At 30.7% G+C, this 70,259-nt stretch overlaps 6 protein-coding genes and 1 non-coding gene across 9 annotated transcripts in view; 4 read left to right on the top strand and 3 right to left on the bottom strand.

Moving 5' to 3' along the window:
* LOC109344794 lies at positions 9,919-10,686 on the bottom strand. Its single transcript, XM_019583540.1, has one exon. The coding sequence runs from the start codon at positions 10,507-10,509 to the stop codon at positions 10,213-10,215; it is 297 nt and encodes a 98-aa protein (XP_019439085.1). The 5' UTR covers positions 10,510-10,686; the 3' UTR covers positions 9,919-10,212.
* On the top strand, positions 15,293-15,364 carry TRNAG-UCC. Its single transcript has one exon. It is a non-coding gene; the product is annotated as a tRNA-Gly (tRNA).
* Positions 21,272-22,150, top strand: LOC109345228. Its single transcript, XM_019584097.1, has one exon. The coding sequence runs from the start codon at positions 21,288-21,290 to the stop codon at positions 22,059-22,061; it is 774 nt and encodes a 257-aa protein (XP_019439642.1). The 5' UTR covers positions 21,272-21,287; the 3' UTR covers positions 22,062-22,150.
* LOC109345227 (pentatricopeptide repeat-containing protein At3g62470, mitochondrial-like) lies at positions 22,488-25,028 on the bottom strand. The gene has a single exon (XM_019584096.1). The coding sequence runs from the start codon at positions 24,841-24,843 to the stop codon at positions 22,921-22,923; it is 1,923 nt and encodes a 640-aa protein (XP_019439641.1). The 5' UTR covers positions 24,844-25,028; the 3' UTR covers positions 22,488-22,920.
* LOC109345226 (WAT1-related protein At3g30340-like) lies at positions 34,212-37,779 on the top strand. Its single transcript, XM_019584095.1, has 6 exons — positions 34,212-34,484; positions 34,702-34,764; positions 34,915-35,031; positions 35,386-35,782; positions 36,983-37,134; positions 37,485-37,779. Exons 1-6 carry the CDS (start codon positions 34,303-34,305, stop codon positions 37,651-37,653), a joined length of 1,080 nt encoding a protein of 359 aa, XP_019439640.1. The 5' UTR covers positions 34,212-34,302; the 3' UTR covers positions 37,654-37,779.
* On the top strand, positions 63,412-69,651 carry LOC109345222 (cellulose synthase A catalytic subunit 8 [UDP-forming]-like). 3 transcript variants are annotated; one of them, XM_019584087.1, is made up of 13 exons: positions 63,412-63,910; positions 64,023-64,102; positions 64,188-64,242; positions 64,325-64,466; positions 64,975-65,247; positions 65,605-65,950; positions 66,075-66,212; positions 66,297-66,422; positions 66,499-66,711; positions 67,052-67,286; positions 67,381-67,580; positions 67,912-68,265; positions 68,927-69,651. In XM_019584087.1, the coding sequence occupies exons 1-13, from the start codon at positions 63,733-63,735 to the stop codon at positions 69,512-69,514; spliced, it is 2,928 nt and encodes a 975-aa protein (XP_019439632.1). In that variant the 5' UTR covers positions 63,412-63,732; the 3' UTR covers positions 69,515-69,651. The 3 variants fall into 3 exon arrangements, with proteins under 3 accessions (XP_019439632.1, XP_019439634.1, XP_019439633.1); XM_019584088.1 differs by having other exon boundaries at positions 63,733-63,910; positions 64,026-64,102; positions 68,927-69,514; XM_019584089.1 differs by lacking the exon at positions 64,188-64,242 and having other exon boundaries at positions 64,023-64,091; positions 68,927-69,514.
* LOC109345224 overlaps positions 66,157-70,259 on the bottom strand; it is a 17,252-nt gene continuing 13,149 nt past the window's right edge. Inside the window, exon 4 of the transcript XR_002107403.1 lies at positions 66,157-66,168. The gene's annotated coding sequence lies outside the window, so the exon portion shown is untranslated. The remainder of the gene's footprint in view (positions 66,169-70,259) is intronic.

Below are 70,259 nucleotides of genomic sequence, written 5' to 3'. Positions count from 1 at the left end.
CTTGACCTACTCATGAACAACGTACTTCAATATCATCAACATCCATTGCTTGAATGTGAAGAGATTGAAGATTGAAAGAAGAAGAAAATGAAGAAGAAAAGATGATGAGAGTAACTTACTCTCAAATCTTCAAATTGCCAAATTTTGCAAAGTGTTAGTGCATGAGGATACATGGGTATTTATAGAGTTGTGGGGTGGGAGAAATCTGATTTCTAAACCCATTTCCCAAGGCAATCTAGCAAATCCAAGAGGGTGAGTGAATAATGGGTTAAGCGAGTGATTTAAGGGATTTGGTGGTAGTAAATCAAGGCATTAATGAGTGAAATCTAAAAGATTTAGTAGGTAGATTTTGTGAAGTGACTCATGCAACGCGACGACTTCAGTGAAACGCGTGCGATTAAAACCATGCTCGAGTATTGTCGACCAATATTCGAGTAGCCAAAAATGACCGCCCGATTTTACTTTACGGTTGGAACTTCGAATTTTGGCATTCCGAGTGAAAGTATTTTAGAAAATAGTTATGGACCAACTCAAGGTCTATCCTGACTCGAAATGTGATTACTAAGCCAACGGCACGATCGTAATTCGATTCCGAGTTACAGAACTCAAAAACCACTTTTTGAGCCGTACCGGGTGAGATTTGGCCCCGACAGCAGTCCGGAACTGACTGTCTCCGAAAATCATGAAAATTTACCTCCAAATTGGAAATAGAATTACAAGACTAAAACTCAACTAGAGTTTCGTCTAATTCTTTAGCTAAAATTCCCAGAAATTCATTTTCGAAAATATAATTAATAACAATATTAATAAAATCTTATAATTCAAAATCGTAAAATTCGCGGTGTTACAGGTCTCATTCACTTGCTTCCAATTTCTTCATCACAACAACTAGCAGATGTGTTCACTAAGCCTATGCACTCTACTTCATTTCGGGGTTTCCTTTCCAAGTTAGGACTTACAGATATCCATCGTCCTACTTGAGGGGTGTTAAACTACTCATCATCTTCTTCATCTCTTTATCATGCTCTTCTTCATTTTCTTTCTTTCATTCCTTCAGATTCTTTCTTTTAGGCTTGGTTTATTTTCTTCATTGGCTTATTGGAGTTGAACGACCCATTTCCCTTTTTAAGACTTTTAGGTTGTTATTTCGGTTAAATTAGTTATTCCATTTTCCTCTTTTAGTAACTTTATATAGGGTATTTTTATATACCTCTAAGGCAATATAAGATAATACAATACATCCATCTTCTCCAAAAGCTTTTCTCTCATGGCTTCCGCTATTATCAAGAATTGATTTTATTATAATATTCATTCTAAAACTAAAATTATGATTATAACACTCAACTTACAAAGTAATTACGTAATGATTAAACTTTTATCACTCAACTTCCGACTAATGGCACACCACTTTCCCTTTTCGTTTTACTAATTTACAAATCAATATCGTGAGAACCGGACCGGGCAGTCCGACCTGTCTGATCGCTGACCGGATTTGAAAATGACTCTAGTTTACAGTCTTAACTGAATGTGGGGTTGGAACGCTTGAAACCAGGAAAATTCTAGTCAGACCATGCTAAACCTGGTTGAACCGGATCGTTCAATTAAAATTGAAAAAACAAAACAATATCTTAATATTTTGTTTTACTCCGATTCAAAAAAAAGATAAAGAAATATTATTTTTATATAATTATATATAATTATTAATATATAAAAACTTTGCATTTATATATAATGATATATTTATAGATAAACATTATTAATTATATATGAAACCATCTCATACGATCAGACAATTTAACTATTTAAACCATTAAACCTAATATAGAACATTTTCCAGTTTGATATTTGGGTCAAATTTTACAATATTGATACAAATAATAATTTGACTCTATAAGTGAAGACTTTCTGTAAGTTGAACATGGTGGAGATATAAATGAGGGGATTGAGATTTCTAAATCAGGCAAAATTGATGGGCCAACTTGTATATAAAATAATTAGATAATAGAAAATGATATAGGCATTCTACTAATTTTTTTTAACAGAGGTATTTATAAATATCTACGTAGTTGGGCCATGGTGGCTCAGTATAATACGTAGTAATTGGACTGCCAGATAATGTGACTGAACTCAGGCCCGTGTTGCTAATTCGCTAGCGTAAAATTTACTGTAAAACACTAAATAAAGCAACATATAGTAGCAATTTTATATGTATATCCCCTATATTATAGCAATATCTATGATAAAACAATACACCTATAGATAAGATTGTTTTTAAGCCCTATTTATTCTTAAATATTAATCCCCATTGGTTGGAATTTTGTATGCCTATACATAAAACAACCTAAAATTAACACTGCACGATCGAAACATAAATATCAGTATCCAGGATTCCAGGTCCGGGGTTCGATATAGTATTAATAATAGTTCTATTATTTTTACAACTATATCAAACATGCAACTCTTACAATTTCCTTTTTAGGTAAAGAATGGAAGATCGTAAGATTTCGTTTTCTCATTGTTTCCCGTATTTTTTCATCCAAAAAAGGTAGTTATAAGATATAGGTATACAAATAATATGATTATGTAACATACAAGTCCCTTCGTTTTCAAGGGCTTCTATCATTAAAAGAATAATATGCAAAATGTGGTGCATTATGGCCTCTGTGACAATTGACATGGTCGTGAAGGTGGAATGTGGCCCTGACAAAAAAGGCAGTTTTATCTATACCAGATTTTGAGTTCTGAGAACTTATGAATACAAATTGTATGTCGGAATTTGTGTTTTATTTCTTGTTTCACCCACTTAAATATAAACATGTAGATATTAATATATTATTTTTGTAAAATAAATTAATAATAAAGTAGTACTTTTTATTTCTTGGTAAACTCTAATCATTGGGGACAGAGAAATTGAAAGATTAAGGGACAGACCATCTATTTTCAGAACTTATCCAACATTAGCATGGTAAAATCTCCTGGAATATTCTTTTTCTTTCTCCATAGATATAGAATGACATTTTGATCGAGTTGCGGAAACACTTACTCCCACTAAAATCAGTAAGATTATAAATAAAATAAAAAAGAGAAAAATAAATTTGGTAGCTAAGGGAGTTATAAGGTATTGATGTTAGTGTAAATAAATAGAAAATGAATTCTTAGGTTTTAAGAATAATTAAGACTATGGCATGAGGACATTCTACGTAAGATAGGGGAAACAAAGAATGTACTTTCAGTTACATTGAGATTTGTGAAATAACTTTGGCACCTTCCAAATAGAGAGAAGAAAACGGTAGTATTTAAGTGATGGATTCAAGTTCAATTATAGACTTGTAATTGAATACCTTAATTTTGTAGTGAAAAAGGTTTAAATTGGCGGCACCGTTTTCTTGGTTCTTGCTTTGCCATTTTGTTACGTCAAGGATAAGCATGTGTACTGAGCTATGGGTTGAGATGGTAACATCTAGGATAAATAAACTTATATCCGTCCCAATTTTAATTTTTCTATTCATATTTTGGTAGTAGATCATATCTAAGACAAATAATGAACCAAACTATCTCGGTATTCATTCAAAATTTGATTCGTTATTTAGTTCGATAAACTTGGTTCATGAACCAAATGAGCTGAACTTGAGCTGCAAATTGCACTCGTTAAATAAACGAACCGAACTTGAGTTGGATATAGTTCGACTCGTTAGGTTCATGAGCTGACTCGATATATATAAACTAATATCTATGTTTATTATGACTAAACAAGATTATATTTATATATAAAAAAATCTTTCAATATTTTTCAAATTTTAATTATTTATTTGAGTTGCCCAAATGAATCATTCGAACTGAATCGAACAGTTCACGAACTTTATCCGAGTTGAACTCGAGCTAAAAAATAATTCGTATCGAACTCGAGTCGAGTTTCGAACTGAGCCAATCCTTATCGAGCTGAACTCTAGTTTGACTCGTTTCTAGCCATAATCATATCTAGGGACTGCATCAATCATTTCAAAAATTGTGTCACTCGATGTAAATAATTAAAATTAAATTTTAATAATTAACTATTTTTATAATCATTCATGGTAAGCAAAACATTTTTTTGAACAATTGATATCACTCTACTATAGGCTTTGACACAAGAAACACTCATTTTTTGGTTTTTCTTATTATTAATGGTATCTCCTCACCTTTTTTGGTAAGAAATTAATCTCTTTCAGATTTCTTAGTTGTCCCTCCCAAAGAGGCATGGTGAGGGGCCTTACACCATTAGAGGCATGGTGATGGGCCCTGCAAAGAGATGGTTTTAAGATGAGAATAAAATATTTCGTATACTCCTTAAATCCACTTTGTTGGACCAGACTGTGACCAGGGGCCCTCCAACCACTGGGTAGTTCCATTGTTACTGGGTATGTGAAGAGTTGAGAGTCACAAGTGAGACACCATGTCTTGAACCAAAACCTTAAGGCATTAGTTTCATTGGTCTATCCTTCTTATAAACTCTTTTACTCTTCTCCGCATATCCAATGTGAGACTTCACACTTGAATAAACACAATAATCTCCCCTTCAAGTGTGGATACCTCACATTTTTCGGTCTGCTCCCCCTTAAATTCGCATGTCCCAACTGAACTAACGGCTCTGATACCACTTGTTGGACCAGACTGCGACCATGGAACCTCCAACTATCAAGGAGTTTCATTGTTAACGGGGTTCGGCCAATTGTTCCTACGTCTCCGGGAGCGCTGAGCGGCTACCAAAATATTATTAGAGAATAAGGATTACAAACCCTAGCATACCCATGGACCCAAGTGCCCATGAGGTGTTTCTATTTTGTGCTTATATCTAGTGCACATTACAACAAGGGATTTGAGTCCAATATATAACTTTGACACTCTAATGTATTCTAATCCTAGGCAATGTGATACTTCATATAATAACATATTTCAAACATTATCAACAATCGCCATATTGATTGAAATAGACGAATATCTCGCTCATTATGAAATCTACACAATAATCTCCATCTTAGCAAATATATGACTTCACCTTGCTCAATGCCTTATTATCTTTAACAAATCATCCATGTAAGAGTCTGTTCCCCTACAACATATACTTTCTGAGTATCCTTGACAATGTTACCAAGAGCCTAGCTCTCCAAACTTGTAGTGCAACTTCCCATACCTCCATCAAATGGAATACGCTGCCTAATCATATATTGCTGGGAAGTCTTCCGATATATGGAACCTCTACACAAAAGTTTGTCAACAATCATCCTCTTCAATACTGAGTCACATTGAACCTTGACGCTTTCTTGGAAAGCCTCAACCACTACCACTATTGTCTACTCTGACAATCCTAGTTCAAAAGAACTATCTCACTCCACCATAAGGAGTATACCCACAAAATACACCTTGCATCAATGCTAACTAATGTTTGTGTCACATTCTTGCATCCAAGCCAATGTCCATGTCACACCCCTACCTCTCTACTAATGCTTGTGTTACACCATGCATCAAAGCCAATGCACAAGTTGCACCCTACATCAAAGTCAGTTAGTGCCTCTGTGCTTTTGTGGATTTGATAACAATTAATATCCTTCACTGTGATGTCTCAAATACGCCATTAGGATATTCCACTTCTCATCTCAAATGAGATCATCCTCTCAACATCTAAAGAAATATTGTCAGCACCTGTCTTAGGGCTAAACTCAACACCCGAGTCTCTATCTCCACCTTGATCTTAATCTAGTACATAAACTTCTGGGATTCTAGATCAACACATACATTGCCCTCACCATAGTTCTGTCATATGTCATTCTCCTTCAACTCATCTAGTTTATCCTCATGCAATACCCTTGACAAACCTTGTCCAACCAACATGCCTTCACCCTATTTAGCCATTATCTAGCGCTTGGGTTAAGAGTCATCTATCAATTGGATCTGATACTAATTATTGGTACAACGGAAGCTATCGTTGCGTAGTGTTGACTACAAGCAATCAAATTATGTGCATAAATAAAAGAGAAGAAATAAGAGAATTTGTTAATGGGGGTTCGACCAATTGTGCCTACGTCGCTAGGAGCAATGAGCGACTACCAAGATATTATTAGAGAATAAGGATTACAAACTCTAGCACACTCATAGACCCAAGTGTCCATGAAATATTTCTATTTGGTGCTTATATCTGGTGCACATTACAAATAAAAGACTTGAATCAATATATAACTTTGGTACTCTAGTTTATTCCAATCCTAGGCAATGTGAGACTTCATATAATAACATATTTCAAACATTCTCAACACACTTAGTGTTTAACATGTGTCTTGTTTTTTCTTTTATAATATATTTTATAATGTAAACTTCTTAAAAGAATGGAAATAAGTCAAATGTCAAACATTTAATAAATTTAAGAATATAAGTTATCTTTTGGCATGTAGAGATGCTTTATTCCTTTTTAAGATATTATTATCTTCTATTTAAAAAAATTGGGCTTAATATTAAAAATTGACTACAGTCACATGTTATAATCATCTTCTAGTACTAGCTTCTCTAGGATCATAACATTGACTAAATGTTGATGATAGATATAAAAATAGAGCCCTTAAATATGTAGAATTATTAGTCTTTCACCCTATTCTTAAAATTTTCGCCCATAATTTTTCTCAATCAAGACTAGAGGCAGTGTTGTCCACCATCGATGCCTTGTACTTAGACATTGTGGCCTAGTAATTAGGATTGAAATTGCATTTTTCTATATTTATAATTGTTAAAATAGTTTAGCTTTTGTTAGTCGGTTAGTTAATTTGGTTAGGGTAATTAGTGTTTCCTTTACTTTATATAGATGATTCAATGTAACTTTGGAATTCAATTCAATAATATTTTCTTATTCTTTCTTGTTCATCAAGAATCTCTTTTACTCATGCCTACTACCATTTTAATAATAATGTACCACTGGACATTTAAAACTAAAGTTCTAAGTTCCCAAATTTGGGTGCCTGCTCCCTATTCTCTTTTAGCCATATACGCAAGCCATGCTGGCCTCTATTTCAGTGTTATCTCTTTCCATAAGATTGTGCATAATCTATTGAAACAGCGACAGTTAAGTAAATATAATTGAGCAATGCTTTGTAGCTAGCCTCCTAGAGTCTACGCTGTGATAAGTGTTGTGATTTTGGTGGTTAGACAAGGAAATAGGAAAGCAAAAGAAGTTAAAGATTGATGAGATCTTCTACTGAATGATTACAATATGTCGTGATTTTTTTTTTAACAACTATGATTTTAAGTTTTTTAATAAAAAAATAAATTTAAATTATTTCCACACTCCTTATATTCTAGTAATTGGGAGGAGCTGAACTCGTCAAAAATGAACTAAACATTCATTAATCCCATTGAAAAAAGAATCACTTTTATCTTGTTTTACTTGGCTTGGTTTATTTACTATTGAAGGTTAAAAATCTATGTGTTGAAAGCTTATTATTTCAGTAGCTGATAAACTATTTTGATAAAATTAATTCATTAGTTAGTTTATAAGGGTAAATAAATTAAAAGCTTTTTAAGTAAATCATAAATCAATTCATTTTATTTATGAAACTAATGCTTAAGCAAAGTAATTTTTAATTTCTTTTATCAAATAAATTTGTTGACTTACCTATAAAAATCGAAGGAAGTATTGAAACACACTAGAGAGTGGATTGGTACATTATATAAAGACTTAGCTTAATTAAAAGTTCAGGCTGAACAAAATTCTTAATTAGATTTTCGAAATATACGTGTTGATGACTTTCTAGTCAGCTTCTTTTTTTTATTGAAGCACGTCACCTCAAATCGGATGGGACACTTTTCCATTGGAGAAAAAATGTAGACAACAGAAAAAGTCAATGAATAGCAGCTCATGTGTTTAGCATTTTGTGACATGAAGTCCACAACCCAATTCTTATATGGTATGTTTTCCTATTCCAATCTACTAAAAGTATAAAGTTTGCGGTCACAAACCTCAAATCAGAGGCAGTGACATGAGATACTTATCTCATTTAGACAATCCATTTCTATACCACCAGTTATTCAACTTGTAGACCAATTATATAATATGGCCTTAATATTATAATTATGGTGATTGTTACAACTTTACCGTAATTATAATTACGGTATGATAATGAATCACAATGATATATATATGTTAATTTGCAAAACAACCATGTTGAATCAGTCACATTAAACCGCATCAAGTTCAAAAATATTTTCTTATCACAAAATTCATATCATAACCATCCTATTAATGGACAAGGATCACATGTCCTATAATTTTCCTATTTCTCTGTCTTGAACCAATCAAACATCATAAAATAATATTAAATTATTAATTTCTGATTTTATAATTTTTCTTTTTAAACGAATGGAGTTTTGTGATTGACTTGCTATACCAAGTGGGACATGTAATTCCCTCATTAACCACATTCAGAATTACATAACCGCAATCCCCATAACTATCCCATTGTAAGACCTTGCATACCATTTCATGTGTAATTAATAAAGAGGGCTGTTTCAGTTTGAGTAAAGATGTTTTTAGTTTAAATTTCAGTTTCGTGAATCCAGCTATATTGAATATTTGATTGATGCCACCTATACTGGTTTCACCCAGTATTGTTAAAACTGTACCGGTTATTAAATCGGTCAGGGTATTGGTAAAGTGGTACAATGGTTCAACCGGTAATTCAATAATTAAACCGTATGTCGGTTAAACCGGACATACCTACTTATATTTATATATATACAAACCTATAACAAAAAAAATTTCAAATAGGTAAATACTCAAATTTATAATTCAATTTTATAATCTACTCAAAATTCATATAAACAAACAATTTCAAGTGTTTAACAAATTCAAAGTCTAAATTACAAAACATATATCAATCCAAAAGTACCACTTAACAACCGCAAAATATAAAAGTGACACAAGTTCATAACTCCCTCTACAAAAAAAAAATTTGGAGTTTTAACATCAACACAAATGAGTCAAATTTGTCTCATATCGATATTATATTTTTGCACCAAATCCTATATTCAGATAAAACTCCAAGATTACACAAATGTCACTAAGATTACACACGAACGTTAGGAAGCAAAATGTGTAATCTAAGTATGCCTTGGAAGCATGTGCCTTGAAATGTTGAAAAATTGTTGAAAAGATGAGTCACCTCACATTTCCTATCCATGACTTTTGTAAAATTGTAGACCCCATCCACGACATCCATAAAAACTGCATCACTCCTGTAATTAATTCAAAACCTACCAAATATAGTATAATGTTCAATGTCATTATTTCCTCATATGTACTTTAAAATTAAAGATCTCACCTAATGGCCGGCCTTGAGAAAGTAGTATCTTGTAAATAATTGCAATGTGGCATTGGTAGAAGTTATTCTTCAAAACTGCATACTATGAATGTTATTATATTACGTGTTATTTGGAGACGAGACTTCTGAAAATGGTGATTTTAGTGACTTCAATAAATTTAAATTATTGAATAAAGATTGAATCAATTTTGACTTAATCTCTACAAATCAAAATTAATACACAATTCTAAATCTACTCATATCTTCATCCAATAGCTTGGATTTGTAAAGTCACCCGATCTTATTTTTACCATACTTGAGTGGTAAACAATTTGAAAAAGACTACACTTTCCATGTCATGCAGTGCTAGGAGGAGGAGCCACATTTTAGAAGAAATTAATTTTTTATCCAAAAATTAAAGAACATCCTTAATAGTACAAAAAAATACAATTTATATAGTGTTGTGATATATTACCATCATCATCTATACAATCAAGTATAGTCTAATTTGAAATCCAACATATCTCAAGTTCTAGCCGAACAATTCCTATAAATAAACGTAGGCATAAAAAGTAATATTCCAAATAAAATAAAACCAGGTAGAAGTAAAACTTATTTATACCTATATATCATAAGTTTGATAATTGACAATACAAAATTGTTACTACATATATATTTTTCTCCCTAAATAATGAAAAATAATAGGATTTCACATAATCCCAAAAACAGAGAAAAATAGAGACATATATACTAGTATCTCTAATTCTCTTTACACCTCACACTATCCTTACAAATTCTGCTAATATCTTCTCCCATACAAAGAATCTAAGAAAATAACAAAATCAAACGAATTAAAAAATGTGGTCTAAGATAATAGAGAAGCTAATAATAATCAATGGCCAGCACCAGGGCTAGGAACAGATCGAAGAAGAAGCCGTTCAGTGCTTATGAGGTGACGCGCAATGAGTTTCTCATCAACCTCTGTTGCATGCCCTTTCTTGCTTGGAGTAGAATATGGCACAGTACCCTTTGGAAGTGAACTGAAAAACAAGCTGTTACTTGAAGATGGGTTAACCTTGTTTCTGTGTTTCTTTGAATGATGAAGGTGAAACTTTCTACCTTCTAAACATGAGACAAGGGAGGCAAAGAGAACAAGGAATAGAACTAGGAAAGTGGCGAAGCGAGCCATGGGAAGTTGGGAACTTGAAAGTTGAAGTAAGTAGAAATGGTGAGAGGAAAGGAGATGAAGTATGAAATGATGTTTTGATTTTGGTGTGGGAAGGAATATGGGAGGGAGTGAGATTGTGAGGGAAATGACATGTTATTTATAATACACAAGAGAGAGAAAGTGGGAGCTTGGGGATCAAGTTTTGAGGGGCGGCACTTGCTAAGTCAAGAATTCTGGTGAATCCTTAAGTTTTAATGCTCCTAAAAACATAAAGAAAAAATAGAGAATAAAAGAAGGAAATTAGTTATTTTAAGTATTAGAGTGTCTAGTAATGGATGAAGATAGATAGTGATATACAATGGTCATCTGTTCTATAATTAGATTGGTACGAGATACATAATAAAATAACTTTTGGGATATATGATTTTTGTTTGATAATGACATATATTATTGACACGATTTTATAGTTCAAATTTTAAAATATTTTAAAATTAAAAATTATCACACTCTATTTTATCTCACATTCTAGTATTTGATATCGGAGATTATCATAAAAGAAGGTTATTAGAGGAATCTGAGTTGGAAGTAATATTAGTCAAAGTAGGACTATTGTGGTGTGTGGGATTTATTTCATATTTTCCAAAAAAAGGCGTGTGGGGTGGCTGAGTTAGGTTATGCTGAGCTAAGCTGCCGGCCAACCCTTTTGGTAAATATAATTTTCAACTCTAATTAATGTCTATGTGTCCTACTTGACTTAGCCACGGATTCAGGGTTCACTATTGACGTGCCAAGGAAGCTTCATCTTTTGCTTTTTCATTGGGAACAAGTGTAACCCACTTAATGATGTACTTCCGTCATTCTTTTTTAAATAGTCATCATAATATGGAACACATTAGTTGTCTTACTCCATATTATATACTCTATTATTATTTTTGATTGGTTAAAAAAAATATTTAAATTAAAAATATAATAATTAAATATTATTCAGATTAATCATATTTTTTTTGCATATGAAGTAACACAAATAAGTGAGATAACATATACTCTCATTATACTACAATAATACTATGCACCCGTTTAGTCAATATAGGAACTGACCCATAGAGTGAAGCCTACAGTTGGATTTTGTGTCCCGGGCCTTAAATTAACACACTAACATATTATAATCCTACATTTGGGTCCCCAACCTAATCTTAGAACAATTATGACATAACTTAATCCGGTAGACTAATGAAAAAGGGGAGCAAATTCTTATATGAAAGAGTTGTTAAAGAGAATTAGGCATCCAATTTACTAAATATTCATATAGTGTTTCTATTTGGTGTTTATATTTGCCTCAACTTTGTTACCAAATTCTATTTTTCTCTTATATTTATTTTATACACTTTATTTAATTGTTTATAGTCAATATTGTATAACGATCGCTTCTGTCGTACTAACAAAAACATTGTATCATTGTAATTATAATTTTGCGCAGTATTAGGAAAAATTACATTTCAGTTATGCATGGATTTATGGAGAATAAAAAAAATGGTCAAATAAAAACCCCTAACAACACTTTGTTAGCTATCCAGGGACGATGGTATGTGATATTATTTGAGAAAAAATCTATATTATTTATCGAGAAAAAATGTATATATTGAGAGTGTAAGAATTCTATATATTGTTATTGTGTTATCCATTATTCATATTTGATTATCATTTACTTTTAAAATAAAAGTAATTCAAATAAATGATAGATTACCTAGTGACTATAAATATTGAAGCAATGCGTATATATTACACTCTTACTTAAAATTCTACCAGCCCAGAATTTATTCTTTTGTAAATGACATGACATGCTTCCTGAAAAATAAATAATCATTATTATATTGAATTATTTTATAATATTATAGATATGTAACTCAAGGAACTTCATAATCGAATACTTAAGACAAATACGCAATTGCTTCTCTGTATGTCTTGTTTGAGACTAACTAACTTCTTCTCTAGTTTTGATATGACAAAATTGGTTGAATTTGTAAAGTTTTATCCACAAGATTTTTTGTTCAACTGATTTTATAATGTTTGATAATCAACTTGAGATGTATATCATTGATATGCATAATACATGGAATTTGCTTCTTTGAAATGAATAAATAATCTTAAAATAAGTTGATTGGAGGTGGAAGACACATTGTTTCTCATTAATTTATCTTCTTTTGAAGTTAACAATACAATTTTAAGAAGAGTTTTTCCAACTATGAAAATTGTAAAAGATAGATTATGTAATCGAATGGAAGATGCACGAATAAATAACTATCTAGTGACTTATAATTAATTAGAAGTGTTCAGCAACATTGACAAATAAGTAAATATATTTCAACAATTTTAAAATGTGAAATCACATAGAGACCAATTATAAAATATATATTTTAATTCATTAAATATATTTAAATTTTGACATCAATATTTTTATTTTTTTAATTAATAATATTTATTATTTTAATTTTAACCTATGTTACACACTCTGTCTCTATATCCTAGAATCGTCACTAGCTATCCATTATTGTAAATATTTTTTAGATGGATTGTTACACAATTAAGGTTTCATAGAGTTATTGAAAGTAGGGTACTAGGGTTGTTCCCATTCAAAATACGACATTATTGGTGTGCCAACTTTTCTCTTAACCAAAACTATGATCTCACTCATATCTATTATTTCCCACAGGTTTAAGCTTGAAGAGTTGAAGACACTCGTTTCATATCAGTCAAATTAACCGTATTTCCGCCAACTAGATTAAACTCCATACCTATTCCTGCATTTGTTGCTATTCATCATCCCAAATATGCAGATGAGGATCACATATCTACAACGGTGTTTCATTTTATGTACCAAGTCAATCACGTATTGACACGTGAATAAAAGAAAAATTTAAAAAACAAAAAGTAATAAAAAATTGGCTTGGGATAGACGATCTTTGTCCCCCATATGCATGAGAAAGTGGATTTTTGCATCAGCTAGTAGGACACACTTGAAACTCATGTATTAAATGCATAGGCACAAGTAAGAAATATTTGGCGAATTTGTTATAGTTGGTCATTTTTTACTTTTAAGATGCAAACATGGCGTTGAAAAAATAGAAGGAGAAGGAAGAGAAGTCACGCACTATGTTCTTGAATTAATCAGAGTACAGCATGGGCGAGATCAAAATAGAAAGAAAAAGGGCTATAAAAGAAAAAAGTGCTGGGAAGATTGCATACAGAAAGTCCTTAACCATGCACCTATGTCTAAATCTAAGGTACGTGTCAAGCGACACCATTCACCTAATTATCTCATATTCATTGCCGAAAGCACTGCTGTCTGATTTGGTACCTTAAAGTTCCAACAACGTAGACATTTGTTATCACATTGTGGCTAGACAAACACAAATATGAGGATTGTTTAGTTAGTGTACATTTGATGATTTCTATAACTTTTCAAGAGTATATTTTATTGACAAAATTACTACAGCCTTTTAAGTTATTTTTGGTTTTAATTAGGGGATTAAGTATATTTGTTTGAAATAAGTCTCCTAAATTTATAATATCCAATAACTAAATATATTATGCATTTTTTTAGCAGGGTTATAATGTTGTCAAACTAAAAGATTTATTTGATGTTAAAACTTGTACAAATATACTTTCCATTAATAGATATGCAAATACCACAAAAAAGAAAGGAAACAATAATATGATAAGACATTTTTATCTTTTATATATAATATAATAATCCTTTTGCCATTGGAAACACATGTAAAATCATGTACTTGTCTCTACATTAGTGGAGATGGTGTTATTCATTGAAACTTATGTGACTTTGTTAGGACATGTGAATGAAGAAAATCAAATTATGAGTGAGTGTCATTATTATTAAGTTAAAGAGAAGATTTCAGAGGTACCCATAAGTGAGACATTAATTTTTAAACTAAAATATTAAGATAGTAGTTTCATTGGTCTTTTTTGTTTCTAAACTTTTTCATTCATTACATCTTATTTAATGTGAGATTTTATACTTGAATATATTCGACCATCCCCACTCAGATATGGGTCCCACACACTTAGCAATCACTTCCCCTTTAATTAACCACATCCTAGTAGAATCAATAGCTCTCAAATCTCTTGTGAAGACTAGTGAATAGGGAGCCTCCAACACACTTAGCAATCACTTCCCCTTTAATAACCTTTTTGTTATTGAGTTATGGGAGGAGTGAACAACTACCTTTAAAAGAGACAAGTAAGATATCACATCTTTAAGCAAAATCATAAGTAAACAATTCCACAAAGAGAAAAACTTGTATGGAGACGCATAAAACACGTCATATTTAGAGACAAATACATTTTATGATTTTTCGTGCTATCATTTAAGATTAAATTTAATTAGAATTAAAATATTAATGTATTGTCAAGATCTTATTGGTTGTATCATCCCCACACAAATCTTTCTCTTCCACACATATTTACCGATATTAAATTATTCTACTCATCAATGTTAAAATTCACAATTGAATATACCCACTAAACATAATGAAACAAAAGAAAATCTACCTGAAGGAGTTTATAGCAAAATACTAACTTACTGAAAGAATGGCGTACATATGTCACGCTGCTTTTATTCAATGTATTTTTAGTCACCATGCCTCCACAATGTGTCAAACTCAATTTCCTTGTTATAAATTAACGAATATAATCCCTAAACTTCTCAATGTTATGCAAAGTTAAGTTTCGGAAATACTATTAACCAGGTAATTATATTTAATATAAACATCAAGGGTTTTAACATCAAGCGTTTGTAGTCCAACGGTTAGGATAATTGCCTTCCAAGCAATAGACCCGGGTTCGACTCCCGGCAAACGCATCTTTTTCATTTAATGGTAGTTTTAACATTCGTAAGTACGTGTGGGAATAGTTCCTGGGATACATATTCATGCAATGATTTATCAAATGGGGTTTTGGAATGATATTCATGCAATGATCTCTCACTTATGGGTTTTGTAACGTTGGGAAAATTAAGTAGACTCATAATGTCATAACATACTACCACAAAAATATGCTCATTTAATGCAATGAATATGATAATAAACTATCAGAAATAAATGGCAGGGCAAGTCTCCTTTTGGTAAACTACTAGAAGAATACATGTGTTCATGTTCTATCTGCCCAGGCAGAATTGCTATGTCATTCTCCAACAGCACATCCTTCACACTTCTAGGTTCATTATTTAATGGACCAGTCCACATTCTGTCCTCGTTAGTTCTCTTTTCTAAGTTTTCTCAACATCACAATTTTCTTTTAACCTAGAAATTTAGGATCATAAAATTGGTTAAATTTAAGTATGAGTTCATTAGAAACAGTTTATTATATGCAAAAATCATTAGAAATGACAAGTTATAACACCTCAAATAATAATTAATAAGATAAACATATTTATAGATAAATTCAAATAAAATAAAACTAACTAAATACTAGATAAAATAATGTTTTATTAATCAAAATATCATTTAACACGTACTTCAAGATAAACCCTAATAAGTTTTAAACATATTACAAATAATTCATTTAAAATAAAAATAATCAAATAATTATATCAGTTCGATAAAAAATCGAGGTTTGAGAACTGCAAATTTTCTAGAAATAATGATAATCCATTAGAAAAGAAGTTATACTAACATAACTCATCAATGAGAAGAAAAAAACATCACTAGAATGAACATTAGTGGAAATAGAACATAGTAATATAATCATAATCATAACGATCTTCGATACGAAAATAACCATTATTAACATAATTCATCATGAGAGAAAATGCATTATTTGCATAATGATTGTCGGTGTGAAGATTAATGTATATAAATAAAGGAAGAAATTAAATTATTGTATTAGAGTATATTCATGTTTGTTTATTAGAATAATCGTTGCATATAATAATGATGACTAATAAAATTTTGAATTTTCAACACCCGTTAAAGAAATAGTGGTTGAACATATCATGGAAGATGGAAATGCTATGATATTAGGTTGATAGTTAAGATGATAAAAATTAATTAAACTTAAATATGAGTCGGTTCAAACAAATTATTATACAAGTAAATAATAACTAATAAACTAAACATAAAATGTAGAAAGTTCAAATAAAATAATTAAATTATAGATAAAATAATGATATATCAATCAAAATATCATCTAAGCCATATGTCTTTTTGTGCTCAAATTGATCATACTATTAGGGTTTTTCCTAATTTGTCCCTTGGCCACATATAAACATTATTCCATTAAGAAACATATATTCTCATGGAATTTTAAAATGATAAATACTTATTTTACTAATAATTTGTTTTTATATGTTTAATATGTCCTTAGTCTATTTACATGTCCTTTGTTTTTATATGTTTAACATATATTCTCATGAACACAAAAGTCCATATTATAATTTTATTAATGATAAAATAAAATAATATTGTCAATTTTCTTTCAGAAGATATTGCAAAGTTAAGATAATGATAAATAATAAAATTTTATTGTTATCCTAGTCTTGTTGTTATGATTATCATTATTATTACTATTTAGTTATATATGTTAAAATATTATTTGATTTTTTCAGGATACTGTTTGTATATATGTTCTTTTGTTATATTCTTATCATTATATATGCTTGTTTTCTTATATAATTTGTATTATTCTGTTAAGCTTTTGAAATAGTAGAAATTTATATTTTTATCATATTTATTATTCATACCATTCATTGAAATATTTAATTTGTGATAATATTTAAAAGTTGATAATTGTTATGAAAAATTAATAAATTATTTAGAGTAAAAAATCTCATCTTTACTAAATATAAGAATTAGGACTAATGAAGATTTAAGTAAGTATAAAAATAAAATGATAAGAGACAGTTTTAGATGTTAGCATTTAAACTTAAAGCCTATAGGTCTAGGAAGATAAAATAGAAGCAAGAGACAAATGAAAGAAGATGAAAACAAGGAAAAGAAAAAAACATGTAACACTGCAACCTCAACATATGACGCATATGAATTTATTAGGGTCTCACTCTTTCACTATGCAAAGGTAAAAATACAACACTCAGATTGACATTATTTTTTAAAGTTAGGAGAGCGTAGTCCAAGATATTTGGTCCTTCAATAATTTGAGGTAACATTCTTACCAATCAATTTGGTCATTAACTATCACTCAAATTCAATCTGGGCCATTAATGATTTTGTCAATGTTAAAAAATGATCGAGTTTTTTGGGGAACTAAACATTTCCAGAAATGACCGAACAACTAGTGTAGTGCATTTATTATCTCAATACTAAAGGATAGTTTCTCCTAGTGTTATGATAACAGGATCGAGTCCAACCGATTTGACTATTGTCTGAACTTGAAAAATGTTCTATTTTGTAGTTTTAATTGAATGATGGTTGAACCGCTTTGAACTGGAGAAATTCTGGTTCAACTGTATTGAATCCGGTTGAACTGAAATAACCCGGGAAGTGAACATGACGGTTCACTTAAAATTTTAAAAAAATAAAATATTACTCTAATGTTTTGTTTTACTCCGGTCCAAAAAAGGTGAAGAGATGTTATTTCAATATAATTACATATAAATATTAATTATGTAAAATTTTGTATTTATATATAACTATAGTTATATATAAGAATGTTAAATTATATATGAAATCATCCGGTTCAACATGAGGATTTACCCATTTAAACTAGTTAAACCTAATATGGAACATCTTCTGGTTTGATTTCTGGCTGTGTTTCACAACATTGGTTTTTTAAAGATAAAAAATATCCATTTTATTTAAAATTTACGGATTGGTGCCTTTATATTTTATTCTAATTTTTTAACTTATGTGATGGAATTTTACACTTGATTTGCATACGTCAAAACTTGTTAAGAAAGATGAATTAATCCAACAGCAACAGGTATAAGAGTTCTCTCCAATTCTCCATTGAATGGTCAAGATTCAAGACTACAGGATGGCCCACTAGTGACGGCAGCATGAGATGCACATTTGGAATTAGGCTCGTTTAATAATTCCTCATTCAAAATTTCAAATACATTCAATGACTGAATCCACAATTCCTAGCAACTAATCTAAAGTTTATTATCCGAATATTATGATGCCCTTCTGAACTTTGTTTCAAAAATACTTTAAAGCCCTTATGAACTTTGCATTGAAAGAAAAAAATGGTATAGTAGAAGATGCACGATAAACCATGTACTTCAGCCAGCATTTAAATTAGTATTCCATATTTCCTACTAGGAATTCAAATCCTAAAATGACATAGTAGGTTGGTTTATTGGTATAATAAAGTTTTATTCGATCTTAGTATATTGTACTAAACCATAAACCATAGGTTAATAGTTTGATTTCTTGGAATGACATTTGTTTGAATGGACATATTTAAAAAAGATTAGTTCTTTAGGTATGGAGTGAAAGAATAGTCTTGGTTATATAAAAAGTCATATAATTGTAAGTACCATTGACTCGCTTCTCAATGAAATTATATCTTAAAATGATTTATTTACTTCAAGAATAAATTATAAAAACCAACTTTACATCATAACCATTTATTCTAGAAAAATCTAATGGTTCAGATCTGCTTACTAATTCAGTCTATTGGATTTTTCTAGAATAAATGACTAAAATATGAATTAGTTTTTTTACTTACTTTTGGAATAAATGAATATACTCCCTTATTATTATTATTACTCATAATGTGTCACTAAAGTGATAATATAATAGAGTTCATAGTTAGGGTGTAAGATTATTTTACAATGTCAATTCAATATTCATTATTGACATATTAATTATTAATGTCTCTTAAATAAAAGTAATATACTAAATAATGAATAATATATCAATTATAGAAAAAATTTACACTGAAAATACATAAATATTAAATTTAATATATAATATGAAGGCAAGGCATTATTAGATTGTTATAATAAAACATGCTTTCAATATTTATGGTGTGACAATCTAAGAGTATTCATTCTGAACAATTATTCTTAAATAAAAATAATATATAAGTAATGAGTGATATGTCATAAAAAATTTCCCATTCTTAATACATAGATATTAAATCCCATATAATAGGGTAGTTGCATATCATTAGATTATTATAATAAAACATGCCTGCTTTCATTAATCACACAAAGCTTAATTAACATAAAATAATGAACCCGCATCATATCAAATCTGTAGGGTGCTAGTACCATGTTATATCTGTTTAATTAGCAGTTTACAATACCAGTAAAATTAGATACATATATTATACTAATGTTTAATGTTAAAAAATTAATAAATAATTTTATTTATATCATATGTTAAAACAAAATATTTTTAGTTCAATTACACATTTTCACTATTGAATGGGAGCTTAATTCCTTTTGCTTCCAAAGCAAGTCTTTAGAATCTTGAAAAATTGGCAAAGCCATTGATCGAAGTTGGTATCTTATAGTCTTCAGAAAGCAATTCTCTAACATGCCAAATATATTGTGTGATTAATGGTGTAAATAAACATACTTAGTTTGGTCCCTGTTATAATGTCAGATTTAAAATAATACTCTCGGCCTACCTTTGGTTGGCCCCATATAAGTAATGGAAAAAAAATAATATTCTCTTTAGTCCTTATTATAATGTACGAGTTGCAATTTTTAATGGTCATTTTTAAATGTATTTGAGCTTTTGTATGCAATATTTAATGTTTTTCTTTTAATTGTCATTTCTTAATTAACAGGAAAGAATAAAATTATGATTTTTCAAATGAGACTTAACAGGCTAAAATAGTAATATTATAGTACTTTTAAAAATAAATAAAATTAACTATTTTTATTGATATGTGTAATTCGATATAAGTGGTATATAATAATAGAAGATGATACATTTCTTCAAAATTCTCTCTATTAAACTAAATACAAATTAGCATGAAAAGATCAAGCTAATGCCAACAATAGTAGTATAGGTTTTCAATTTTGTGTAGTTTGGAAGCAAGTATCAATAATTGCTATTGCTATTGCAATTAGTTTCCACATGAAAGCTTTGGTACAATTACCAAACCAACAAGAAAGAGATGGAACCAAGAAATGTCAACATCTAATAGAACAGAAAAAGATTGATACTAGTGCTTGATATCTATTATTGGCCAACCTCATATGAGGCTTTCTCTAGTAACATTCATAATTCTGTATTTTGTCACACACAACCTTTGCTATTGCCTCCTCTTAAAGCCACCCCATTCCAAAACTCTTTCATTTTCGTGTAAAAACATATTTTTCCTCACTAGGGAAATAGGACCACAACACAACAAAATGATACAATAATATTAATAGAGAAAGATTAATGTTTTTTTATAAAACAAAGTTGTGAAATCATGTCCTTTTTAGTTTAAGGGTAAAATTATCTTCTCATTATAAATAAGGGGATACAAGTGTTATTGTATGTGGTTTTTTTTGTTATTTCATAGTATTTTCCTCTCCGGTACTCAAGAGAAGTATTGTAAAATTCTACTAGTAAGTTAAGGTTTCATGAAGGGCAAAATAGTCATCAAGTATATATTATTATATCATATCTAATATCAGAAAAAATATATGTACTAACAGTATAAAAGTTTTATACACTATCAGTCTGTCATCTATCATTCATCTTCAATCATCATTGACTCTTAGAAAAAAGTAATATAAATTATGAGTAATATAATTATTATGTATAAATATTTATACTGATAGTATATATACACTCATCTAATATATACCATGCTTTTGACCAATGAAATTTCACTTCTTATACAATTCAAAGAGCTCAGCTGATTTTCCAAAGCCGCCACAAATGGAAGCAGAAGGAATCTTGAAGCTCTTTGATTCTTATTGGTTTGGCCTTCAAAACTTGAAGGAACACCTTAGTTTATCAAAAACAACAAATTCTCATGAAAACTCAGATGATCATCAAATTATAGCAGAACCATTAGAACCAAAGCTTTCAACCATTCAAAGCTCTCATACAAGGTCCATGAGTGACCAATTGAGTTCCATGACATGCTTCAAGGATGATTCTTTTTCACCAGACTCTGTTCTTTTCTCACCAAAGCTTCAAACCATTCTCTCAGGAAAAGATGTAACAGATATAGTAGCTGAAAACCAAGCACAAGTGCAAATTGAAGTATTGCTGCATAATAAGAAGAACACCACATTCAAGGGAAGGAAGAAAAGGGAAAGCAAGAGTTTATCTGACCTTGAATTTGAGGAGCTAAAAGGGTTCATGGATCTTGGTTTTGTTTTCTCAGAGGAAGATAAAGATTCAAGCTTGGCTTCAATCATTCCTGGGTTGCAAAGGCTAGGGAAGAATGGTGAGGTAGAAGAACAGGATTCTGATGTGTCTTCAATTCCAAGACCTTATCTCTCTGAAGCATGGAAGGTCCAAGAGAGGAGAAAGAAAGAGAACCTTTTTATGAATTGGAAAGTTCCTGTTCTGAATAATGAGAATGACATGAAAGATAATCTTAGATTGTGGGCTCATACAGTTGCTTCAACTGTGAAATTATGAAGTTCTTGATTCAAGTTTTTTTTCTTCTGTATAACATATTTTGCTTTATATCTTTGAAATTTATTCATTTTTTGTTATTGCAGCTCATTTCCCCCTACATTTGTTTCTTTTTCTTTTCCTTCTAAAATCTGCTGGATTTTCACATTCAGCTTTTCTGAAATGTTTTCTCAACCAGTAGTAGGTCTTCCACAATTTTTGGTGCAGTAGGTCTGATTATTTCTACTTCAAATTTAAGGTTTAGGCTACAAACCTATGTTTCCTTTTGTTTGCTAAACTGAAGAAGTTACAGTATCATTCAGCTCTTGGGATCCCTTTTGATCCCATTTCAGGAATGTAATTAAATAAGAATTAAGTAGTGGGAACTGACATGACCACAATTTTGTTGAAGACAATTTCTCTTGCTATACTACATACTAAGCATGTCAATGAAAAGAACAAAGCAATGGTTGAGGAATGGAAATTAATCTGACAAAATAGTACAAGATATATACAACACTGGTTTCGTAAGATTCAACCAACAACAAATCAACAATATACAAAAACAAACAAACTAGAATTGAAACAGAATGACAGGTACAACAACAACACAACCTTTATCCCACTAGGTGGAGTCGGCTACATGGATCGAACGATGCCATAATGCCCTATCATAATAGCATTATCATATTGTTGATCCATATCATAGAGATTCAACAAAGTTTTATATTGGCTGTCAACTACCTAACATAATCTTCACTTTTTATCCGGGCTTAGGACCGACTATGTATAACATCAAACACATACAGGCAGGTAGCCCAGAGAAATTGTGTTAGTGTAACGTCCTTAGACCAAAGAGGTTCTCACCTTCGCCGCAATCATATTACCATGTAAACTGCCTACCAGAAATCGGAGGATCTCTTCTCTTAGTGCTTTTCTTCATCATGTCAGCCCACCTCGCAAGGACATTAGACACTTCAAACTTACCAGCAACTTCCATCCTTTGAGCTAATTCCTCAAGTATGCCAGGATTCCCGGCTTTAGAAAAATCAGCAGCAAACTTATTATAGTCAAGCTGAGGAGCTTTCATCCCCTTCTCTATCATTTCCTGTAAATATTTGCATGCCTCATCAGACCTGCTCTGTCTTATAAGCCCTCCAATAAATACAGTGTAGGAGTTATCATCAGGACAACACCCCCTATGATGCATCTCATCCCAAACCACACGACCCATTTCATAATTTCTTATCACGAAATAGGATTTCATTATCATGTTATAAGTGTGAATTGTTGGTTCGAAGCCACTTTGAATCATCTTCTTGTATATTCTCACAGCATCATCGGGCATATGTTGGCTTGTCATCATTTTAATCACTGCATTGTAGGTCCTTCCATCAGGTGGGAAGCCTTTTTCCTTCATTTCCTTAAGTAGATCGTATACCATATCCATTCTCCTTTGCCTCCCAAACCCTGTGATCACACACGTGTAGAGTGCAGTGTCTGGTTGGCATCCAAGATCTACCATTTCATTAAAATAATCTACAGCTTCTCTCATCATTTTTTGTTTGCAAAGGTCCTGTATCATAATTGTATAACTCCGAACATTCGGCAATGGACCTTTGGCTTTCATGACTTCAAATAACTTGATGGCATCAGACTTCTTCCTACACCTTAACAACCCTTCAAGCATAACATTATGTGCAACAATATCCGGCTTAAATCCCTCATCAACCATCTCATTCCACACCCTCCCCGCCTCCAGCAAATTTCTCACCCTACACCATCCATTAAGAAGTATGGTATAAGTTTGTAAATTGTGCATAAACCTATCTCTCAGTTTATCAAAAACAACTTGTGCTTCTTTACCAAGCTTTGCCTCGCCAAGACTACCTAGCAAGAAATTGACAGCATCCACATCCACTCTAAATTTATACTTCTTCATCAGATCAAATATCCCAACAGCTTTCTTCCTTTCCTTCGCAGCCGCGAAGGCTTTGATAGCAATGGAAAATGTGTCCATTGTCAAAAAATCCTTCTCACCCATTTCCTCAAGCACTGCCACCATAGTCTCAAACTGTCTAGTCTTCCCTAGAATATGCATCATGCAGTTATAAGTCCTTGAATCATGTGCAAACCCAGCACTCTTCCCTGCCCAACAAAAGAACCGAAATGCTGGCTTCCTAGCATGCTTAAACCTTTGCAACACATCAACAACCAAATCATGCGATAACCGAACCCGACATTCATCAAGAACTGCCTCCATGTTCCTATCCAAAGCATACAATTCATCAATCACCTTGCATACCCTATCAACCTCATCTGGGTCAGCACATGATTTACCATTAATACCCCTATCATTAATACAACCCTCATCATCATCAACATCATAATCAGATTCAACCCCAGAATCACTAACAGAACCAAATGACCTGGGACTATTAAAAAATGCAAACTTTCCATGAAAATTGAAAATGGGCAATTGAGGAAAAAGCCTAAAATGGGGAATCAACAATTCTTTTTGAAAATGAAAGAATGAAGAGGGGTATGGCAAAAGAAGTGAAATTTGAGAATGAGAACTATGGAGATTGCAATTAAGAGGAGAATGAAGCAAACGAGACAAGGACATAGAGCTACCACAAGGAAAGCGTACTTGCTCTCTTTCTCTTGTTCGTCCCTGATGGAGAGAGCGAAAGAGGGTGGTGGAGAAGACATAGAAGGGGCCATGTTGTGGGTGGTGGTGGGGATAGAGAAACAAGGGTAAAAATGGAATTTTGGAGGAGTTTTTTTGGCCTAGTTTGAGAGCCATTGAAGTTCCATTTACAGTGAAGAGTAGCAACAATGGTGTTGAGTGCTAAATCGGTGGAAGTGGAAAATTGTAGGTGTAGTTTTTTTCGAACTATCAAGGTAATCTCTCACTCTATGTCTTTTGGCATGCGTAACTGTTACTTCCAACAAAAAATAGAATCGAAATCTTTACATTTTGATCTTTCTAGATCCAATGAGCTTAGACTATAGTTTGTAATGGGAGGTGTAGTTTGACATTGAAGGAATGAAATTGTATGGTAGCTGATTCTAGTTGTGAGGTTGATGGGTTAACCTCTGATGGGCCCTGAACATTTTTTCTCTTCTTCAGCGGCTTCCAATTGTTTGGGCCCATTAATGTTGAGATGAAAAACTTGTGCAAATATATAACTTCTTCAGTAACCTTTGATTTGCTAATTGCTTACACTTGATCTAATCCATGTAGCAAACTTGAATAAGACTTAGCAGATAGATTAGTTGATGGGGATTAATCTAGCTTAACCAACTCAAACAACATGAATTCTTCTGCTAAAAGAAATTTTAATATCCTTAAATGAAAGTGGTACTTAATTTCATTGGTAAAGCTATTTGTGATTGATAATTTGAAATTAAATCTCACTTTCACTTGTGTTCATAGATAAATCTTATAAATTTTGTACCAATCCAACTACTTAAAATAAATGATGAAAATGTGAAATTGTAAATACATGCATGCAACATTGCAACCTTTAAAGTTTTCTATATAAACATTACCCTAATAATGATCACCGTTTTAATAAAAGAATAGAATAAAAAGTATTCACCACTACAAATTTTGAGACCTTCTCAATTAGGATTAAGTGCTTTCCCTGGTACCATGTGTAGCATTAAGATAGGATGCTAGCACATCAGCAACACACATGACTAAGTAGCTTATCCAACCTATCAATTTATCCTTATTATATATATACATTTACAATCTAAAGATTTATATACATTCACTACATCATCTGATATTTATTTGGATTATTTTTTTAAGAGTTAATAATGATTAAATATAAATAATGAATGATGTATATAATGATGGTGTATAAAACTCATACATTAGTAATGCATACATTTTTTTTCTAATTAAAATCAACCGCCCACTTTTGAGATTATATGATCCCATTTGTAATATCTAGTTCTGTGATAGTTATGATATAATTATAATGGATAATGGCATATTTTTCTTATTCTCTGTTACATCTGTGCTATCCCATCTGTATTATTTTTGTTTTGCTCTATATGTATAAATTTCAGCTGTCTATTAATTAGCAGTTTTCCTAATAATAATATAATGACTACATTATGCTTAAATATTGGCCGAACTTTTATTTATTTTTCAAGTTACACGACACCCCGAAAAATGACAAAATTGTTATCATCTTTCAAGTGATCATCCCAAATCATGATTATGAAGGTTATGGAGTAAACTCTCATCAACTTTGTCACACACCACCTATGACAAACATGGTCTTAATATATTACTGAAATAAATATTAATTCTCAGTTGTTAATCTTGATCTACATCTAACCGTGTATCTAAATTGATAGTACTATAGAACACATTGTTTATATTATCAAACATTAACCAATTTTCTTTTAGATGACCCTCTTTGAACACATGATACAACCAATATCTAATCATTTCATCTGCAATGCTTTTATTTATTTGTAACGAGTCCCTAAATATACATGAGAATATAACTCATTCTTTACCAATTGTTTAAAAAAAATACTAAATGATTTATTAAAACCAGCCAATAAAATTTAACTTTCGACAGTAATAATGGTTAGAAATAGTGGTAAGCAAGTCACTCTCAGACGGAAGATTATTAGTGATATGTTTGAACATAATGGAAGATAAGAAGATTTCCATTACATTAACGTCACCCCAAATTTGGAAGAAATATTTTGACGAATTTGGAAAATAATTTTGACGAATTTAGAAAATCTTGAAGCTGTTCAAATCTTGTCATAAGGAATTCAAATTCACTTTTACTACAACTTTTGAGTGTAATCACCAAAGTTCACACTTGGATATCTAAAGACTGAATCGTTGATGTTAAGTTTGTTATTAAAAGGCAAATAAAGTAGTAGATTTTATGGCAAATATATGCTCCTACTCTTCACCAACTTTTATGATCCGGTTCATAGTCATGCCTGATTGTCACCAATATTTTGACATGAATCTCATTCCTTTTTTCTAGTCTATGTCTTCTTTAGTTTCCAATATACCAAAAAAATTCAATTCATTTTGTTAGTAACAATAAAATTAACCTTAAATTTTTGTCTTCCATTTGGTTCCCCTATATTTTGTTCATCCAAAGTACATATATGGACACTTCAAGAATTTATAGTGTACATACTCATGTGTACTTCAAAAAAGGTTCCAAAACTATAAGTAATTTGAATTAGGAAGCTAGTTTATTTTCTTCATTTTTCTTCTTCTTAGCTCCACCAAAATAATGATTCTAACCCATATAATAATCAGTCTCTTATCATCACATCTTGATTGATTTTGGATCATCCTCCATTAGTGCTGGCGTTAACCCTCTAGGCATTTTTATATATTTATATCATATATATGATAGATATATAGGATATCAATAATGTACTCTTATACATGTAACATAGCATAAAGTTCAAGTTCTAGAAAAATAGTTATTGGAATTGCAACCAAGTTACACCAGTCTTATCAAACTTTAAAAAAGGCAATGTTAAAAGGAACTCTAGTTGTGATTAGTCTCATAAGTGATAAGTATACATGGAGAAACTTATTAGTGGAAGAAGAAACTTAAAAATATTAAAGTCTTACTCCCTTAATCATTTTGCTATGGACAAAATTATTTAACAAGGTTCATAACATTTTAACTACTTGAGTGATTCTGAGGTGCTTATCCTTATAAATACCACGTTAATAGTAGTTCTATACATGTTATTGCAGATGGGAAAACTATCTCAAGAAGTGTGGTGAAGTTCCCATGATCTTAGTATTGTATGTGTTTTAATAGAAAAAAGTTATTAAATGATTCATGTTTAAGGGTCTATTTGTGAGTTGATTTTTAGAGAGGAATCAAAGGAAATAAAAGACTTTACTCACAAATCTTTATTTTCTATTTATTACCCTTAAAAAATCAACTAAAAAACGAACCTTAATATCATTCAAGAACAAATCTTTATAATCTCATTCACTGATGATATAATGTAGTTGGGATTAGTTATGATAAATTGATATATCTCACACTTAAAATAAGATATAATCTAAATCTGAAAAATCTTGGTACTCTGCACATGCCATATTGCCATGCCTCACTACTTATTCCAAAGCAGTACATTCTACTTTATGAGAAATTTCTCGTCCAACAATTCATGATTCCATCAGCTTCTAGATTCTATTTTTTGGTAGAGTTATTGTCACTTTAAATTGTGTATTTACATGATTATCAATTATTTCTATTTTTATTTTATAAAATTAAATGAATTGAATATGTATTGTGAAGTGTCAATAATCTCACCATCATTATTCTCTAGAATATTGTAACAAATGTCTTAAGATCATTATTTAAGGATTAGTTAGTAAATAAAAGTTTTACATTAAGAAAACCATATATTTAATATCATCCAAATACGGAAAGTATAATTTTTAACACAAAATTCCTCTCTCTTAAATACTTAAATAATACATATACTTGTTAATAGGGGTGAGAATGAGCTTTATCCCTTACCCCGACCCTAAATATTAGTAAGGTCATTCTTTTGAATTCTGCATAACCTTAGACATGAAGCTAACGTGACCTTAAATACCGACTGAATAACCTTCAAACTAGAACCCGACCCTAGGCCCCATTAAATATAATGGATATCTCTTTTGAATAAAGTTTTGTCAATATTGTACTTATTATTATGAATATGTAATTTGACATATGAAATGATATATGTATATATATTGTTAATATGTATATATGATAAAAATTAGAGAATCAATGATACTTTCGACAAAAGAGATGTCATTATTCTATATACAATTGAAGAGAAATACATACAAATATGATAAGTGAGTGACCATGAGACAGGTCGGGACGAGTCATGTTTGTCACATACTCGATCCTAAATATTGTTTTGGTCTAATTTTTTAACCTGAATCTAACCATAGACTCGATGAGACACACTCTTATTTGAGCCCAATTATAATCAAGTCAGACCAAGTGAACGGGTAGGACCGGATCCTGCTCACCCGAACTTGTTAACCTAACCCTAATTTTTTTTGAAAAACACAAAATAATTTAAGAGATTAAGCTTTATTCTTTTCATTTTCTAATGTATCATCTTTTGATTCGGTGAGGTATGACAAGATCCAAAGGGAATAGAAAGTAGAGAAAGATAACAATAGTGATGGGTATTTGTACGATGGGCCTTCACAAAAATTCTAGAGGCACAATCATGTCCACATTGGCCAGGACTGGGTTTTGAACATGTTAACATTCCTTTTTCTCCTTTGATAATGTTTTTTATAGAGAATCCAAGTTGTGCCCATTTCCTTATAAGGAAAGTAGATCTTATAAATCAACGGTCCTTGTTTTCTTACCAACCTTATAATATTCAGAAAGAACAATGGAAATGTATGAATTGAAGTGGTGCATATGGTTATAGAAAAGCTTTGAGGAAGGTACTGTGGCTAAAAAAGCTAAGGACGTAGACAGTTGAGCTAATATACTACATGGTGTAGAATTTGTGCCATTTCTAGTCAATCCATCACCTGTTACATCCAGTCCACAAGGGCACTCGTGGGTCATGGCAATTGCAACTTTGGGCATTAATTAGATTACCGGAACAAAACTTATTAGGAGAGGCAATTATGTATTTTAAAAGTGGTTAATTTTTTACTCGTTAGATGATCAGATAACTTTGATTATATAAAAAAGAATATATCATCCTATTATATGCTATCATATAACCAAAAGAATATTATATATTATTATCTTCTGTAAGTGTATAAATATATATATGATTTAGGGAAAAATAATAATGCCATCTCTTATTATAAAGATGTAATTATAATTTCAAATTGTAATTGAGTTGCGATGCTATTATCAAAATTGTGAATTATTGTTGAAAAATGTAACTGATGTGATTGTTGTAACTATGATTAGTGGCAATGGTGGAGATTGCTAAAACCATAAAGTGGAGAAACATATTTAAAACTTGGAAGTGAGGCAAAATTTGCATTTCCAATATTTTTTCTCCATCAAATTCCCCTTGTGTAAACTTGAAGTATAGGCAAAGAACTAAGTGGTGAATGTAATGTTTAACTGAAGTAATTGTTTTATAATTAATGAATATTTTAAAGATACTATATTGATTACAATCAAATCAATATGATTTTTAGAATTCACTCAAATAAAACAATATAAAATAATTTATCAAAAAGAGAAATTTCCTTTTGGTCCTTCAATTCTTTTGCTAAGGTACCCTTTAAAAACATTGAAATTTCTCTTGAGTGCGGTGTTAATAGAATTATTTTTACAGTAAAGGATATTTTTATGGTAAATAGTTGTTTTTTAGTTTGATCTCAGTGGGTATATACTTGGTTAAAGTCCATGTAAACTCGTTTATTTTAGTTGATATTTTGTTTATCTCTTAGAAATTTTTAGTCTTGTAATGGGTTGATGTTTTGAATTTGGTCCCTATATTATATTAGGTTAGCATTTTTTGTTATACTATCGTATTTCCTCACCTTTTTGGTAAGGAATTAATTTCTTTCCGGGTTCGTGGTCGTCCCTCCTAACAAGTATCGCTCACAGGAATCGAACATTCGACCTTGAGGGTATAATGAGGTCTTACACCACTACACTAATGTCTTGTTGATTATAAGTTAACATTTAAGACACTTTATATAACAACATAGAATAAATCAAACTAACAGCTTATAGAGGTTTTTGACTAAATTTTGTTTTAACAGAAAAACCCATATAGAAGCCTATTTTTAATGATAAACTAGCAAGTTACTTGTGTTTTTGCACGTGACGGTATTTTTTTGTCACATAATTAAGAACACATATTACATGTGCATTTATGGTTAAGAATATGTATGTTGCTCGTGCATTCGTATGGTTAAAAACACATATGTTATCCGTACATTTGTATTGTTAAGAACACGCATGTGACCTGTCACATGATTAAAAATAAACATGTTACTCGTTCATTAACATTGCTAAAAAAAACATATGTTAATGTGCATTTGCATAGTTAAAACACACATGTTACTTATACATTTGCATTGTTAAGAACACATATGTTAGCCTGTATTTGCTTGTTCAAACACATAAGGAAAATAAATGACAATTTCGAATAATATTTCACTTACTCCTTGTTATATTTCAAATTAAAAAAACGATTTTCCAGAACTCCACTCATTAATTTTAACTTTGTAATTTTAGATCTAAATAGAAATTAAAAATATTTGTATTTCTAATTTTATCATCATGATGTTGTTTAAAAGAGAATTAAGAATGTCTTCCATATTTTTTATAATTAATGTGTTTTTTTCTTTCTTTGATCGTGTGTTGGAATAATATTAGTTAATAGATTTGAGAGAGAATATTGAAAGATATTCAAATAATAAGAAATGATTTTCCTTCCATTTTTTCTTACAATTAATGTGTTTTTTCTTTATTTGATCATGTGTATTGGAATAATATTAGTTAATAAATTGGAAGATAAAGAGATAAACTTGAAAATTATGCAACTATAGTATTTCTAATTTAATCATAATGATGTTGTTCAAATGAGAATTAAGAATGTCTTCCATGTTTATTTATAATTAATATTTTTCTTTCTTTCTTTGATCGTGTGTTGGGATAATATTAGTTAATAGATTGGAGAGAGGAGATTGAAAGATATTCAAATTGTTGGGAGATCTTCATCTATGAGTTACAACATTTCTTCATGGGCAAGTGAAAGAAGCATATAAGTGGGATTGACACCACACCTTGACCCAAAACCTTAAGGCATTAGGTCTATGAGTCAATCCACTTATATGATCTTTAACTCATTCACACTTGGAATACCCAACATCCCCCCTCAAGTGTGAATTCCCCTTCGAGTATTGGATACATCAGAGCTCAGCTCTCTACCCACTTGCACTGTCGTTGGCATATCCTTTCATCAACGGAACACGCTGCCTTGACCTCTTGTCAGGAAGACTTTCGACACAAGGATCCCACATGGATCTATCGACCACTTGTCGCTTCAATACTCAATTGAGCCGCCGAATCATCGGCTCTGATACCACTTGTTGGGAGATCTTAATCTATGAGTTACAACATTTCTTCATGGGCAAGTGAAAGAAGCATATAAGTGAGTTTGACACCACATCTTGACCCAAAACCTTAAGACATTAGGTCTATGAGTCCATCCACTTATATGCTCTTTAACTTATTCATCTTTGCTCAATATGAGATTTCTTCGTTCATACTTGGAATACCCAACACAAATAATAAGAAATGATTTTCCTTCAATTTTTTGTTACAGTTAATGTGTTTTTTTTATTTGATCATATGTATTGAATAATATTAGTTAATAGATTGGAGAGAGGAGATTAGAAGATAAAGAGATGAACTTAAAAAATTATTCAACTACAATTTAATATAATTTATCATTGTTATTTGTTTTTAAACATTTATTATAATAATGAAAAAGTATAGAAGTTCATATCTCGTGTATGTGAGGCTTCATCATAGAAAATAGAATTGTTTTGTAGGGAAAATATTGAAGGAGAAATTTACATATATCTAATGACGATGTGGTAAAAATCTTTTTTATTATATAGGTAATAGAAATGATGGTACATCTAGAGTTCATTATGAACGAGATTCAATATTACTATCATTCTTCTCTGAAATCTTAGACTATAAAGGCCACCACAATTATGAGCATAGCATTAACAATAACAAAGTTTAATTAAACAAACAAACAGCTTAAACCAGGGTTATCATGCAAACAGCCTAGAAATTAAATTAAAAATTTGCATATGTTCAGAAATTGATAGATCCAATGTAAAAAGAGAATGAATGGACAAAATTTTTAAGCAATTTTTCTTGGTTTATCCATCACTGGTTTAACACCTTGAGATTTGCATAGTGCACACCACTATATTCTTTTGGATTTTAAGAGGACAAGATCAAATGTTTGATACTTTATGTCACTTTATTTGCCACGTATTTATGACTGGTGGAGAAATTATTTTCTTTTAAATTATCAATATTGTGTTTTGGTCAATTATAAACTTATGACAAATAGAATAGAACATCACATTTGATCCCATTTTTAAGTGGTTAAGTTACACTCCAACAACAACCAATTAATTTTGAAGTGATTAAATAGCACTTGGATTTGACAATTTGTTCTGCCTTTATAAAAAAAATTATGTGGGTCACTGATCATTCTATTTCAAAAGATAAGAAGTATTAGATGCCATGTACATGAGAGGGGGAGAAGCACCATTTCTTATACAGTCCCACTCAAGAGATGCTTTTTTCCAATCACAAAAGACTTAATTGCTCACAAGGGGAAATTAAGAGGGGCAAACATAAGGAATATAGTTACATAACTAACTTCATACATAGCTTAAATGTAAATGCAAAACTCGTGTCACAATATTGCTAATAATATCAAGGTCATAGATTAGGAATCAATCTATAAAATTGTGTACAAGCCCTTAAATTGATTCTCAAACCATCTTTTAATTCTTAAAAACTTAAAAGAATAAAACTTTAATTCATAAATACTTAAGCTAAAACATACAATTATATACGTGATTTTCATACCAAAATTAGGTGAGGGCATAATCCGAATTTCAGACTCTTGAAGAATAATTAATATAGTTTCTCTTTTTATCTTTCTTTCATACACACATGAAGTGCAAATTTCTCGGAATATATAGAGAAAATTGAACCATATGTTTTGAGCAAACAAATGACCAATTATATATATGTAACTTTAAATCTGATACATCCATCAAATATCATAATCAACTAATGAAACTTAATTTCATATGAGTATAAAGTTATTTTGAATTAATCATGTGAAAATGGGAAGAGAAATTTTGATCACTAGAAGTTACATCACCTAACTTACAACATAATCTCCTTGTATTGAACAGGATCAGTCAAAGAAAGCAAAAGGAATAAGCATAAATATTAAACTATTGTCAAAGCTGGGTTGCTTAAAGTATTTGACGTGACATGCAGAATTTAATCTTGCTTTCTTACCACTTATTCTGGAATATTTTTTAATATATAAATCCACTGGTCCTTCTCTGTTGCATTACAACAACAATAACAACAACACCTTTGTCTTCTGATTATAAAAATCATAAGGGGTGGCTGTGTCCTCACACTCTGACCCTAAAGAGAGGTGAAACATAATTGCATTGCTGAAAATGAAGACTTGTGATGAATGGAAGCCTTTTATAGTAATGATAGCAATTGATTTTTCTTTTGCTGCTGTGAATATTCTTCTCAAGAAAGTCCTTGAAGAAGGAATGAACCATTTGGTTTTTATCACATACAGGCTTTCAATTGCTACCATTTTCTTAGCCCCAATTGGCTACTTTTGGGAAAGGTAGGTACCCTCACTTCCCTAATTTAGTAGGGTTCTATTTTTTTTTCATATTGTTAAATGTACCAAATTGAAATAATTAATGGTTTTCCTATATGTTATGTTAAGCTAAAGTTTATAACCATATGCTAATAATCTTGAGGATAAATGATGAAATTAATCTATGTATACCTGAAGGGAAATTAAGTTTAGAGATCTTATATAACATTTTTTATTGCAGAAAGGACAGACCAAGGCTCACATTTCGAATTTTATGTTGCCTCTTCTTCAGTGCCATAGTTGGGTTAGTCATAAAAATACTAGTCTTTGTTTGTCATTCCATTTCTCACTAGACTACTAGCACATTTTTTTGTTCTTCATAGTTACTTTCAAATTATGTGTGTTTTGGTTAAGATTATTGTAGGGAAACACTTAATGAATACTTTCTTTGTAGGGCATCAGTGACACAATACTTCTTCCTTCTTGGGATCCAGAACACTTCTGCTACCTTTGCTTGTGCCTTTGTCAATATAGTGCCTGTGGTTACTTTCATAATGGCATTACCATTTGGGTATAAATCATACCTATTTTATCTACAAATAAGACTCTTCAAAGTCTGTTTGCAAGTTGAGTTTTGGAGGGAAAAAATAGAAATGGAAGCCATAAAATACACTTGTTAGATAACTTTTTTTTTCTATCCCCTCCAAAACCAACTCGTAAAGAGACCTTAAAGTAAGTTGTCTCTAATGTGAGTAAGTGAGGATGTAGTTTTCTTAATTTGAAAACATGCATATAAATCTCAACCTACTAAATGATCTTATAGCATATACATCCTCACTTACTCACTTTAGCAACAAATTCACTTATGAAGAACGTTTTCCTTTTCTCATGGTCTTTGTAGTAACCCACAATCAAATCAATGCAGGTTAGAGACTGTGAACATAAAATGCAATGGTGGAAGAGCAAAGATTCTTGGCACATTGGTGTGTATAGGTGGTGTATTGTTGTTGACACTTTACAAAGGAAAGCCATTGGTTAATTATTCTCAGTATCATCCTTCAACTCCAGTAACCAAGGTAGCTTCTACAAGAAAATGGACCATTGGTGTAGTAGCTTTGATTCTTGGAACACTATTTTTGTCTTCATGGTTTATCTTACAATCAAATATAAGTAAGAGATATCCATGTCAGTATTCAAGCACAGCCATTATGACATTCTTTGGAGCCATTCAATCTGCTGTTATTAGCTTGGCCATTGATCACCACAACTTGTCTATATGGATTCTCAATGGAAAGATACAAATTATTGCTGTTCTGTATTCTGTAAGTTCACTTCTTTTCAGTTATTAGAGATAATTGAAATTTGGATAAAGAGTGATACTTTCTTAGGCTACTGATAGTTGTTTCCTAAATTAAAAATGTGTTTACTGATTAAGAAAAGGTTGAGGGAAATTACACCAAAGTTTTATAACAATTCAGTTATCATCATGGTTTCATATTTTATAATAATTTTATAATTTAAATGAAAATTGATTTAGACATAGTGAAATGAAAACTGAATAGTATAATTAATTTTGACCATTTTTAACTGATATAATTGCATGACTAATATTATTGTTGTGCATATTAGTATATAGATTAATTCACCTGTTTCCAATTTCTGTTGAACATACATCTATAGTTCTTTTCATAACATGGATTAAAGGTGTATTTCAAAATTATAGTAATTGAAATTGGTTCATAATTATAATTCTATGTTTAGGATCCTAAAGAATAAGAATTGTATGTATAATTATAATTTTAATGTCAATTATTTGGGTATAAGCTCAAGAATGTGAAAATTTATTTAAGCTAAAATTATATTTAATTTTAAGTTTTAAAGAATAATAACCTTTACATTAAAAAACGTAATGTGTAGTCGTGTGGCTATATGCCATCTATTAGGTGTGGGGCTATTTGGAGTTGAATATGTGCATTGAAGAATGGAGTGCAAACTTAACTCAGAATGGAGTGCAAAGATGACTCTCGAATGGGACCGGAGTATAGTGGAGTAAATGTTTATAAGATTTAGAGGACTCTCATTGTACAAACTAATTTTTGGGTGGTATTAAAGTCATTTTAATATGGTATCAAAATTTGATCCTACCAATAAGTTATCTATAAATGTAAATGTGTGTCCTGCAAATTTCACACTATATAGATGTCTAATTTTAAGCATGAGGGGTTCCAGACCTAATTTTATGGCTAATTCCATATACCAAAGTAAACACTTACGTATTTTTACGAGTTGTATTTTAAAAAGAAAAAAATAGAAGGTTAAAAAATTATCACAAATATATTTGATGACTCTAAATATTGTTCTTTCTCTTTCATTCCTTTCAAATAAAAGAAAAGATAAAAGCATCTAATAATGACAACTAAGGGGGAAAGCTATTTTGGGATGGAATGTGTACCCAAAAAAGTGAAACATTGTGCTTTAAGACTTATAAGTTAACAAAATGAAATATTTTGCCATGTTTACAGGGAATAGTTGGATCAGGCTTGTGCCTTGTGGGCATGTCATGGTGTGTGAAGAAAAGGGGTCCTGTTTTTACTGCAGCATTCAGTCCCCTTGTTCAGATAATTGCAGCCATGATTGATATCCCAATCTTGCATGAGCAGCTTCATCTTGGAAGGTTAATTCTTCTATCACTTTTTACTAGTATTAATATATGCTAAAGTGATAAAACCTACTCCAAAGTTATTTATTATCCAAGATGGCTAAACCTATTCTCAAGTTATCTAGCAAGGTTAATTCTCCTAACACTTTTTTATTGCATATATACTTGTCCCACCCTTTTTCACTCACACCATACATAATACATCATACTCATCATATTAGGAAATCAATTATCTCATTTAGCTACTAAAATTATGACATATTATCTTCTGATATAATGAGATTCTATTAACAATATCATAAAAAGTAGAAGTTGAGATTTACCATCTTTTATCTGACATGTTTTTCCTTTATCTTGGTGTTCAGTGTTGTGGGGTCCATCACGGTGATGGTGGGATTATACATTCTTCTATGGGGTAAAAACAAGGAAATGCAAGATCGTGTGAAAAAGTTAGTCCAGGGAGTTGAAGAAGTCAAGGCACAAGAATCTCAAACACAACACATAGTAATGTCTTGTGATTCTGGGTCTCACTGACACCAAACTGCATTTATTTTTGTTCATGTTTTGACAAACCACAACTTTGTTTTTGTAAAAGTTTGTATCTATTGATTTACCTAAGCAATACTAAAAAAAAGGTATAATAAAATGTTATTTGTTCCACTTCCATCGTCCAATTTCCCTTCTCACCATAGACTATATTAAGATCAACCACATATACATATATATATATATATATATTTCATAACTAAATTATTAATCAAAATTAAAAGAGTGTTGATGCATGTTTTCTTATTTGATGCACTAAAGAACTTGCCAAGATTTGACTATGTGAATAAAAGAAAAAATGATAGAGTGAAAACATGATTCATTTAACTTTACAAAATAGGAATGTCAAGTTAAGAATTGAGAATGACAATGATACAAATTAGTAGATCTTAGCATCACAGAGAGAAAAGGAGCGTCAAACACATTTTCAGAGTCTCACATTGTTTAAAATTAAATTAATTGAGATAGTAGATTTTAAGATCACCAAAAAGTTAAAAGTTTAATTCTTGAGTGCGTCACTTGTTGGGGTCAACCACACACCCCAAAAAAGATTAGTTCATTAATCAAAAAATGGTAAAGAATACCCTTAGTATAACCAAAAAAAAATCGAAACACTTTTCTAGTGTTTGATATATGTTTAGGGTGTGAATTTGCACTACATTTATATTCATAGGATGAAATTGACATATGTTAAAAAAATAGTATCTCTCCCATTGATGCACAAATAATTATCTGTTAAACCATTTAAATGTGTTTTAATTTTATTTTTTAGAAAAACAAAAATGGAGGGAAATTTATAATCAAGGAAAATTATATCATGAATTTATTAATTGATTGTTATCCTTAATTTTATTTGATTACATTTTATCGTAATTATTAAGTTGATTTTGTAGTATGTTATCCAATCAAATTTATTGGATTTCATATTATTTGTTTTATGTAGCTAATTTATTTTCAAATTACAATTCATAATTTATTTCTTATTGCAAATTTCGGTAAATATCATAAATATTTGCCATATGAAACCAAATCTATAATTATCAATGATAATGTTGTAGGAACTAATACGTTTTGAGAATTCAATGTTTTTAATTTGAACTTACCCACATTTTTATTTTATTTTTCAATTTTTAAATATATGAAAATAATGAGTGAGATAAAATTAGATGTTGGTAATTTTTGTACTATTAAGGACATTCTTTTACTCTATAACTAAAGAACTAATTTCTTTCAGGATAAGTGAATATTCTCTCAACAAGTGTCATTCACAAAAATTGAATCATTTACCTTTCGATATTTTTTAGAATCTAGCAGTAACAACCACTAGAGATCGTTTGAATAGCAATAATAAATGAGTAACACTTTTTCTTCCCTAATCCTTTATCCATACCAATTCAAAATTAGAAAAACAATGAAATAATAATAGTGTATAAGTTTTATATAATGACATTACATTATTCATATCTAATTGTCATTTTCTTTTAAAAAAAATCTAAATGAATGGGAGATGACATAATGGTCATGTATAAATATTTATATATTAAACTATTCAATATTAGTTTATTTTTAATACATATTAATATAGTTTTTATTTCGTTAACAAATCATGTATTATAAACAATGTTATAAACTCGACACAAACCGGCCGGTTCCACCATGAACCAGACATCTCACCAATCCAGCCTCTCATCTAACCGATTTTTATCAAAATCGGATTGACTCGGTTCAACTCAGTTGGTTTAAGCCTAAAATCGGTGACTTGAATGGTTGAACCGACCGAGTCAATCAAAAAAATATTTTTTTAAAAACAACTAAAACATTGTTTTGAGATGAAAAAATTAAATACTTTTAATTTATTTTTAGTTATATTTATCATATGTCAACTTATGTAATAACAAATTTTTTATTATTTAATTAAATTTTAAACTTATGTGCACTTCCATTGCAATTAAAGCATAATAAATGTATTGTTTGACGATGTTTTCAACTTATATGTGATATTTCATAGTAGTGAAATATTCTTTGTTGATTATTTGATTAGGTATGATAATGTTTTAAATTTTGAATATAGAGTTATTAAATAATGTTAGTTAATATTACAATTTTTTTAGATTTTTTAATGTAAATCAAGTTAACTGGTCCAACCAGTGTTACATTGACTCGGCGCCCTGATTGAGAATCATTGCCAGTGTGAATTTAATAACACTGATTATATATATACATAGGAAATTTATATTGGATGTAGCTCTAATCAGAAGCATTAAATCAAGAGTAAATATTCATTTCAATCCCTCATGTTTTTGAGCTTACCAGTTTGATCCCTCAAAAATTGAAAAACCCAAGATGATCCAAAAAATTTTATAATGTGAGTCAAATTAGTCCTTTAGGGTCAAATTAGTCCTAAGAGGTTTTGTAAGACATGCTAAAAATGACTAGTTTGACCCATATTCAAAATTTATGGGGATCATTTTGGGTTTTTAAAATTTTGAGGGACCAAATTAGTAAAGTTGAAAAATATGAGAAAAATGAAATGAACATTTACTTTTAAATCAATATTAATGGTTCACATTACAATTAGTTCTTTTTTTTGGTACATCGGAAAGCATAAAAAGAAAAAAAAAACTAAGCCATACTAGGACAAACCAAGGCCAGTAACATATTGCAATCAAGAGGTGCTAAAGACCAGATCGAGTGCTGGATAGAAGAATGGGACCCTCTTCTAGCTAAATAGTATGCCAACTTATTAGCTTCACGAACAACAAACTTAATCACTACCTTCAACTCCTGGGACAGCCAAGCATGTACCTTAGAGACAGCTTCGGAGATGCTAAAAATGTGGATATGAAATTCCTCAGCAAGAATGAAGACGACCTCAAGATAATCACTCTCAAGAATGAGCTTCTTCATGCCCAAATTCCAAGCCATATCTAAGCCCTGATCCATAGCCAAGAGCTCAGCTAGGATAGGGGAACCCGCTCCAAAATTGGAAGAGAAGCCCAAAATCCACAAACCTGAATGATCTTGAAGAACGCCACCTCCTCCCATGATATTGGAGTCACGAATACAATTACCATCAACATTGAGCTTGACTTGACCTTCCGCATGAAAACTTCAAAAACTGGAAGGTAGGCCTTCTTCCATATCAGGACTACTCCCTAAGTTAACCCAATCCCAGTAATCATAGTGGGTATATAATTTGCAACATGATGGATATCCCAAGGAACATCTCCAGGAATAACGTTATTTCTCCATTTCCACGCCTACCACACACTAGCAAGGAAAAGAAGGCCATTGTGACACTGATAATTCTTCAAGATGTTTCAAAAAGAAGGGGAGTTCCACCCAAGTCAAGACCATAAAACCTTGGACTCGGGACAATCCCTGAAAATGTGCATAAGATCCTCCACACCTAACTAACATCACATACAGTTAGGATTATCTGACATATTCCTTTTGAAACGAAGATCATTAGAGGGAAAGGCCTCATAAAACCCCAACCACAACATAAACATCAACTTCTCAGGAACACGGAGCCTCCAATCCAACCTCTAGTTATCAAACAATCTACTACTGCCATCTTCAGATGAAAGAAGCCACCAATACTCCGACTTAGCTAAATTAGATCATGTAACATGACCATCCCAAATCCAACCATCTTCATCAACTGGAGAGCCATGAGAGAAATTACTACAAATAAAATATGTCACTCCATCAGGCAGGCTAGTGTAAAGCATATTAAATTCCTAACTACCTTCTTTCCAAAGATCCTTCACACGAAGAAGATTGTCAGATATATGAACAAAGCTAACATAATTGTAGAGGGCACCAATACCAGCCTAATTGTAGTACCATAAAGACCGCTCTCCAATACCCAGATGAAGAGATAAACCAGTCTTAAGCTCACTAGAAGCCTTCAATATACTATGCCAAGTATAAGAAGCTGTTGTACGGATAGGAGCAAACACCATAGACCTTTCTCCCAGATATTTGTCTTTAAGAACTCGACACCAAATTTTATCACTATTGATAAGAAAATCCCAACAGAGTTTTCCATAAGTGAAATGTTGGCAACTCTAGAATCACGAATCCCAAGATCATAATCCTTTTTGCTTTTAGTGAGGATATCCCATCTTACCAAATTCACACTCATGGAGTTAACATCCCCACCCCAAACAAAATTATGAGTCATGTTGTCGATACTGTTACAAACATATTAGGGATGCCACATGACCTACATAGTATAAACAAGAATATAGGATATAACTGACTTCGCAAGGCATAGACGCCTAACCTTATTAAGAAGATTAGCCTTTCAAGTAGCCATGTGCCCCTAAATTTTCTCCAAAATTGGATTAAAACCGCTCTAGTGACCCTCCCTTGGATGAGAGAGATACCCAAGTACTTCCCAAGGTTACTAACCACCCGTATAGAGCATAACGACATAAATCTGTTCTTTTTCCTAGAAGTCACTTATCTAGAGCAAATAAACTTCGATTTGTCCATATTAACCTTTAACCCTGATACCTAATAGAAATCTTTGAGGGTGGAAGATACCATCTGAATCTGGGAATTTGAAGCCTTATAAAACAAAAGAACATCATCAGCAAATAAAATAATAGAGATAGTCGGGCCACCCTAAGAGACCCTCATAGGCTGCCACTCACCCAGCTCCACCTTCCGAGGGATAAGAAGAGACAATTTCTCCATACAAAGGACAAATAAATATGGAGATATTGGATCCCCTTGGAGAAGACCCCCCCAAAAAGATACACATCCCCAAGCGAACAAACTATATAATAAGACTGACTGTAATAGTGGAAATCCAAAATCCAAGAGAGTATTTTGGAGAAAATCCCAATTCACCCTATCATACGCTTTTTCCAGATCAACCTTGAAAGCCATAAGACCCGCCTTAGCCTTGGTTTTATGAATATGATGCATAACCTCTTGAGCCAAAATAATGTGATCAATTGTGCTCCGTCCAGGAATAAAACTACTCTAAAGCAGACTCACTAGCTCCTCCAAAAAAGGACATAGTCTACCCACTAGTTCTTTTAATTCAACGTCTTGATGAACAACTTAATAAAGATCATGGTTAAATATCTTTATGAAAAGTAGAACGAAAACTAATTAGTTTAAAGCAAATATTAAGTTCAATCCCTTATTAGTTTTGGGGGCCATTTTGTGTTTTTCGATTTTTGAGGGATCAAAGTGATAAGGTCGAAAAACATGAGAAATTAAAATGTGTATTTACTTATTAGTTTAAAATAATATAATTCTATGAATGATATAATTATTATATTGCATTGATAATATCCCATTTCGATAAATTTGATAAGAATGAGATCTTTCTTATTCTAAATTTGTAAAACTCCATGCCTTTCATAGTTGGGAACTTATAGTTCATGGAGAAGTGTCGGATTTTCATCAACATTAAAATCCTCCTGATTCCTACTTTCTAGTTGTTAAATCTTATTTCTAACTTACATAATTCTACAAATTAGGAAATCTAGAAAGCATTCCAAAAATTCTAGGACCTGAATATATGATCAACATCATTTATTTTGTATGTTAGATCTCATTTTGTAATTTTGAGTTTTGGCTTTGCGCTCAACGCAACAACAGTGCGTTGAGTGCACCTCATTTTTCTTCAGGCCTTTCATTGGATCCTTCCGTGATTGACATGGCTTTCACGCTCAACGCTTCTTGTGATGAGCATATATGAGCTATTTTTTGTCTTTTGCATGCTTGTGCCATATCGGCTGATTCTAGGTCCAATTAGACATTTTCAGCCTGAAACAACATGAAAGACTTGGAAAGTGGGATTAATACAATTTATATTCAAAATCTCAATTATGATTACATAAAACAAGTATTTAGAGTCACAAGGTATTAAATTATCCTTATGAATTAAAGTAATTTTTATATCTAACAGAGTTGGGGTAGTAGTGGAGTTGTGATTGCTAATTTATGGTGTTGGAATATGGTGGTAATGCAATTGTTGATGGAGAAAGTGGTGGTTGATTAGATAATAGTGGGTGGAAGTGGTGAAGATTGAGTGAAGAGAGTTATATAAGTGTATAAAATTATTATTAATATTATCTGTATATATATTTCATAAGTAAATCATTGATCAAAATTAGAAGAGTGTTAATGCACATTATTTTATTTGGTGCACTAAAGAACTTATGAAGATTGAAGATGTGAATGAAAATAGAAAACGATAGAGTGGAAATGTGATGATTTGTGTGACTTTACAAAATATGAATGTCAAGTTAACAATTGAGAACCGCCATGACAAAAATTAGTATATCTTAGCACCATAAAGAGAAATAAAAGAGGACATCAACTAGAGAAAGAGTATCACATATATTTTCAGAGTCCCACATTGTCTAAGATTAAATTTGTCTTCCTCTTATTCACATATTAATAGACCCTTAATTGTAAAAGTCAAAATGCACTTATTCATATTGTTAGGGACAAAGGATTAAGTGAAAGAAATTATTATTAAGATCAATCCTATATATATTTCCAAAGTAAAATACTAATATAAAGTAAAAGAGGGTTAATGCATGTTATCTTATTTGTTGCACTAAAGAACTTGTGAAGATTTGACTATCTGAATGAAAAGAGAAAATGATAGAGTAAAAATGTTATGATTTGTCTGACTTTACAAAATAGGAATGTCATGTTAACAATTGAGAACCACAATGACACACATTAGTATATCTCAGCATCAAATAGAGAGAAATAAAAAAGGACATAACGTCATATACATTTTATGAGTCCAACATTGTCTATGATTAAATTGTCCGCCTCTTATTCACATATAAACAGGTCCTCAATGCTAAAAGTCAATACACATTTTTCTTAAAGTTTTAGGGATAAAGTTGTAATTGTAAGAAATTATTATTAAGATAACGATATATATTCCTTAAATAAATCATTAATCAAAAGTAAAAGAGTATTAATGCATATTATCTTATTTGGTGCACTAAAGAACTTGTGAAGATTTGACTATGTGAATGAAAGGAGAAAATGATAGAGAAAATGTGATGATTTATGTGACTTTACAGGATAGTAATATTATGTCAACAATTGAGAACTGCAATGACACAAATTAGTAGATCTTAGCACCATAGATAGAGAAATAAAAAAGGACACCAACTAAAGAAAGAGTGTCACTACATTTTCAGAGTCCCACAAGTGATTAAATTTGTCTTCTTCTTATTCACATATAAACAGACCCTAAATGGTAAAAGTAAAAATGTGCTTATTCATAAAGTGTTAAGGATAAAGTTGTAAGTGTAAGAAATTATTATTAAGATCAACTGTATATATATTTCATAAGTAAATTATTTATCCAAAGTAAAAGAGTATTAAGCATGTTATATTATTTGATGCACTAAAGATCTTGTGAAGATTTGACTATGTGAATAAAAGAGAAAATGATAAAGTGAAAACGTGATGATTTATCTAACTTTATATAATAGGAATTTCAAGTTAATAATTGAGAACAACAATAACACAAATTAGTAGATCTTAGTATCATATAGAGAAATAAAAAAGGACATCAACTAGAGAAAGAGTGTCACATACATTTTAAGAGTCACATATTGTGTAAGATTAAATTTGTCCTCCTCTTATTCACATATAAATGGGTCCTTAATGTTAAAAGTCAAAATGCTTTTATTCATAGAGTATTAAGGGTAAAGTTGTAATTGTAAGAAATTATTATTAAGATCAATTGTATATATATTTCTTAATTAAATCATTCATCGAAAGTAAAAGAGTGTTCATGCACATTATCTTATCTCGTGCACTAAAGAACTTGTGAAGATTTGACTGTGAATAAAAATAGAAAATGATAAAGTGAAAACGTGATGATTTATGTGAGTTTACAAAATATGAATGTCAAGTTAACAATTGAGAACCACAATGACACAAATTAGTAGATCTTAGCATCATAGAGAGAGAAATAAAAAATGACATCAACTCGAGAAAGAGCGTCACACACATTTTTAGAGTCCTACATTGTCTAAGATTAAATTTGTCCTCCTCTTATTCACATATAAATATGTCCTTAATGCTACAAGTCAAAATACATTTATTCATAGAGTGTTACGGGTAAAGTTGTAATTGTATGAAATTATTATTAAGATCAATTGTATATATATTTCTTAAGTAAATCACTCGTTGAAAGTAAAAGAGTGTTAATGTATATTATCTTATTTGGTGCACTAAAGAACTTGTGAATATTTGACTATGTGAATGAAAAAAAATGATAGAGTGAAAATGTGATTATTTATGTGAGTTTATAAAATAGGAATGTCAAGTCAACAATTGAGAACCTCAATGGCACAAATTAATAGATCTTAGCACCATAGATAGAGAAATAAAAAAGGACCTCAATTGGAGAAAGATTGTCACATGCATTTTTAGAGTTCCACATTATGATTAAATTTGTCTTCCTCTTTTTCACATATAAACATACCCTAAATGCTAAAAGTCAAAATGCACTTATTTGTAGAGTGTTAGGGACAAAGTTGCAATTGTAAGAAATTGTTGAGATCAACTGTATATGTATTTCATAAGTAAATCATTAATCAAAATTAAAAGAGTGTTTATGCACATCATCTTATTTAGTGTATTAAAGAACTTGTGAAGATTTGACTATATTAATGAAAAGAGAAAATGATAAAGTGAAAATGTGATGATTTGTGTGACTTTACAAAATAGGAATGTCAAGTTAACAATTGAGAACCACAATTACAGAAATTAGTAGATCTTAACACCATAGAGGAAGAAATAAAAGAGGACTTCAACTTGAGAAAGAATGTATCACATACATTTTCTAAATCCCACATTGTTTAAGATTAAATCTATCTTCCTCTTATTCACATATTAACATACTCTTATTGCCACAAGTCAAAATGCACTTATTCATGAAGTATCTCTAAGTTTATCTGACATTTTTCATACATGTTAGACAATTTCTTTTGGTAATATCAGGGATATGTAGACATCCTAGGGTAATGAACTAATTCATTTTAGGATATATAATTGTCTCTCTCAATATGTTTCACTTTCAAGAAGCGAATCATTGATCTTTTGATCTTTTGGGATCTACCAATGGCTTATATTAATTGACCAACTCATTGTTAATATCATGTTAGACAATATAGGAGGATTTAATCTTATTATAGCAAACAAGTTCAATTAATAAGTTCAGGCACATTATTTTTCGGGTGACCATGGAAATAAGTTCAATCGAGTTCAGCATCCTGATATTTCAACATGGAAAATAATAAAGCAGTTTCACTAAACATAAAAATAAAAGACATTAATGTAATAGAAATAGCACAACTGTGAAAGAGGAAAAATGAATAACTCAATTAATAAAAACTTTACTATTTCAAGATCATGAACCAGTTGTTGTGTGCTGAGGATATTGTACAGCATGTAACAAGTGAAGCGTATATGGAAAATGATGAAGGATTATGCCATAATCAATGTAACCAGCGAAGGTGAAATGGCCTAGAGAAAACGAGGGAAAAGAAACATGAGAAGGAAAAATGAATAAGGATTTTGGAGTAAACAAAAGATAAACAAGTAAAAACTCCCACAAATTAAATTAAAAAAACTCCACTATTTATAATCTCTATGGTCTTTTAATTTTTTATTTAATTGAAGAAGTTTATAAGACCTCCATAGAAAAAACCTTCCCCAAACAGCATAATTCTTGTGGTTAGAGTAGGTGGTGAAGATTGAGGGCAGAGTGTTAGGAATAAAGTTGTAAGTCAACAAAATTATTATCAATATGGATTGTAGATATATTTTATAAGTAAATTATTGATCAAAATTAAAGGAGTATAAATGTACATTATACTCTTTGATGCACTAAAGGACTTGTGAAGATCTCGCTACGTTAATCAAAAGAGAAAATAATAGAGTCGAAAGCATGATTACTTGTGCGATTTTACAATATTAAGTGAAAAAGAAATATCAAATCCATAATTGGAAAACCATAATAACACAAATAAATAGATTTTAGCGCCACATCGACTAGAGAAAGAGCGTCACACATATATTTCAAGTTCCACATCGTTTAAGATAAATTTTGTTCCTCTTATTCACATATAAATAGACCCGTAATGCTCCGAGTTGAAATACACTTGTACATAAAGTCTCTCTAAATCTACGGGACAACTTTTGTACCCATTAGACACTTGAGGATGAGTAAAATTTATTATAGTGAAGTTGTTTTGAGGAAGCTCTAGTTGGCGAAAAGAACAACTTTGGCGACATGTAACAACAGATTGAGGATGAAGAGTAAGTTCCTTCTTTTTCTTATTCTATTTGTTTTGTTTTTGTTTTTCTATGCTTAGATTTATGTTGATGATTTTTATTATAAACATGCATGGGTCATTATCCTCTCTCATGGCATTTCTCTTCTTATTTTATGAATTTTTCTTGCTTTTTCTTTATAATTTCTTATCAAAGCTTCTATGAGAAGCTTTATTTCTATTACTCTATATTGTTCACTATGTCAAAAGCCTCTCCATACTATTATTTCACAAAATTTCTTCATTTTGGCATAACTCCTTATCTATTTATGTTACATTTTGGTAAGAATAGGATTGCAATTAAGAGAGGGTGGATTGGTTGACTTAAAATATAAGAGTTAATGTGCAGCGAATAATATTGTAGAAAAATAAACAAGTATAAAGTAAAGAGGAAAAGCAAAGGAGAGTACACCAGTATTTTATACTGGTTCACCTTCTTGTCCACCGAAGGTTACGTCAAGTACTCTTGCAGCACAAGAGATTTCCACTATTAAGAGTTGTAATTATAATATCTCACCCCGAGATCTCTCTGTAACTTAGACAACACACTCACTAATATTTATACATTGGAAAATACTTTTCCAAGTCACTCTATCCCCTTTCTATTCACACCATGTGAAAGAAAGATTGTTTGCAATGAATGAAGAATTACAACAATGACTTTGGATTGTCTTTACAAGTATGAAATATTATATCACTTGCAATCCAATTAACTGTCTTTATATGCTTAGTAATAATGCTCAATATAATTGTGAAAACTTTTTGAAGCAATTACTCAGAATAAATTCTCTTTTGAAAGATTAAGGACTTAGTGCAAAAGTGCAGAAAAACAATGAGAGAATTTATGAGAGTTGTGTGAAAGCTGCGTGTTGATTTTGTGAGAGTTTAGAGTCTTTATCTAGGCTTTCCAAACATCCAGGGTGCCTTTCTGAAAGTGTAGGAGTTGTTTGGAGTGAAGAGATTTTGTTTGGAGTGAAGAGATTTCGTTTTGAAATCTCTTTCAACAGTCCTCAGTCATCGATTACTTACATTGGGTAATCAATTACCCAAACATTCTGTCCACTGAATTTATAAATTCGAATTTGAGTAATCGATTACACCATTTGAGTAATCGATTACACCATTTGGGTAATCGGTTACTCAACTTTTGTAAAACTGGTAATCTGTTACTCAAATGCAATAATGGATTACTCTCAGCAGTTTTAAGTTGGATAACTCTTGTTCTCTCACATGTAACTTGTTACTTGAATTGAGTAACCCGTTACACATCTTTTTAAAAATTGTTTTAAGTATTTTCAAAGTGTTTCATTATTCTTTTAAAAATAGTTTGAGCATTACTACTTTGCATACCTAAGAGTGTTAGGATAGAAGTATCTATATAAACTTATTCTAATCTTCTTGAAGCTTTAATCTTCTTTGTCTTCATAAGTATTCTTCCTTTTCTTCTTTTTGATGATGTTGGTGTCTTTATCAAAACTGTGTCAAGATCATGAGCAAAGGTCTTCTTCACAATTTTTGGGTCGGTGGTTTCTCTATTGATATTTGACACATCTTCTATATTGAAGACGTTGCTGCATGTTATGGTTCTTCATGTTGACAAAAATTACAATCTTATTTGTATTTCATTTTAGCTAATCTCATATGATTTTTTTGTTTATAGGTTGAAGATTGTGGGGTTCAATGTCAAAAGATCTATCAACTTATAGTCAAAGAAACTATTAGGTATGAATAATTTCATTATATCTTTTTAAACTTAACATGTCAACTTAAATTTATGTAAACATATGATACTTAACCCGCACACCAATTTAATTGAATCAATCATTTTCATAAATGTGACATTGTTAAATCAATTTAATAGAGGATGCTTTTTCTAGTGCATAACTCAATATCACAATATGCTATATGTATAACTAAATTCAAAGTACCAACAAAGTATTGATCTAGTTGTGTCAGGTTTTACTATATTTTAGGATGATCAAAAGGTAAGATTCAATTCCTAAGAGCAACATTTATTGGGAGGGACGGTCACACACCTTAAAAGAAATTTATATCCAAAAAGTACCCAAAAAAATGATGATATACTCTTAGTATTACAAAAAAAAATTCAATCCAAAGTTCCAAACTAGAAGATTTAGTACCAACAAATCATTAGTCTGGAACTTCAAAACCCAAAATCACTCTCATTCCACAAATATCACAACTAATCAGTCTCCAAATCTTTACCCAGACCTTCTCACCTATAAATCCTCCAATGCCATATTATTTTCTCTCTCCATCCAATAATACTAATTCACAATTTCATTCTTCATCTCATTATTTTCTTTTCGCATCATCATTAATGCATCAAAGCAAATTATCCATAATTTCAAAATGTCCATATCCTTATGGTATTTTGACTTTTCGAGGTGTCCCTCAAAGCAAATAGATTTGCAGGTAGTTTACTTCTAACGTGTCATTGATGTGAAAAGAAAATAATGAAGTTGAAGAGTGAGATAGATATTGTATTGTTGGTGGAAGGGGGAGATGGGGAATTTATATGTGATATTCTATGTTTTTTTTTTTTTTTTTTAAGTTTTGAATAGGAATATCTGTGTATAATGAATCTCACTTTTGTGATCAGCTTACACATATAGCACACATATTGTCATTACTTTTTATATGAGGAATGCTAACAGCAGTTTTGTTATCACTTTTTCTTCTATATGTCCAATCTAATATATGAAAAGACATGCAGTTCACTCACATTTGAAAAAAGTTACCATTATAAATTTTATATATTAGCTCACATTTGTCAAAATTGATGTTATTAAATATGAATCAGATATAATATTGGAACACTAAGTTATGAGTCAGTACATTTTTTTCCTCATCTTATAAATGCTCTTAAATACTTTGTTATCTCAAAATCTACCAATTTTACAGTCCCATTAGGATCCATCAAAAATTTGCCCCTTCAATGTCAAAGAACAAATTTCAATAATTATAACATAGAAAAATATTTTAGCAAACAAATTAAAAGGAAACCTACAGTAGAAGTGGAACTTGTAAGAATAGTTACCTATGGACAATATCTTGTAAATATGCAAGACATAACAAAACATGTCTAGTATAATTGTGAATGTGAGCTTCACCAAATTTGACTACAATTAGTTTGTTTTCATTTCCATGTAAGATTTCTGTTATAGATTAGGTATTCCAATAATATGGTCATTTTGGTGAATCTTCTATTCGTAATTATACTAGACAGATTGTATTAGGTCTTGCATAATATTTACATGCTAGATACATTGTTAATAGATAACTACTACTTATAAGTTATATGTTTCTATTATAGTCTTTACATTTAATTTTGTTGTTGAGTAATTTCATATGTTCTAATTAATTACTAGATTTTGTTTATAGACATTAAAGGAATAAACATAATGATGGATTCTAAGGGGACCGTGAATTTGTATTTTTGGGGATAACAAAGCATGTTTTTGGTAGTCTTAATATATTTGTTATAAATTATTACACTTTCATACATAAATATTACACTTATCATAACCTAAGTCCCATGGGGACATTTAAATGTACTGTTTTCACTGCGACAAGAGGTTGTGGCTTCTTACACTTGTCATTGGAACAAATTGTAGATATGTACTGTGAAATCTTGTTCATTCTCCTTGTGACACTGCTTCAACTATATAGGCTGTCAAGAATTTAAATGGTTGTAATTTTCTTGTTCATATATGAAGCCTAGGTTACACTGCTTTGGTGGGGGTTACAACAAAACCACCTTTTAGTAAATATGAAGGGGGAAATGAATTTTGATGACACACAAGAATATTTTGAATATTTTTTCTTGTTCATTTAAATTCTACTTTCCTATGTGAAAATTCAATTCATTCTTGTATGGGTGTTTATTGCTTATTTTTGTTTTTTTTTTCGAACATGAACGTTGCTACTATGTTCAAAATCGTGAACACTATTGAACTTTTAGAAATCCTTTATCTTCTACCCAAAGAAGGAAATGATATTGTCCACCTTTGTTGGCAAATTTACATTACATGTCTATCTTCTACAAAATTACAATCTTAGTACATACTTTAAATTATTTACAAGTTTGTATATTTTTAAGGGAGTCGTGGATGAGATTGACAATTTTAAATAAAGTCGTGGATGTAGAATATTGCTTACTTTATTTATTTTCTTTCTCTCATAACTCGTAGCTACTATTGATGAGTTGTATTTTAATTTTTTATTTCATGTATCTCTAGGCCACTGAGTCCTCTACTTCAAAAGTTTTTATCTATTGCAAAGGAAAACTCAAAAATTCACAAGCAAAAAGACTACTATAAGCCAAAGAAATATTTTGATTAATTATGTTAATTATAAAGGAAAAGAAATATTTCTATATTGGATAATTTTTGGTAGAAAAATATTTCACTCATAGGTATTATATGCAATTAGGAATCAAAGCTTCCATAATTCACGGTAGAAAAAAATTAATTAGTTAGGTGTGTTTTATGTATTTTTAGGAATAGAAGTGATATTGTGCCACCGTTTAAAAGATAGGTTAAAGAAAAGAAATTAATATTCACAATTACTCTTATCCTTAATATGATATTGTATTTTATATTTTTATATTAATTAAGAAAATATTCATATTTATTATATTTTGCACATATTATGTTATTTAAAAAATATTTTTTACTTTTAATAATTGTTTTTTATATCAAAATGTTGTTATATTAAATGAAAATAAGTGTCATCACATCCTTCTCTCCACCCTTATTATTTTAATTTAAAAAATTAATCATAAAAACATCCTTTTATTCTTAAAAAACCATATATTAATTATATTAAAAAATAATATTTTTTTTTTAAAAACCCCATCATAATAATTTATTAATTAATTGTTACTCGACTTAATTTTATTTATTATTATATATGTTGGTATTATTATTATTATTATTATTATTATTATTATTAAAATTGTTATAATTGTAAAAATAAAATAGGTAAAAGAAGTGAAAAAGGAAATAATTGAATGTGTAGAATAGTATCTAAAATAACAGAAAATGAAGGAATCATCCTAGAAAATTGATGCAACATAGAGAAGCAGATGGAGCATAGTAGAGAATGAAAACTATTTAAAAACTATTTCTTTTCTTTTCAAGAAACAAAAGAATAATGCAAGAAAGCTTTTGAAAGAAACATGCAAGATGAATATGAAAGCTAAAGTCTTAGCATGATCCAAATTTTCTCCTAATTTAACACTTTCTTTATATATTCTAACAATGATAATCTATATCTTTTTCTTTATGTTTTTCTCTCTTTTTCTACATAGTCATTTATGCAATTAAGCCAGTATTTATACAAAACAGAATTTGGCTCTCAAAAACGGTTTTTCAGTTATGCTGTTAAAACAGCAGAAAATACTTACGTTAATCGATTAAGACATGGGGTTAATCGATTAACCAGTGTATTTTTAATACATGATTAAATGGTAAACTACTTATATGATATATGCTCGTGCAATACATGATTTCCAAAGTATAATACATTTAATGCATAAAATCAATCTATATAAATGCATGGACCTACTTATCATATATTTCTAGATGATGTCTCATTTTAGTGGATTAATTACTTTATTAAGTCTTGTGAGACTCACACCTAGGTTTACCTAACCTAGACTCAATATTTATGGGAAGCATCTTAGACTTCTAAAAAGATAATAAAGAATTATGACATAAGTCTAATAAGACACCACTTGAGTATTCGACATGTTGATTATTGAGTCATCTTCAAGCTTTAGTTAATTCCTTGTCTTCATCAAAACATAGGCAAACGTTGCTAATGCAATCATTGACACTTTGCACTCTCGGAGAAGATTATGATGGTCAATGCATGGTGGGGCGACGAGGGAGATGGAAAACAAGGCTTGACAACAATAAAAATTCTTCCAACTGTGTAGAAATAATGTTGTACAGAAATCGAGATATTTTTCCCACAATGGTTGATATTAAGGTTGTTTTTAACAGAATAAGAACATTCTTATTTTATTCTTCATTGCGTTGTTCTTATTTCTTGTGTTTTGTCCTTAAATAAGAATAAAAATGGTTAAATAAGAACATTCATTGTTAGGAGAGAAGAGCAATGAAGATACATAATTCAGGAATAAACACAAGCACAAGCACATTCAAAATATCAAAACATCTAGAATCATTACAAAAAATTAAAATTTTGCAAAAACGAAAATAAAATAAAAATTGAACAACCCAACTTGTCTTCCTTGAACAAAAATTCCAATTGCATATATGTCAACAACAAAATATAAGAATAAGAATGGTGTTATATTTATTGTAAAATATAAAAGTGTAAGGTGAGTCGTGAGACCTAAATAAGAATAACAATGATGTTTGTCATTATGGGGAAAAGGTAGATGTTGTTCTTATTTTATAGGGAGTTGTAATAAATTATAAAATAATATGTGAGATTCAAATATGAATGAAAATATTGTTATCCGTTATAGATGTTCTTATGTGTTTAGTGTGTGAATTTTCACTCTATTTATAAGAAAAAAATGACATGTGTTGAAAAAATAGTGTATCTCCTAATGTGCAAATAATTACCTATTAAACCATTTAAATGTTTTTTAAATTTATTTTTTAGAAATCAAAAAATGGAGGGAAATTTATAATCAAAAAATTATGTCATGAATGTATTAATTAATTGGTATCCTTAATTTCATTTGATTACATTTTATTGTAATTATTAGGTTGAATTTGTAATATGTTATCCAATCAAATTTATTGGATTTCATATGATTTTTTTTATATAGCTAATTTATTTTTAAATTATAATTCATTATTTATTTCTTATTTCAAATTTCTGGAAATATCATAAATATTTACTATATATATGAAACCAAATCTACAACTGTCAATGATAATGTTGTAGGAACTAATAAGTTTTGAGCATTCAATGTTTTTAATTTCAACTTACCCACATTTTTATTTTTATTTTCAATTTTTAAATATGAAAATAATGAGTCTAATAAGATTAGGTATTTGTATTATTTTGTACTACGAATTTTTAAGTGTCATTCCTTTTAGTATTTCTGATAATCTAGTCGGACTTTACCACTAGACTATCATTTAATTAGAAAATTAGGTGTTTGAATAGCAATAATAAATGGGTGACACTTTTTCTTGATGAATTCTTTATCCATACCAATTTAAAATTAGATTAATTTTATTAAGATATTAATATAGTTTTTATCTCTTTAACAAATCATGTATTATATATATAGAGGAAGTTTATACTAGATGTAACTCTAATAAGAAGCATTGAATCAATATTAGTTATAAATATGGCGTTGGTTTAATGGTGTAAGGTCTTGTTAGATCTAAGAATAACCAAAAGATTAAAAATTTAATTTCTAAGAACGACACTTGTTTAGAGGTGCAATTACACACCCAAAAAGAATTACTTCCTTACCAAAAGGTAAGAAAATATCTTTGATAGTACAAAAATAAAATCAATATTAATTGTCCACATTAATTCACTAATAAAATATTTTGCGCTCTTTTGTTTCATCGACTCTCTTTCTTCTTCCCACTATTGGCCAAACCACCTGGGCACTAGGTCCAATGTGAGTAGGATCATTCAGTCATGCTTCATAATTGGAAAAAAACGAGCACTATGGAAATACATTCCACTCAACCAAAGAAAGTTGATGGAGAGTTGCTTGAAATGAGCACTAAATACTTTTTGGGAAATCTCCTCCAAATCACTAGTATGACTATTGAAATCATGAGCATCAACATGTAGGTTCCAGATCCAAGTAGTAGTTTCAGGTCCCTTAGCTATTGTTCTTGAGAAATGTCTTTTAATGACAAATTATAATTAGTTCTTTTGATTGAACGTCTTGAAGAACAACCTAAAAAGAGTCATCTTTATGAAAAGTGAAACGAAAACCAATTAGTTTGATAGTATGATTTTATGAACGATATAATTATTATAATGCATTACAATGGAATATAGTTCATTGATATTCTAATTAAAGCCCATTGATAATATCATATTTTGATAAATTGGATAAGAATGGAATCTTCCTTATTCTGAATTTGTAAAACTCTATGTGCCTTTCATAGTTTGGTGGAGGAAAAAGACACTTGCACTTGGAAGGGAAAAGGGTAGGCAAGTCAGATTTTTTAAGAGATAATTAATCTTATCTTTAATGTTAATTTAATTATTCTTATTAGCTTTTCTTATATAATAAGCAAGTGATTTTGGAGTTTTCCCTATACATTAGAAAATGTTAGCATTAGCTAAATGACAACTATTCATCGAAACCAAGTATATCATACAATTCAGACAAAACTTATTAACTTAATACTAAAGAAAGATGCATATAAATTACATACAAGTGAGATACTCACATGATCAAAAAAAATTCAACACATGTCCTTGTGAAGTATATTAGCAATAAACTAGACCTTCTTTCACTTATCATTATTCTATATAAATTTCCTTGACTTATTATTATTATATATTTGTAGTTAATCTAACTAATCATAGTATAGAAATCATATAATATTTTTTTATTATCTATATATTGTTCATATAAAAATCTTACATTGTCAATATATCATCTACTATTATATACTTATTTTTATTTTAAATATTAATAATGATTAGTAATTGACTAATAAAATAAAAATTTGTTATATTTTTAGTATAGATATAAAAATAATAATACATAATTAAATATAACATAGATTATAGTAAATCCATGAAAACTAAGGCACATGCATATAGATGGCAAAATAGGTATTGCCTGCGGGCGTGCCTGCATTTTTTGCAGGCAAGGTATGAAAATTTTGCCCATTTGTTCGTTTCGCCCAGTCCGTTTTGTCTGCCAAATTTGTGGGCATTTCCGTTGGGCATGCGGACGGCCAATAAACATAATTTAAGGAAAAAGTATGAAAATTTTAAATAAGTTATGATGTAATGTGATTTTTAATCCTAAAAAAATTGTAATATAATGTGATTTGTTAAACTTCATATAAAATATCAACATATTTGTTAATTTTTTATCTTCAACTACTTTATTTAATTTCATTTCATTTATTATATGATTTTTTTATTTTTTTAATTATTCGCCAATGTTCGCGGGCCGCCCATTAGCCCGTTTTAAAACAGGCAGGACATTAAAATTTATCCGTTAACCAATGCGGATATGTCTGCGCCTGCTTAAAGTTTTACGGGTATTTGCGGGCACGTGCTAAATTTTCCGGACGACCCATTTTGCCATCTCTACACATGTATGGCAGCCAAGAAACAACTATTGGATGATACATGCAGATGGCAGAAAAGACAATAACATCACATGGTCACAGGGCCCATACATCACTGTCAAGAAGCAATAAATGAATACATTTAATAATATTGAGGGGAGAGGATAAGATTTTCTGATGGCAAGATTGTACTTCTATCCATCTTACCTAGTAACTAGCATTTATAACGATAAGGGAATAAAATATTTTCTTACATCAAAAAAATTTATCTCTTTAAATTTATTTATTGTTTGATATATGTCTTCTTTCTTTTCTCCTTAGAAGTTTTAATTTAAAATATATTATAAAAAATAATACACATGTTAAACAATTTGTGGATTTAAGAAGATATGTTATCTTCTGGTGTGCGTAAGGAAAATTTTATTTTCTTTACATTGTTACTGTATTATCTCATATTCATTTTTAATTATCTTTGACTCTTGAATAATAATAATATAAATGAGTAATAAATAATATACTTATTGTGTATAAATCTTTGTATTGTTAGCGCATAAATATTATAGTATAATAATAATTTATGGTAATTATATATATTTCCATAAAATTTTCATATAAATGATTGAAAGTGTTATAGGTTACGTGTAAAGATATAAATCATATGATAATTTATAGAAGAATATTTAATGTTCTATAGTTTATATAAACATATTTCCTTATATAAACATATTTCCTTATTTACATATTTGTAAATTTATATTTTCAGAAACATTTTATATATAATTAATTTAATTATTACTTTATGTCATAAATTCTACATATCAACTTATAAATAAATTTATTATACGGATATATTATTATTTATGTACAAAATATTTTTATACACACTTATTATCACAAAATATGTAATTATATAAGAGAAAAATGTATATATTGAAAATATAAGATTTTACACATTAACATTATATTATCTATTATTTATATTTAATCATCATATATTTTTAAAAAAAATAATATAAATAAGTAGTAAATGAAGTACAGATTTACTGACCATATATAAATTATATATTAATAATACATAAGCATTATTCTCTTATATAATTAAAAACTCAAACATACTATCTTGAACGATAAAAATTACTTGAATACATCTTTTATGCTATAAATTATGTTATTTCATATATCACTTTTTAACACAGAAGATATAGATATGGTGCCGATAATTACCCCAGCCAGCCCACAAAATTCCCTTAATAAGTGAGAAATGACTAAACAAAACACAAAACTAGAAACTATTACTGAATGAAGATCATTTGTTTCGAATTATTTTTCCAATAGTAATAAAAATCAATATTGTGAAATCTGAGCCGAACATTAAACCGGAAGAGATCTTGTATTAGATTTAAGTGGTTAAATAGCCCGATCAGACCGAATGATTTCATATATAATTTATCATTTTTATCTATAAATATATTATTATATAAATGCAAAATTTTATATAATTAATAATTAGATAAAATTACAGTGAAATAATATTTTTCCGTATTTTTTTGGACCCGAGTAAAACAAAATAGTAGAGTGGTGTTATATTTTTTTAAAATTTTAAGTAAACTGTCCGTTTTCACTTCTCGAGTTATTGCGGTTCAACCGAGTTTAACATAGTTAGACCGTTATTTCTCCGATTCAAAGCGGTTCAACCCCTCACTCGGTTAAGACTATAAACTAGAATCGCAAATCCGGTTAGTAGTTAAAGTGGTTGAACCATCCAGTGCAGTTATTACATCACTGAGAAAATATAAAAACAGAATAATATTACTTAAATGTAATTTGATTGAATAGAAACAGGAAGATTTGTTGAGAGATATGATTTTTCTTCTAGTATTACCACCTTTTAGATAACACAGCCAATGAGGGAAGCTCAAATAAGTGCGGCGCCGTTGTTATTACTGAACTCAGACCAGATTGTGCAATACCGGCAACCCAGGTCACCCACATCTCTATATTTAAACCAATGCCATTTTCATTCTCATCCCAAACCATATTGATATTACTTTGACACAAGAGTGTGAGTCTCTCATTGTTTCGTTCGGATTCAAATTCTATCAAACCCGACCCGATTATTGAATTCAACAATATGATATTGGTGGTGATTGTGGCGGAGGTGTTGGAGGAGTATGCGGAGTTGATGGCGAGAGTGGTGGAGCAAATGCTCCGTTCCGCTCCTCTCCCACGCCGTCTTCGTTTTCTCATTCCTCTTTTTTCTCCTCGCAGTAGAACCGTTCAAGCTTAATTAGTTCTTTTTTATTTATCTTTCTCTTCATTTTTTGTTGCATTGTTATATTTGTGCCTGAGTTGTACATTTTTGCTGAGAAATAAAGTTTCGAAGTTTTAAATTTGGATGTATGAGATACTGATATTGTTAAAATTTTAGATATTATTGGTTGTGATTGCAATTGTAGCGTATCCACTATAAATTCAAATTCTGACAATTATCTGAAATGATAAAAGTGTCTGAAACTGCTATCGCGATTAAAACCTTCTTTCTTCTCTATCTGTGTTTCTTCTGTAAATTTTGTGTGTGTCCGATAACATCATATTCGTTCATTCATTGAATCGAATAGAATGGTTTGCGGAAGAGTCGCTCGTTTTTTCTTCTTCCAATTTTCAATTTCAAATATGGAAGAACGAGTCGTGACTCAGACATGATAAGTCACCCTTGTCAATAGGCGCGCGAAGCGTCTGGAAACTTCATTGCCCTCTCTTTTTCTTATACCAACAATTATATTTAGACTAATATATAATATTTATGTAATTAGTATAAATAAAAAATTCCGATATTATCAATGATATTCTGTTATATTTTTTTGATAAAAATTTAATCTTTTTATAGTTTGTGGTTGTCCCCTACTAAATGTAGCTTATAAAAATTGAACTCTCAATCTTAGAGATTTAGTAAAATCTTACACTATTAGATCAATGACTCTTGGTTAATATAAAAATTTAGGCCCACAAGATATTTAATGATATTGAAAATGTATAGAATGATGAAATAACATTATAGAATTTTTCGTTTTTATCTTTTATCTAAGGGCATTAATTATTTAGGAGTGAAGATTTACCTATTTCAAATATAAGTCTTCTAACTTAAGTCCATATCCTTGCCATTAATTTTAGGAATATTTAATGTCTTAACATAATTACTTACCAATGGCAGGCTAATATAATGTGATACTATTTTTCTTTTGGTACTAACAGCCTGTGATGATACAATTGAATAACAATATAAAAATGAAATTCAAATTATTCAATCCAATAATGAACGTGCTTAGTAACCTATGGAGGTTGGTCCGTTAAATAATTTGAGATGCAGAGTTTATGGGCTAATCATGGAAGTGTTGGTATGGTGAAAATTGGTAATAATCAAATTGTTTCAGAAGTCAACTAATTGGTTTAATTTAATAATAATACAATTATTATATACCATGTGACATTGTTTCAATTAAAATTGGTATTGGAAATACTTAAATGTAGTTTATTTACCAATAATGTTTGTTTCTTCTAATTGAGAAGGAGAATATTAAATTCATTGTATCAGAAATAGAGTTGATAATAACTTGATTCTTTGGAGTTTCTATGTAACAGTTCCGTGCTAAAATTTCATTTCGGCCCAGTCTCCGAGGAGTTGGTACAAAATTCTCATACGTTACTTAATTTCTAAGCCATTGCATTATTGGTATTTGGTACTCATCTTCAGTGAAGAAGAAAATGGGGACCGGTGACTTAGAATCTCCACCTTAGCAAATGGTTTGTTTGGTATTATTGCGATAGAAACAGTTACTAACTAAAACTCCTATTATGAAATCAACTTAATTTCCTTAATTGATACCACTTAATAGGAAGAAAAACTTCTTAGTTATATTACTAAAAAGAATATGAATTATCTAAATAATAAAAATATATGTAATTTTAGTGGTAGTCAAAATTTTATTTCCTTCTCTTTTCGTCCAACAATGAGAAGATGAAAAAATGGAATTTGGAAATGCAAAATTCTTCAATTCTATTCTTATTTGCGAAAGTCATGCAAAATAAATTGAATGCAGCCTTGGTCCAGTACTGAATGGATACCGTGACATATGTTCCAGATAAAATTTTAACAGTCAAATTCAAAACATTTTCAAACAAAACAACTTTAGAAAACTCATATTCTAGAGATTCGTATTTTAAATTGCGATTACGATTGTAGTTATTATAATTGTGGTTGTTGTGATGTGGGTTGCGGCCGTTACGATGTGAATTATTTTGTGAGTAAAAATATATTTTTGATATCAATGTAGTCTAATGCGACGATAATGTTGCATCTTGATACGGTTCAATGCGATTGTATTATAGCTCGTTGTGATCGTATCATTATAATTTGATATCACACCACAATTACAATAAGATACTGTATTATGACCGCATCACGTAATGCAATATTAAAGCTACATCACATGATGCGATATTAAAGCCGCACTGGATCACCTGATGTTGTCCTCAATTTGATACAGAGAGAATGGTACTAAAGAGGTTATGCCAAACAAATTAAGGATTCAATTAATCCTTCTCTTTTTCCTTTGCTTTCAAAATCAGTCTCACACAAAATAACTTTGGTTTAATTTGCAAGCATATACTACTAGAATCCCCTCCAAATAGTTGTATGATTATGTTAACTTAGAACAACTCAGAATAGAAACGTGTATTTTGATATTTAATATAGCAGCATAAATGGCAAGTGGTTTATATGGGAAACATGTTACTTAGTTTGGTAAGGAGAATAAGGTGAACGTAAACTCGTGAGAGTGAACGGTAAAGTACCATTTATTCATCAGTTACACCGTCTTTGTTTTACTCAAGAGTAATTCCCTTATTATTATCATTATGGTAAGGTGAACCCAGACTTTTATATTTTATTTATTTATTACTACGGAAAGATGAACCCACATTAATTCTCCATGGGTTGAAATCCAAATAGAACATAACTCATGAATGGAACAATATGTTTTATCCCAAGATATCTTATAAATATTGTATTACATTAATTAAAAAATTGTCATATCAATTAAATAAATTACATTTATTATTTTCTCTCTTTGCTTCAATGTTATTATGTAAGACATGGTTTGAGACAATAGATCATTGTTCGAATGAATGTGATTCCTCTTCTTAGATTTATTCAAATATGAAGTCTCACATTGAATATAAGAGGATGAGTGAAAAAAATTTGTAAGTAGAAAAGACTCATAAAACTAATGTCTTAAGATTTTGGTTCAAGATATTATGTCTCACTTGCGGCTCTCCACTCTTCTCATACCTCAGTAACAATGGAACTTCTCATTGGTTAGAGGCTACCTGCTCACAGTTTGGTTCAACAAATAGTATCAGAGCCGAGACATGATGAACTTAAACGAAATGAGACTAGTAAATATGTGTTACCCACACTTAAGTGGAGATTATTAGCTTATATTTCTCTCACAATTTCAATTTCCCTGCCCATCATATTTGTAATTAACATTACTGAAAACAATAGAACATGATTTGAAGTATGGCCGCGCATCTAATCACATATTATAGTTACTACATCTCAGAAGATCTTATATTAGAAGTTTAATAACTTGAATTCGTAGGTTCTTTAAAGTCTTGGGGAATTTAAATAGTTCCCTAAAGTTTAAATGTTTATAATTGGGTCTCTATACTTATACAAATTAAACCTATTTTAAATAAGGTCAATATCATATGATAACTAAGAAATCAAATGGGAAACCTTTTGTCAACGCTATCATTTTGGAATTGTTGGTTTTAAGGAATGGATGTGGATGTACATCTAAAGTGTTTAACAATCCAATTTTTTATTTTTTATTTTACTTATCTTATGAATAAAAAATTAATCATTTTTTGGTGTATGATTGCTCTCTCAACACGTATAACTCATATGAATCGAACATTTGACATTTTGGTAATGATTTAGTGAAGTCTTATACCAATAAACTTGACATTGCAATTTGGTACGTAGTTCCTTATACCCATGCACACTATAAATGCAAAGCTATGCTCTATGAGAATAATAATAATTGACTCACAAGTAATTTTGGTTAGTTAGAGATGTACCCTCTCCAACCGAAGCTTTTCCTTATAGTTCCATCAATACATTGAAATATATATCTTGTAACATGAAAATAACACTAAACGTTTCTTCTCATCTCTCCATGTGATGTACCTTAGTTTGAGACTTAAACAATGACTGACACAAACCCTCCAACTTCTGAAAATGAACCTAACACCATCACCTTCAATGGGTCTATGCCCTTTCATATAAACCCATCATAGCATATATGCAAAGGGCTATAGAAATTTTGGTCCTTTGAACATATAAGGTGGTGGACCTAAACAACAAAATGGTGGAATCTGATGTTCATTTCTGCAACTCTTGTGGAGAACAAGTTGGAGTTGATGCTAATGGTGAAGTGTTTGTAGCTTGTCATGTGTGCTATTATACAATTTGCAAGGCTTGTGTTGATTATGATATCAGTGAAGATCGTAAATTCTGCTTAAGGTGTTGCACTCCCTATGAAGGTAACATTTCTACATTTAATGGACTAATAGTTTTACACTTTTACTCTTTCATCATATATATGTCATTTTTTATGACATGTTCTAAGTTTTGTTTCTTTTGTATGTTTCATAGAAGACAGAGCAAAAGCTAATGGAGACACCAAGGTTTCCGAAAATCGATCCACAATGGCTTCCCAGATCAGTAATTCACAGGTAAGTTGATATTAGTATTATGTTGTGATACTGTTAAGTTGTTCAAATCTGTAATTATATTAACATTTCCTAGCATATTATGTAGGAAGTTGGATCACTCCATGCTAGAAATGCCCTTAATGTGTCAGCAGCGAGCCGCGGTAAACAATAAGACTTCACCTCACATTTTCTAGTACAATTTTTGTTTAGAAATACTCATTGATGGCATTGTTTTCCTTGTAGAACTAAATGATGAATCAGGGAATCCAATCTGGAAAAATAGAGTGGAGAACTGGAAGGAAAAGGATAAAAAGAATAAGAAGGAAGAGGGAGCAAAAAATGAGGTGCCAATTATTCCACCAGGACAGAAAATGGAAGAAATACAGTAAGTACAAATAAGAAATCAAACACTTTTTCCTGAAGGGAATAACATTTTTTTGAAAAATTATGTATGGTTTGAGTTAGAGTTATTTGGTTACATGCATGGAATCAGACTTGAAAAGGAAGATTATGTAGGTAAACTAAAATGAAAATATTGTTTGAATTTTTTCATTGATTAATTTCTGAATCATATGAGCATAATAACATTTTCCTATGTGATGCTGTCACTAAGCAACAACATTACCACGGTTGTAATTGTGACTAGATACTGTTATATACTGTATGCAGATACCAATTATATTTTGCTTGGCTGTACTATTAAATTGTTTATTTTTTATCAAAAAAGTTTACACTTTCTGGTTTTACCTGCAAGACTAATAATTTGATAAAGAATATTTGTCATGTCTTTTATGATTTCTTTTGCCATTGCTCCATGGATTTAAAATCTGTTACATTAAAACTTAATCATATAACTACTCTGATGAGCATGGATGCATGATGATACTTTGCAGGCCATCAGAGGCTGATGCTGCTGAACCACTCTCAGTTATTGTTCCTATCTCAAAAACAAAACTCTCACAATACAGATTTGTGATAATCACGCGACTGATAATCTTGGCTCTTTTCTTCCATTATCGAATTACGCATCCTGTTGATAATGCTTTTGGTATGTGGTTGACATCTATCATCTGTGAGATCTGGTTTGCATTTTCATGGGTGTTAGATCAATTCCCTAAATGGTATCCTATCAATAGAGAAACTTTTATTGACAGGCTCTCTGCAAGGTAAATGCACAAAGTTGTTCAATATTTCGATTGTGTTACTTGTACTTCAAGCTTAGAGCAAAAAATATCATATTATAGTATATTAGGTATGCTTTAGTATTTGTTTTCTCTGATAAGAATTTGTGTAAGGTAATCTATATAAAAACAAAATCAATGGATTGTATATAGCAGTGTAATATCTATGGCAACATTTGATAGACATGTCAGAACAAGACGAAATATGATATTTTCATTCGGTTCGGTTCGGTTCTGTTATGTGTTTGGTGTATTATATAATGACAACACCATAGAATTAAGCTTACCTAAGTTAAATGTGAGAAATGATATTATGTGATTTGGATGCTGAATGTTCACTAGGTTTGAAAGAGAAGGTGAACCATCTCAGCTTGCTGCAGTGGATTTCTTTGTGAGTACAGTTGATCCTATGAAAGAACCACCATTGATCACAGCTAATACGGTGCTTTCTATTCTTGCTGTGGATTACCCTGTGGATCAAGTATCATGTTATGTCTCAGATGATGGTGCTGCAATGCTGACATTTGAGTCCCTTGTAGAGACAGCTGATTTTGCAAGAAAGTGGATTCCATTTTGCAGGAAGTTTTCAATTGAACCACGAGCACCCGAATTCTACTTCTCTCAGAAGATTGACTACCTTAAGGACAAAGTACAGCCTTCTTTTGTGAAGGAACGTAGAGCGATGAAGGTGCGCATCTAAAACTCTTAGAACATCTTAGTTATATACTTCTGGCATGTTCTGTTTGTGTGTCAAACGCTACCTAAGACTTCAAAGACAAGACCTCGTACTTATTACCATACATTTATGTCAGAGAGAATATGAAGAGTTTAAGGTACGAATCAATGCTTTGGTAGCGAAGGCTCAGAAAACACCAGATGAAGGATGGACAATGCAAGATGGTTCCCCTTGGCCGGGAAATAACCCGCGCGACCACCCTGGCATGATTCAGGTATTTCCATTCATGTTGTGTGTAATCAAATCTCATATGTTTCTTAGAGATTTTTCAAGCAAAACTTCTGTTTACTGTTTCCAGGTTTTCCTTGGACACAGTGGTGCCCATGACATGGAAGGAAATGAACTCCCAAGGCTGGTGTATGTTTCCAGAGAAAAAAGGCCAGGTTACCAACACCACAAAAAGGCTGGTGCCGAAAATGCACTGGTATGGATACACACACTTCAAGTTAATATTATATAAGATCATCAAGATTTTATAATGCTTGTTTGTATTTATGTAGGTGAGGGTGTCAGCAGTTCTCACAAATGCTCCCTACATTCTCAATCTTGATTGTGATCATTATGTTAACAATAGTAAGGCTGTTCGAGAAGCAATGTGTTTTATGATGGATCCACAAGTTGGTAGAGATGTATGTTATGTGCAATTCCCTCAGAGATTTGATGGTATTGATCGTAGCGATCGATATGCCAATCGCAACACAGTTTTCTTTGATGTAAGTTAAATTCAAAACAAAGAATGTTACCACCTATGCTTAACAGAAGTTGTAGTCTTTGTTTGGTAGAAACATTGACTATCAAACAAGTATCCACCGCAAAGCTTTGCGTAGCCATAAGATCGAAGACTATCAGCGCTTGTGTTATTTTTGTCATCTATAGAGTCCAAGTTCTTTGGAATATATCTGTTTCTATGTCCAGATTATCTCATTGTTAACATTATTAGCACAGTGATGTATATAGTGCATGAAGGGCTACAACTCTAACATTTTAACAACTATGAAGTAGAAAAACATGGACACAGCTCTTAATATTGTTTCCAACCTTAATCTCTTACAGGTTAACATGAAAGGGCTTGATGGCATTCAAGGACCTGTATATGTAGGGACTGGATGTGTTTTCAATCGACAAGCACTTTATGGTTACAGTCCACCTTCTATGCCAAACTTACCAAGATCTTCATCATGTTGTTGCTGCCCCTCAAAGAAGGCTTCCAAAGATGTCTCAGAGCTTTATAAAGATGCAAAGAGGGAAGAACTTGATGCAGCCATTTTTAATCTCAGAGAGATTGATAGTAAGCACGGTTAATTTTATCGGCAAGTTTTATTTAAACATATAGCAGAATCTTCAATGAGTAATATTCCTCTGGCTTCTTTTCTTTCCTGCAGATTATGATGAATATGAGAGGTCCATGCTGATTTCTCAAATGAGCTTTGAGAAGACATTTGGCTTGTCAACTGTTTTCATTGAATCTACACTTATGGAAAATGGAGGAGTGCCTGAATCTGCAAATCCCTCAATGCTGATCAAAGAGGCCATTCATGTAATTAGCTGTGCATATGAAGAGAAGACTGAATGGGGAAAAGAGGTCAGGCATAAATTTTCACATTATTTTTTAAAGTGCAGTGCTAAATTCACATTGCATTTGATACATGTGTTAACACTTAATGGAATGTAACATATATGTTCTATTATATGTTTGGTCTATTTTACAAATAGAACATGACAGCAAATCAGATTAACAAGTGAAACATTTTGGTTTTACTAGAAGAGATGGAACCAAAGATAACATAACAAAACATTCTGATTGTTTTGTCTGTGCGCTAAATGCTACCTATATCGGTTAGATTACATTACCAGTTGTTATACACATTCTACCTTCAGAATCTAATGATGATATTATCTTGTTGTCTATTCAGATTGGTTGGATATATGGTTCAGTCACTGAAGATATCTTAACCGGTTTCAAGATGCAATGCCGAGGGTGGAGGTCAATTTACTGCATGCCCTTAAGGCCTGCATTCAAAGGGTCAGCACCAATAAACTTGTCTGATCGGTTGCACCAAGTTCTTCGATGGGCCCTTGGATCGGTTGAGATTTTCCTTAGTAGACACTGCCCCCTCTGGTATGGTTTTGCAGGAGGTCGCCTCAAATGGCTGCAGAGACTGGCATATATAAACACCATTGTCTACCCATTTACATCCCTTCCTCTTGTTGCTTATTGTTCCTTGCCAGCAATTTGCCTTCTGACAGGAAAATTTATCATTCCGACGGTAATTTCCTCCTCTCTAGAACCTAAACAATTGAGTCATATAACTATTATTAATTCAGTCAATCCTCAGAATATGGTACACATATTAAAACAGAATGTAACATGATATTTGAGTTTTGTTCTGTATTTGGTATATCTTGTAGTCAGATTAAGACAAAAGGTTAATTAGTATAACGTTTAGGTACATAAGTGGTGGAACCAAAGAGAACTAAACAGAAGATTTTGTTCTATCTTATTCCAGTATGTTCTGTCCACACACCATAAATTGCAGTCTTGGTTGTTGTTGTGTTGCATTTACAGCAATTGCGGTAAAATGCGGCTGACGCGGCTATAATTACAGTCACGCGGCGACTCCTAAAACCGCAATATTATGACTGCAATTGTGGTTGTAGAGTGCATTTTAGAACACTGCTAAGGATTACCCACTAAATGTAATCAACCAAACCAAAGTATTTTCCTAGTACGTAAAGTTGGCTATATGATCAAACAACACAACTTAGTGCTATCAAAACTTCACCAAACATGGTAGTATGAAATAAAAATGAATTGTAACTACTAACCACCTAACCCAAGAAAACAATATATAGTAACAAATCAAGTATATAAATTAAGGCTAATACACTAATGCCAAACTCAAATTATTCTTTTTACTAACAATGCAGCTTTCCAACCTTGCAAGTGCACTCTTTCTTGGACTTTTCATCTCCATTATAGTAACCAGCGTGCTAGAGATGCGATGGAGTGGTGTTACGGTCGAAGATTTATGGCGAAACGAGCAATTCTGGGTGATTGGAGGTGTTTCAGCTCATCTATTTGCAGTGTTCCAAGGATTCCTAAAAATGCTAGCAGGTGTTGATACAAATTTCACTGTGACAGCAAAAGCTGCTGATGATGCAGAGTTTGGTGAACTATACATAATCAAATGGACAACACTCTTAATCCCTCCAACAACCCTTATCATTGTTAACATGGTTGGTGTTGTTGCTGGATTTTCTGATGCACTTAATGGTGGCTATGAATCTTGGGGACCACTTATTGGAAAAGTTTTCTTTGCTTTTTGGGTTGTTTTTCATCTATACCCTTTCCTTAAGGGTCTCATGGGTAGACAAAACAGAACACCAACCATTGTTGTTGTTTGGTCAGTGTTACTGGCTTCTGTGTTCTCTCTAGTTTGGGTCAAGATAAACCCATTTGTCACTAGAGTTGATAGTGCAACCATAGCTCAGACATGCATTTCTATAGATTGTTAAGTCATAACAATTATATATGTCGGCGATGATTAATACATGAATCATGTTCTGATATTTGTAAAAAAAAAAAAAACTTATACGATCAGTATTTAAATTATCTATTTTCTCGATATATAATGGTGATTTGATCATTTGTATGGAAAAGTCATATACATTATTTATGTTAATAGAAATATGTTAGGCATTTTTAGGTAGGTTGGAAAAATTTAGTGTTACATACTTTTTTTCTTTTCAATGCTGTGGACAAATTTGGTGTGTGAATTAGATCATGCGTTGACTAATTATATCAATGTGAAATAGTGATTTTTCTTTCTATAATAGAAAATAAAAAATTGACATAAAGTTTGTTATTAGTTCCATGACTTTACAAATTGAAATGACGTGACTCCCCTGACCTTGTAGTTGACCTATCATTATCAATGCATATATTCCCTGACAAATTTCAATGTCCATGCTTTTTGCTGGTATGTTCTAAAAGCAAGGTACCCAATATTCAGATTTCAGAAGATTAAAAAATATTATTTCAAATGGGATAAAAAGACTAAACTTTAGAAAATTTAATAAATGGATTTCTCAGTTATGAAGTACTTTTACTGTTTTTCTGATAAGATAATTTTAGTTTTGTCTTTTCAAAGTTATATATATATATATATTTATTAATTGATGTTATTATCAAAATATTCTTATGTCAATGATTGGAAAGATAAAAAACCACAATTTCAAAAATTATCTCTAATTGTTTACA

This window comes from Lupinus angustifolius, chromosome LG04 (genome assembly GCF_001865875.1).
Source record: "Lupinus angustifolius cultivar Tanjil chromosome LG04, LupAngTanjil_v1.0, whole genome shotgun sequence".
NCBI classification, from domain to species: domain Eukaryota; kingdom Viridiplantae; phylum Streptophyta; class Magnoliopsida; order Fabales; family Fabaceae; genus Lupinus; species Lupinus angustifolius.
This window is presented reverse-complemented; position numbering and strand designations above follow the sequence as displayed.

What these genes read in the sequence shown, in the direction of transcription:
- LOC109344794 (XM_019583540.1), bottom strand. Translation starts at nt 10,509, where the DNA reads ATGGCTCGCTTCGCCACTTTCCTAGTTCTATTCCTTGTTCTCTTTGCC.
- LOC109345228 (XM_019584097.1), top strand. Translation starts at nt 21,288, where the DNA reads ATGAAATTTCACTTCTTATACAATTCAAAGAGCTCAGCTGATTTTCCA.
- LOC109345227 (XM_019584096.1), bottom strand. Translation starts at nt 24,843, where the DNA reads ATGGCTCTCAAACTAGGCCAAAAAAACTCCTCCAAAATTCCATTTTTA.
- LOC109345226 (XM_019584095.1), top strand. Translation starts at nt 34,303, where the DNA reads ATGAAGACTTGTGATGAATGGAAGCCTTTTATAGTAATGATAGCAATT. An exon ending in ATTGGCTACTTTTGGGAAAG is followed by an intron (nt 34,485 to 34,701) that starts GTAGGTACCCTC and finishes TTTTTATTGCAG; the next exon opens with AAAGGACAGACCAAGGCTCA. An exon ending in ATAATGGCATTACCATTTGG is followed by an intron (nt 35,032 to 35,385) that starts GTATAAATCATA and finishes AAATCAATGCAG; the next exon opens with GTTAGAGACTGTGAACATAA.
- LOC109345222 (XM_019584087.1), top strand. Translation starts at nt 63,733, where the DNA reads ATGGTGGAATCTGATGTTCATTTCTGCAACTCTTGTGGAGAACAAGTT. An exon ending in TGTGTCAGCAGCGAGCCGCG is followed by an intron (nt 64,243 to 64,324) that starts GTAAACAATAAG and finishes TTTTCCTTGTAG; the next exon opens with AACTAAATGATGAATCAGGG. An exon ending in CAGAAAATGGAAGAAATACA is followed by an intron (nt 64,467 to 64,974) that starts GTAAGTACAAAT and finishes GATACTTTGCAG; the next exon opens with GCCATCAGAGGCTGATGCTG.